This window comes from Mytilus galloprovincialis, chromosome 1 (assembly GCF_965363235.1).
Source record: "Mytilus galloprovincialis chromosome 1, xbMytGall1.hap1.1, whole genome shotgun sequence".
Classification (NCBI taxonomy): Eukaryota; Metazoa; Mollusca; class Bivalvia; order Mytilida; family Mytilidae; genus Mytilus; species Mytilus galloprovincialis.
In genome coordinates this window covers 87,013,175-87,085,263 of record NC_134838.1, presented here as the reverse complement: position 1 = coordinate 87,085,263, position 72,089 = coordinate 87,013,175, and the positions used below count along the sequence as shown (strand labels likewise).

The 72,089-nt window shown below is 34.1% G+C and overlaps 2 protein-coding genes across 3 annotated transcripts in view; one reads left to right on the top strand and one right to left on the bottom strand.

Moving 5' to 3' along the window:
* Nucleotides 1-23,497: 23,497 nt before the first annotated feature.
* Nucleotides 23,498-54,900, bottom strand: LOC143043222 (uncharacterized). 2 transcript variants are annotated; one of them, XM_076215636.1, is made up of 15 exons: nt 54,573-54,900; nt 46,252-46,496; nt 44,229-44,364; nt 42,911-43,080; nt 39,158-39,284; nt 38,117-38,261; nt 36,919-37,073; nt 35,990-36,128; nt 34,900-35,127; nt 33,533-33,680; nt 31,425-31,506; nt 30,941-31,119; nt 29,930-30,362; nt 28,731-28,846; nt 23,498-25,007 (listed from the first exon to the last, which is right to left on the bottom strand). In XM_076215636.1, the coding sequence occupies exons 1-15, from the start codon at nt 54,640-54,642 to the stop codon at nt 23,856-23,858; spliced, it is 3,525 nt and encodes a 1,174-aa protein (XP_076071751.1). In that variant the 5' UTR covers nt 54,643-54,900; the 3' UTR covers nt 23,498-23,855. The 2 variants fall into 2 exon arrangements, with proteins under 2 accessions (XP_076071751.1, XP_076071754.1); XM_076215639.1 differs by lacking the exon at nt 54,573-54,900 and adding an exon at nt 54,429-54,535.
* Nucleotides 54,901-66,038: 11,138 nt separating this feature from the next.
* The window catches only part of LOC143043213 (uncharacterized), a 24,611-nt gene continuing 18,560 nt past the window's right edge, over nt 66,039-72,089 (top strand). Inside the window, exons 1-2 of the mRNA XM_076215626.1 lie at nt 66,039-66,134; nt 69,591-69,736. Of these exons, the coding sequence (XP_076071741.1) occupies nt 69,616-69,736 (121 nt within the window). The 5' untranslated portion in view covers nt 66,039-66,134; nt 69,591-69,615. The remainder of the gene's footprint in view (nt 66,135-69,590; nt 69,737-72,089) is intronic.

Sequence of the window (72,089 nt, the reverse complement as noted above, 5' to 3'; positions counted from 1 at the left end):
TGAGATGCGGTAATCCGTTAGATTGGAGGCTGCGCACAAAGTTCTAATTCTTTGGCGTATAACGACCAACCATGATGCGAACAGTCATCTGAAGATTAATTTTGAAATACCTGACATTGTAAAGTTCGACTACAGTAAAAGTTGACAAATGCATTTTTTGTACAAAAAACACTACATTTTGTTATTAAAATTGTGGTTGCCAATGTTATCATAAACTATGTTTCAATAATATCATACACATATTTTATTATATTTCATAAAAAAAAAGAGGATGATTTTTCAAGTTTTAAAAAATCAAGGTGTTGCAATACTTTTTTCCATGTGTATATATAATACAGCCGTTCTAAAGATGGGCCCATTAGGTTTGTTAACTAAGCGTCTTTTTGAAATAAGTCACTCGTCTATTGCAAATAAGCAGTCGATGCTCAACATAAGAATACAACGACTCGCAACTATGTGAGTTAAAGAACATGGGTTGTTAACTATGCACTATATAACCGACTTCATCTAGTCAGCCGTTTAACAAACCTCATCTTCACAAAAGTACAAATCGGTCTAGGTGTCTCTATAAAAAAGTTTGTTAAACGGATAAAATATTTCGACGTAAATTCGAGAAACGATGCTTGGTCGTTTTTCGTTTGAGTGAAACTTTGATTACAGTTCTGTTTCAACAGAATAAAGAATTCACGTTTATTCTTCGCATCATTTATGTTTTACTTGCCAATATGACTAAGTGCCGCCCAAGACCAAGAAGTTGTGATGATCCAGGTAGCTTTTCTTACCATATTCAAGTCAAGCATTTTCATAAAACTATGGACGGAAAAGATTACCGAATTCAACAACAAAGAGATCAAAGTACTATGTATAAAACACTGCGTTGATGTCTACTCTATCGATCCCGCAAGATTTGAGGAAACTCCAGTTTTTCTCGACCACTGAGATCATACCATGATGGGGAAGATGAACAAATACTTTAAAGCCAAATAGATTCGCACTTGCGTAATTGGTACTTTACATGATCTAATTAACCAACAAAAACACCACCAAACAGAGATCGACTTAGGACATGTGGCCGCAACTTATAAGAAATATAAAAGATAATAAGGTGAAGTGTAACTTGTATGCAGACATACTAACTATACAGCAGTTTCAGTTCCGCGTGATTACCAATTCCAGAATTTTAACAATGAGAAAAAACAGGGTTCCCGAACTTCTGAATACCTCGTGTCGCATCTATAATCGTATAATTGGGGTGGTGTAAATGATCTCTTGGAGGAATGGAAAGGTATTCTCAGTCATTTATTTCTTGGTTCAAACAATAAGACATGGAGTCACAACCTCTATTTTCAAACACAAAGGTTCGTGGTTTCATCTCCGTTTCTGCGAGACAATTTCAGGGACCAAATTTTCGGCTCTTCCTTTATACCATTTGCGAGTATTGTCTTCTGGAACAACGATAGTCTGTCGGAAGGATACGCGACTGATCACGTGTTAAAAGAGAGCCATACCACTTGCACGTAAAAGACAACTTGTTAGCTTCCAAAAAAGAGCAGGCTAATGGCGCTACAAGGCATCACTCGCACAATAAAAGTAGAAAGGGGTATGATTAATTTAACTCATAATAACTTGTTTCCAAATACACTTAAAATAACTATGCTTAAACATCTCTAGAAGGTCTTTAATCTTGATGATTCTCCAAGACTGTAAAGGTTATGAGAATGTAAAGGGTACTACTAGTAACCAATGATTCAGCGGATTACTCTGATAAATCAGAGTAACTACTATGAATATATACTGCATTCTATTAAACAAGAGATGTCGACGTGCATAATTTAATTGGCGTGCCGGTGCTATTGAGAGCAGTGACTTGCGGGTACACATTGTCTGTAGGTGAATTTATGATATGTATTTGTGTATTAGAGGCAGTAACATGGCTACCTTGAAAACACGATAGTATTGACGGGTAAGTTATAACTAGATGATTGTGAGGATTGAATTAAAAAAATCTAATTTGACGGATTTCTTAATCTTAACGAACATTTACTGATTTGTTTGCTAAATCTCTTCCACCACCTTTTTATACGAGCAATCTTCTGCAATTTTATCATGATGACCTATATAAATATCACTTTTTGTGAGTATGAATCTAAAATTCCTCAATTTTTATATCGAAACTATCCAGTTATTTATCCAAAATTCTTCTAAAGTCTTGTAAGTGCTCGTTCATTTCAGGAACAAATGGCTTTAAGCTTTGTATTACTTTTCCTTCCTTAAAATAGAAATAAAGGACTTCTTAACTATGTGAGAGATGTATTAATCATAGAAAGATGTCAAAGTGACGTGACATTACATTGAGTGCGGCACATAGTAAACGCCATGTGTGTGGTATTTACGAGAGGTATGAGTATGATGCAACGTATTACCCTCAATTTTTAAGGTTTCGATATCTACTCTAGTTTGTCTCAACACATCTCACTCCGTGAATCTATTCAATTTCTCTTTCTTGTTCTTCTTGTTTTGCTTACCAAACATTCATCACCTGGATCTCAGCTGCCGTTTTATTTTCGTGAAGTTAACAAATCAATGGTTCTGCATGTTTGCATTTGTGGTCATACTTGTCCAGCTTGTTCATTATTTTTTCTCACGTTCTTTTATTGCTGCATCATATTCTTTTTTGCATCCATTTTATATCCGTTTCATACGTGCTTTTGAATGAACCAACATTTCAGTACAGCATCCGAAATGGCCCTCAGAGATTTCAGGAGGGTGATATTGTGGTCATTCATGTTCCAGTATCTGAAGAAACTACACTTGATCGTCCCTTTTTATCAACGACCCTTTCTGTTGTTATTTTCCCTGAAAAATGTTATTCAAGTTGGATGACCCTTTCCGATGGATTTGGGCTCTTTTTGGTGAGTCGTCCAAGTTCGCCCCAAAGATGTCCCATTGGCGATAATCTGAAGACATTACTGGCCACGGCAACACTCGAATGCGATTATTCTCCAAAACTCATTAAAATGTGTTTACAACGGGCGTTTTCTATTAAAAATGTAGTTTAACGATGCCTTCGGAGAAACGGGAGAACTATAGCAAGTGGACCCAGAATTTCGTTCCTATACCTTTTTGCAGTTAGTTTTCCTTCACTAATTGTCAGATCGGGGCGTTCCTTGTAGGTTATCCATCCCATACCATTAATTCGCCACCCTAAAGCCAATTTGTTTCCTGTACGCACGCATCAAAAAGCATGCCTTGCACCTGCGGCAGACCATGTCTCTGCCGTCGATAAATGTCAAGTTGAATTTCGATTCAGCTGTAAAAAGGATTTGACTCCATGTTAGTCTATGTCATCGAATCTGTACCCTCTCCATTTAACTCGCGACATCCTTCGATTCTGCGTAAGGATAGGTCACTTCAACGAACGACGAGCTCTTAGGCTGCCTAGATGAAGTTAGTTACAAACTGTTTGCGCATATAGCCTATTTTTGTTTCTTCCATGAGTTTCTCCAAATCGATTACGGAGATGAATAATGCGGATTTGCCAATCTTCACATAACTGCGTTTCACGTGAGTTACAACCTCGGGGACGTTAAAATGTTGTACCAGTATCTCTAAGACGAGTCTTTAGCGCCTTTCAAAGTCATTCTAGAGACATTGAATAGTGCTCGATACATTTAATGATCGAACGAACAACTCAGTTGCATCTCTATAAAGGTAAATGGTTGAAAAAATGCGTATTTGTTTGAAATCGGAAAATGGCGTAAAGTTATCTTCGAATTTAAACAAAAATACTAAATGATCATGAATAAATTATTCAGGTCATTAGTTTTAATCGTGAAAATATTACAAACTAATATATTAAATATATTTTACTTAAAAAGCAAAGTAATATTTCTCTTTTTATATGTACACATGGAAAAAAGTATTGCAAAATATTGATTTTTTAAAACTTGAATAATCATCCTTTTTATTTTGGATGGAATATGATAAAATATTTGTAAAATAATATTGAAACATAGTTTATGAAAACATTGGCATTTTAACGAACAAAAAATGTTTGAAAAAAAAATATTTATCTAACCACAATTCTAAAAAACAAAATAAGGTGTTTTTTGTACAAAAAACTGCATTTTACAACTTTTACTGTAGTCGAATTTTAAAATGTCAGACATTTCGAAATTAATCTTAAGATGATTGTTCACATCATGGTTGATCGTTATACGCCAAAGAAATAGTACTTTGTGCGCAGTCTCCATTTAAACGGTCAGCCGCCACTTAACGTCTTATGATTTCTGCCATAAATCGACTAATTTGTTGCTTAGGTAGCAGCAACCATTTCTGATGAAGGGCATTGTTTATTTCATCACGTGTTTGGACTGGGGTGTCCTTTTGTGCAAATTACACCCAATAGTGTCCCATACATCCTTGATATGGTTCAAATCCGGGCAATGATTGGACCAAGGAAGATAAACAGAATTCCATTTGAACAATGGATCTTCCTCCACGATGCTTATTTCCAATTTTGGCGAGCTCTGCACTACATTGGATACGGATAACTGTGTGTCTGTTCGTAAGCAAACGTCCATGAAATGGTCTTATCGCACAATAACTAGAAGGGATGATTCAATCTCGAACAATTATTGTTAAAAGGCTCCTGTATGCCCACCCCTCCCTTTTTAGGATTGTATTGTATGCAATGAGTTTCTTTCTGACTAAGCTTCATCATGCTTGATTTTCCCTAGCAGGTGGCATAGGGGGTCTTTTTGATCTCGGATAGTCTTATATATCGTGTATTGCCTAATTTTTATTCTCTAAACGACTTATAGTGGAAAAGTGATGACCGACAATACGTGCAATTGACACAGCGACATTCCTGCCTCTCTCATGCTGATAATCTGCCATTTTGCTGCTGTTATGAGTTGTGGAGGACCTATTTCAAGGTGTCAATCACATAACTTTATAAACTTGGTTATTTAAAGTGTTGAAAACAATGAGGATGAAACACATGTTTTGCTGTGTACGGGTACAGGAACTGCATGTGCAGATAAGAACTTATCGAGTCGATAATTATTGATCAAACTCAGGTGATATTCAAATAGTGTTTTTAACTAGTTCTATTTTAACAAATTATATCAGAAAAAAAGAAAGAGTGTTTTTTTTTAATTTCAATTCCAATTTGGTTATATACCAGCTGGTATTCGCACTAAAGTTCTTTCATCTTCGTCGTGTTCTTTTCGACATACCCTTGAAAAAGAAAATCAGCAAGTAATCAGCATTTTTTTATCAGTATTTACATAACACAATTTACAAAATACTTTTTTCCATGTGTATACATCTATTTTTTATCAGACAACACCCGCACGTGGACGAGGGTACTTATACCGTCTTTAAGGTGTGGCGCTTGTATTGTCATTGATAAAGTTCACTGGTCTGTATGTAGTTTTACTATCATACTTTTTTAACAATGCAGTACTCTTTGCTGATTTTGGTTATATGGTACAAAACTTCTGGTATGAAAAAACTGTTGAAAGAATAAAAAGTAGACTGTCTATTAAGTCTGTAAGTGTATATAGAACTTTAGGTTATATACCAGCTGGCATTCGCACTAAAGTTCTTTCATCTTCGTCGTTTTCTTTTCGACATACCCTTGAAAAAGAAAATCAGCCAGTAATCAGCATTCTTTTTATCAATATTTACATAACACATTTTACAAACTCTTTTATCATGTTAATCGGATGGGGAAATTATGACTTTATATGACAAGATTTAGAAAATTAGTTTTTACTGACTCTGATATGATTTTTTTTTTTTTTTTTTGGTTTTCGCGTTCTTGTCTGACAGTTGAGTTTTTCGTTAAATTTTTTAAGTTCCTTTCGACAAAATTGAACATAGCACCTTTTAAAGTCTTACGACAAATTGAACATAGCACCTTTTAAAGTCTTACGCAAACGATGCGCCTGTTTTCCCTTCACAGGACATTCACTGATATATTGTAGACGAAATGCGCGTTTGGCGTAAATATAAAATTAAAATACTGGTATATATGATGAGTTAAAACTTAAAATGCAACCACTGAGTCGATGCCACTGCTGGTAGAGATGTATTTCCCCGAGGGTATCACCAACCCAGTAGTCGGCACTTGTGTTGACTTGGCTTATCGTTAATATAATCTTATAAATTAACACCGCTTTGAATTTTTGAAAAAAACTAAGGTTTTTCTACACCAGGAATGCACTGTCTTACCTGTATTTGGCAAAACTGCTAGGAATGTTTGGTTCTCAATGATCTTCAACTTCGTCCTTTATTTTGGCCTTTCAACCATTATTTTGATTCGAGCGTCACTAATGAGTCTTTTGTAGACGAAACCCGCGTCTGGTATTTATGATGAGGTTTTTTTTGTTATGCCGCTGCTGGCTGACCCCCCTAAATTTTTGACATTTTTTCAAATTTTGAGGTCTAGTTTCAGATTTTTGAACATAGCACCCTTCGATACCTAGCGCAAAAGAAGCGCCTGTTTCCCCTCTACAAGACCTATATAGTCATATCCCGTGACACCCCTCATTATTTTTCTCTAGAAGCCCTGGAATAGGCCAACCCCCCTAATTTTTTGACATTTTTTTCAAAATTTGAGCTCTAGTTTTAGATTTTTGAACATAGCACCCTTCGATACCTAGCGCAAAAGAAGCGCCTGTTTCTCCTCTACAAGAAATATATAGTCATACCCCGTGACACCCCTCATTATTTTTCTCTAGAAGTCCTAGAATAGGCCGACACCCCTAATTTTTTGACATTTTTTTCAAATTTTGAGCTCTAGTTTCAGATTTTTGAACAAAGCGCCCTTCGATACCTAGCGCAAAAGAAGCGCCTGTTTCCCCTCTACAAGACCTATATAGTCATATTCAGTAACACCCCCCATTATTTTTCTCTAGAACTCCTGGAATAGGCCGACCCTACCCCCATTTTTTTTACATTTTTTTCAAATTTTGAGCTCTAGTTTCAGATTTTTGAACATAGCGCCCTTCGATACCTATCGCAAAAGAAGCACCTGTTTCTCCTCTACAAGACCTATATAGTCATACCCCGTGACACCCCTCATTATTTTTCTCTAGAAGTCCTAGAATAGGCCGACCCCCCTAATTTTTTGACAATTTTATCAAATTTTGAGCTCTAGTTTCAGATTTTTGAACATAGCACCCTTCGATACCTAGCGCAAAAGAAGCGCCTGTATATCCTCTACAAGACCTATATAGTCATCCCCGTGACACCCCTCATTATTTTTCTCTAGAAGCCCTGGAATAGGCCGACCCCTTTAATTTTTTGACATTTTTTTTCAAATTTTAAGCGCTAGTTTCAGATTTTTGAACATAGCGCCCTTCGATACCTAGCGCAAAAGAAGCGCCTGTTTCCCTTCAACAAGACCTATATAGTCATTACCCATGACACCCCCCATTATTTTTCTCTAGAACTCCTGCAATAGGCCGACCCTAACCCCCATTTTTTTGACATTTTTTTCGAATTTTGAGCTTTAGTTTCAGATTTTTGAACATAGCACCCTTCCATACCAAGCGCAAAAGAAGTGCCTGTTTCTCCTCTACAAGACATATATAGTCATACCCCGTGACACCCCCATTATTTTTCTCTGGAAGTCCTAGAATAGGCCGCCCCCCTAATTTTTTGACATTTTTTTCAAATTTTGAGCTCTAGTTTCAGATTTTTGAACATAGCGCCCTTCGATACCTAGCGCAAAAGAAGCGCCTGTTTCTCCTCTACAAGACCTATATAGTCATTCCCCGTGACACCCTTCATTATTTTTCTCTAGAAGCCCTGGAATAGGCCGACCCACCTAATTTTTTGACATTTTTTTCAAATGTTATGCTCTAATTTCAGATTTTTGAACATAGCACCCTTCGATACCAAGCGCAAAAGAAGCGCCTGTTTCTCTTCTACAAGACCTTTATAGTCATTTCCCGTGACACCCCTCATTATTTTTCTCTAGAACTCCTGGAATAGGCCGACCCTACTCCCATTTTTTTGACATTTTTTTGAAATTTTGAGCTGTAGTTTCAGATTTTTGAACATAGCGCACTTCGATACCTAGCGCAAAAAAAGCGCCTGTTTCCCCTCTACAAGACCTATATAGTCATATTCCGTGACACCCCCATTATTTTTCTCTAGAACTCCTAAAATAAGCCAACCCTACCCCCATTTTTTTGACATTTTTTTCAAATTTTGAGCTCTTGTTTCAGATTTTTGAACATAGCGCCCTTCGATACCTAGCGCAAAAGAAGCGCCTGTTTCTCCTCTACAAGACCTATATAGTCATACCCCGTGACACCCCTCATTATTTTTCTCTAGAAGTCCTAGAATAGGCCGACCCCCCTTATTTTTTGACAATTTTATCAAATTTTGAGCTCTAGTTTCAGATTTTTGAACATAGCGCCCTTCGATACCTAGCGCAAAAGAAGCGCCTGTTTCCCCTCAACAAGACCTATATAGTCATAACCCGTGACACCCCCCATTATTTTTCTCTAGAACTCTTGCAATAGGCCGACCTTACCCCCCATTTTTTTGACATTTTTTTCGAATTTTGAGCTTTAGTTTCAGATTTTTGAACATAGCACCCTTCCATACCTAGCGCAAAAGAAGCGCATGTTTCTCCTCTACAAGACATATATAGTCATACCCCGTGACACCCCTTATAATTTTTCTCTAGAAGTCCTAGAATAGGCCGACCCCCCTAATTTTTTGACATTTTTTTCAAATTTTGAGCTCTAGTTTCAGATTTTTGCACATAGCACCCTTCGATACCTAGCGCAAAAGAAGCGCCTGTTTCTCCTCTACAAGACCTATACAGTCATACCCCGTGACACCCCTCATTATTTTTCTCTAGAAGCCCTGGAATAGGCCGACCCACCTAATTTTTTGACATTTTTTTCAAATTTTATGCTCTAATTTCAGATTTTTGAACATAGCACCCTTTGATACCTAGCGCAAAAGACGCGCTTGTTTCTCTTCTACAAGACCTATATAGTCATTTGCCGTGACACCCCTCATTATTTTTCTCTAGAAGCCCTGGAATAGGCCAACCGCCCTAATTTTTTGACATTTTTTTCAAATTTTGAGCTCTAATTTCAGATTTTTGAATATAGCGCCCTTCGATACCTAGCGCAAAAGAAGCGCCTGTTTCTCCTCTACAAGACCTATATAGTCATTCCCCGTAACACCCCTCATTATTTTTCTCTAGAAGCCCTAGAGTAGGCCGACCCACCTAATTTTTTGACATTTTTTTCAAATTTTATGCTCTAATTTCAGATTTTTGAACATAGCACCCTTCGATACCTAGCGCAAAAGAAGCGCCTGTTTCTCTTCTACAAGACCTATATAGTCATTTCCCGTGACACCCCTCATTATTTTTCTCTAGAAGCCCTGGAATAGGCCAACCCCCTAATTTTTTGACATTTTTTTCAAATTTTGAGCTCTAATTTTAGATTTTTGAACATAGCGCCCTCCGATACCTAACGCAAAAGAAGCGCCTGTTTCTCCTCTACAAGACCTATATAGTCATTTTCCGTGACACCCCTCATTATTTATCTCTAGAAGCCCTGGAATAGGCCGACCCCCCTAATTTTTTGACATTTTTTTCAAATTTTGAGCGCTAGTTTCAGATTTTTGAACATAGCGCCCTTCGATACCTAGCGCAAAAGAAGCGCCTGTTTCCCTTCTACAAGACATGTATAGTCATACCCCGTGACACCCCCCATTATTTTTCTCTAGAAGTCCTAGAATAGGCCGACCCCCTTAATTTTTTGACATTTTTTTCAAATTTTAAGCTCTAGTTTCAGATTTTTGAACATAGCGCCCTTCGATACCTAGCGCAAAAGAAGTGCCTATTTCCCCTCTACAAGACCTATATAGTCATATTCCGTGACACCCCCCATTACTTTTCTCTAGAACTCCTGGAATAGGCCGACCCTACCCCCATTTTTTTTACATTTTTTTCAAATTTTGAGCTCTAGTTTCAGATTTTTGAACATAGCGCCCTTCGATACCTAGCGCAAAAGAAGCGCCTGTTTCTCCTCTACAAGACCTATATAGTCATATCCCGTGACACCCTTCATTATTTTTCTCTAGAAGTACTAGAATAGGCCGACCCCCCTAATTTTTTGACATTTTTTTCAAATTTTGAGCTCTAGTTTCAGATTTTTGAACATAGCGCCCTTAGATACCTAGCGCAAAAGAAGCGCCTGTTTCTCTTCTACAAGACCTATATAGTCATTCCCCGTGACACCCCCATTATTTTTCTCTACAAGCCCTGGAATAGGCTGACCCCCTAATTTTTTGACATTTTTTTTCAAATTTTGAGCGCTAATTTTAGATTTTTGAACATAGCGCCCTTCGATACCTAGCGCAAAAGAAGCGCCTGTTTCTCCTCTACAAGACCTATATAGTCATATTCCGTGACACCCCCCATTATTTTTCTCTAGAACTCCTGGAATAGGCCGACCCTACCCCCATTTTTTGGACATTTTTTTCGAATTTTGAACTCTAGTTTCAGATTTTTTAACATAGCGCCCTCCGATACCTAGCGCAAAAGAAGCGGCTGTTTCCCCTCTACAAGACCTATATAGTCATATCCCGCGACACCTCCCATTATTTTTCTCTAGAACTCCTCGAATAGGCCGACCCTACCCCCATTTTTTTGACATTTTTTTCAAATTTTGAGCTCTAGTTTCAGATTTTTGAACATAGCGCCCTTCGATACCTAGCGCAAAAGAAGCGCCTGTTTCTCCTCTACAAGACCTATATCGTCATACCACGTGACACCCATCATTATTTTTCTCTAGAACTCCTCGATTAGGCCGACCCTACCCCCAATTTTTTGACATTTTTTTCAAATTTTGAGCTCTAGTTTCAGATTTTTGAACATAGCGCCCTTCGATACCTAGCGCAAAAGAAGCGCCTGTTTCTCCTCTACAAGACCTATATAGTCATACCCCGTGACACCCTTCATTATTTTTCTCTAGAAGTCCTAGAATAGGCCGACCCCCCTAATTTTTTGACATTTTTTTCAAATTTTGAGCTCTAGTTTCAGATTTTTGAACATAGCGCCCTTCGATACCTAGCGCAAAAGAAGCGCCTGTTTCTCCTCTACAAGACCTATATAGTCATATTCCGTGACACCCCCATTATTTTTCTCTAGAACTCCTGGAATAGGCCGACCCTACTCCCATTTTTTTGACATTTTTTTGAAATTTTGAGCTCTAGTTTCAGATTGTTGAACATAGCGCCCTTCGATACCTAGCGCAAAAGAAGCGCCTGTTTCTCGTCTACAAGACCTATATAGTCATACCCCGTGACACCCTTCATTATTTTTCTCTAGAACTCCTCGATTAGGCCGACCCTACCCCCATTTTTTTGACATTTTTTTCAAATTTTGAGCTCTAGTTTCAGCTTTTTGAACATAGCGCCCTTCGATAACTAGCGCAAAAGAAGCGCCTGTTTCTCCTCTACAAGACCTATATAGTCATACCCCGTGACACCCTTCATTATTTTTCTCTAGAATTCCTCAATTAGGCCGACCCTACCCCCATTTTTTTGACATTTTTTTCAAATTTTGAGCTCTAGTTTCAGATTTTTGAACATAGCGCCCTTCGATACCTAGCGCAAGAGAAGCGCCTGTTTCTCCTCTACAAGACCTATATAGTCATATCCGGTGACACCCCTCATTATTTTTCTCTAGAAGTCCTAGAATAGGCCGACCCCCCTAATTTTTTGACATTTTTTTCAAATTTTGAGCTCTAGTTTCAGATTTTTGAACATAGCGCCCTTAGATACCTAGCGCAAAAGAAGCGCCTGTTTCTCCTCTACAAGACCTATATAGTCATTCCCCGTGACACCCCTCATTATTTTTCTCTAGAAGCCCTGGAATAGGCCGACCCCCCTAAATTTTTGACATTTTTTTCAAATGTTGAGCGCTAATTTTAGATTTTTGAACATAGCGCCCTTAGATACCTAGCGCAAAAGAAGTGCCTGTTTCTCTTCTACAAGACCTATATAGTCATATTCCGTGACACCCCCCATTATTTTTCTCTAGAACTCCTGGAATAGGCCGACCCTACCCCCATTTTTTTGACATTTTTTTTCGAATTTTGAACTCTAGTTTCAGATTTTTGAACATAGCGCCCTCCGATACCTAGCGCAAAAGAAGCGGCTGTTTCCCCTCTACAAGACCTATATAGTCATATTCCGCGACACCCCCCATTATTTTTCCCTAGAACTCCTCGAATAGGCCGACCCTACCCCCATTTTTTTGACATTTTTTTCAAATTTTGAGCTCTAGTTTCAGATTTTTGAACATAGCGCCCTTCGATACCTAGCGCAAAAGAAGCGCCTGTTTCTCCTCTACAAGACCTATATAGTCATACCCCGTGACACCCTTCATTAGTTTTTCTCTAGAACTCCTCGATTAGGCCGACCCTACCCCCATTTTTTTGACATTTTTTTCAAATTTTGAGCTCTAGTTTCAGATTTTTGAACATATCGCCCTTCGATACCTAGCGCAAAAGAAGCGCCTGTTTCTCCTCTACAAGACCTATATAGTCATACCCCGTGACACCCTTCATTATTTTTCTCTAGAAGTCCTAGAATAGGCCGACCCCCTAATTTTTTGACATTTTTTTCAAATTTTGAGCTCTAGTTTCAGATTTTTGAACATAGCGCCCTTCGATACCTAGCGCAAAAGAAGCGCCTGTTTCTCCTCTACAAGACCTATATAGTCATATTCCGTGACACCCCCATTATTTTTCTCTAGAACTCCTGGAATAGGCCGACCCTACTCCCATTTTTTTGACATTTTTTTCAAATTTTGAGCTCTAGTTTCAGATTTTTGAACATAGCGCCCTTCGATACCTAGCGCAAAAGAAGCGCCTGTTTCTCGTCTACAAGACCTATAAAGTCATACCCCGTGACACCCTTCATTATTTTTCTCTAGAACTCCTCGATTAGGCCGACCCTACCCCCATTTTTTTGACATTTTTTTCAAATTTTGAGCTCTAGTTTCAGATTTTTGAACATATCGCCCTTCGATACCTAGCGCAAAAGAAGCGCCTGTTTCTCCTCTACAAGACCTATATAGTCATACCCCGTGACCCCCCATTATTTTTCTCTAGAACTCCTCGATTAGGCCGACCCTAACCCCATTTTTTTGACATTTTTTTCAAATTTTGAGCTCTAGTTTCAGATTTTTGAACATAGCGCCCTTCGATACCTAGCGCAAAAGAAGCGCCTGTTTCTCCTCTACAAGACCTATATAGTCATACCCCGTGACACCCTTCATTATTTTTCTCTAGAAGTCCTAGAATAGGCCGACCCCCCTAATTTTTTGACATTTTTTTCAAATTTTGAGCTCTAGTTTCAGATTTTTGAACATAGCGCCCTTCGATACCTAGCGCAAAAGAAGCGCCTGTTTCTCCTCTACAAGACCTATATAGTCATATTCCGTGACACCCCCATTATTTTTCTCTAGAACTCCTGGAATAGGCCGACCCTACTCCCATTTTTTTGACATTTTTTTGAAATTTTGAGCTCTAGTTTCAGATTTTTGAACATAGCGCCCTTCGATACCTAGCGCAAAAGAAGCGCCTGTTTCCCCTCTACAAGACCTATAAAGTCATATTCCGTGACACCCCCCATTATTTTTCTCTAGAACTCCTGGAATAGACCGACCCTACCCCCCATTTTTTTGACATTTTTTTCAAATTTTGAGCTCTAGTTTCAGATTTTTGAACATAGCGCCCTTCGATACCTAGCGCAAAAGAAGCGCCTGTTTCTCCTCTACAAGACCTATATAGTCATATCCCGTGACACCCCTCATTATTTTTCTCTAGAAGCCCTGGAATAGGCCGACCCCCCTAATTTTTTGACATTTTTTTCGAATTTTGAGCTCTAGTTTCAGATTTTTGAACATAGCACCCTTCGATACCTAGCGCAAAAGAAGCGCCTGTTTCTCCTCTACAAGATCTATATAGTCATTCCCCGTGACACCCCTCATTATTTTTCTCTAGAAGCCCTGGAATAGGCCGACCCCCCTAATTTTTTGACATTTTTTTCAAATTTTGAGTTGAGCTCTAGTTTCAGATTTTTGAACATAGCGCCCTTCGATACCTAGCGCAAAAGAAGCGCCTGTTTCTCTTCTACAAGACCTATATAGTCATATGCCGTGACACCCTCCATTATTTTTCTCTAGAACTCCTGGAATAGGCCGAACCTACCACCATTTTTTTGACTTTTTTCAAATTTTGAGCTCTAGTTTCAGATTTTTGAACATAGCGCCCTCCGATACCTAGCGCAAAAGAAGCGGCTGTTTCCCCTCTACAAGACCTATATAGTCATATCCCGCGACACCCCCCATTATTTTTCTCTAGAACTCCTCGAATAGGCCGAACCTACCCCCATTTTTTTGACATTTTTTTCAAATTTTGAGCTCTAGTTTCAGATTTTTTAACATAGCGCCCTTCGATACCTAGCGCAAAAGAAGCGCCTGTTTCTCCTCTACAAGACCTATATAGTCATTCCCCGTGACACCCCTCATTATTTTTCTCTAGAAGCCCTGGAATAGGCCGACCCCCTAATTTTTTGACATTTTTTTCAAATTTTGAGCTCTAGATTAAACAATGACATAAAAGGTGCTATATTTTACAGGGTAGGACTACTTTTACATACGTTCTTAATTGAAGTGGGTGCATTGGTGGCCCTACACCTACAAATAATCCGTTGATAGATGCAGAGTTATTGTGGTACTGAATATTAGCCTAAAAAGTTATGCGACTTGTTAAATCAATAGATTGAATAAAAACCATTTCAAAATTGAGTTAAAATTGCTATGTTTTAACTGATTTTCTGCCTTTTTGAATATTTTTTTATTTAACGGCCGTTGTTGTCTTATTCTAATTTTTGGTTTCTCGATATATCCCCTTATTGTCGCTGGCTTATTGTTCGCTAGCTTCTGCCTGGTATGTATAACTCTACTATAAACCATTTTAAAAGTAATGAGGTCAGTCAGATGAAACATGCAAGACTGGCATGTTTGTACCCCTTACATGTATCGCATAAACCAAATTTACATGACCGAGGAGGATTTTGAAAAGAAATAACTCGTCCTTGATAATTGATAATCACAAAATAAATGGTTTGTTGTGTGGTAGTTGGAAAATAAGTTACCTGACTTGTAATGTCTCATGTAGGAAATTTCAAAACCAAACGCTTGTCTCCATATCAAATTGTGTTCACGGGGAGTGCCTTGCAAGAAGCAAGTTCTGTTTTCCCTCAGACGTAGCCCTGATTTTTCAGGATCAATGTTTCTTATATATTTGTCTTTTTGTTCATTGTTTGTCCTTCTGTCATGTCTGTATTCTGTTGCATTCCTTAAAATTGTAATCTAGTAATTTTGTTATAAACTTGATCATGAGTTTTAAGAAAAACAGCAGCAGCCGACTTAACTATGTGAATTCCCTTTTTGCTTTATCATGCACATTGGTCGTTTGATGTTGTCCCTAGAAACTGAAGTCTTACACTGAATTTATACATTTTGCTTTGAGACCAAACTATTGTCAAAACAATATCAAAACAAAACTTGCATTTTCAGATTAAGAAAGGGTCTTCGAAACAGCCAAAAAGTATGATTTCGCATCATTTGTTCTATAGCATCTTGGGCCTTCAGTGGCTCCAAAACCCTTCAAATTATTTTTTTGCCTCGCTCCGTTGGGAATATAAAAGATTCATTTCTGCAGAGGATGATGATTAAATTCTGATTAAATGGTACATAATGACTTGACTATACATGTTTTATTAATAATAAACAAATCATTTAAAAATTGTGTGTTTTCAAATATCATAAATATTGTTGTGCAAATGAATAATCAGTCCCTTGCTTTAATGAAAATGAAAAATCTTGCTTCAATAGTGCAGAAAATGAATAATCTGTCCTCTTAGTTTACAAAAATAATTAACCGTGCAAAAACAAATCCTCCTGCCCCCCCCCCCCCCCCTCAGAATATCAAATGGTCGTCCCCTAACCTTTATATTAAACTTTAACCTTGATCACTGATCCATGGGGTCAAGGTGAGGTTGTCCCTCAAACTGTCTGACAGACACGTAGACATTGCAAGAAAACTTGTGCATGTCCAACTAGCTGATGTCATCGGACCTTGACCTAATTTTATGGTTCAGTGGTTAAAGTATGAAAGGTCATATTTTGGTCTGTTTTCCTTTAAATACTGTATGCAATTGTTAAACTATACTTGATGAATGAAAAACTTTTACGATGTACATGTACAGGTCAATCCGGCATGATTGTTTGACCTCGACTTCATTATTGCAGTTCATTGCTCAATGTTAAGTTTTAATTTTGTTTGGGGTTTGTTTTCTGATACTATAAGCCATAGGTCAACTGTATTATGTGTATAGGAATGATTGTAAGGTGTATGTGTCTGTTTGGCAATTATCACCTGATCATGACCTAATTGTAATGGTTCAGTGGTCAATCTGAAGTTTTCCAGTTTAAAATAAAAAAAGAAGTTTGTTTCTTGGATACAATATGCAATAGGTCAACTATATTAAAAGTATGTAATGATTGTAAGGTGTGCATGTCTGTCTGCCAATGTTCATCTGACCCTGGCCTCATTATCATGGTTCATTGTTAAGTTTTCCTGGTTAAGTTTGTTTCTTAGATGTGCAATAAGCCAACGTTAAGAGTATTTTTGGTGTACCATATCGAATGATTATAAGGTGTGAATGTATTTCTAGGTAGGTTAATCTGATCTTGCCCCCTTTTCTTGGATCATGTTAATTCAATGTGAACGTTGTAGTAAAGCTTTATATTTAGAAATATCAACATAAAATCAATGGGTTGTTGAGCAGGCAAGACATTTCAACGTCTACACTCTTTTATCCTGGCATTGATCTTTCTTTAAAATTTCATGAATTCAGCAATGTTAAAACTTTTGATAACATGCCATGTTCATGTTTTGGAATAATGCAGGATGAGAGTTAAAATTATTCTTAACAGCCACCCCCCCCCCCCTTTTCTTATCAGATGCGGTGACAACAGCATAAATTAAAAAATCAAAGCGCTGTAAGCGCTGAAGGCAGTTAACCAAAAACCAAGGCAACCGTAATTATGAAAACTGTGGCAATGTTGCCTCAACACTAAACATTCATATATAGTACATTCATGTTTATCTAATGATTTATTTATTAAGGCAAATAATTTATATGTTATCAAGGTTTCAAAAGCAATGCATATATCAATGTATATATTTTTATGGTGAGTCTGCAGTGGTACAAGTTCCCAATGATTGCAGTTGTTCTACTTGGTAGTTAACCTTGGTTTTATTTGACTGCTAGAAGTTCAAGTTGACTTAGTATGAACATGTAATAGTATGAATGGACTGGTTTCCCTGGAAAGAAAACTGAGCTTGTGTTCTATAGTACAAAAGTTATGAGACACGAATTAGATAAATGTTCACTACAACAGGGATCAAAGGTGAGGTCTGACTGACCTGCCCATAGTAAATGTAAATGATTTGTTATTTTGTCCCATACATATGAATATATATAATTTAGGGGTGGGGATCTCAACGGTTTTCAAGTTCTCAAACAGGTAGGGGTAGGCAGAGGATTTAGGGGGGGGGGCAGGGCCCCCCCCCCTTTTTGGGAAAAAAAATTGGTTGCTTATATAGGAAATCACTGAAGCGTGACTGGAGCGGGCCCCCACTTATGAAAATTTCTGGATCCGCCACTGGGGGTAGGGTGACCCTAGGGTCTTCCCCTACATTTCATTTTATTTGTTATATTGTCCCATACATGAATATATATGGTTTAGGGGTGGGGATCTCATTGGTTTCCAAGTTCTCAAACATGAGGGGTAGGGTGACCCCAGGGACTCCATCTATATTTCATTTAATTAGTTATATTGGCCCATACATGAATATATATTGTTTTGGTGTGGGGATCTCAACCGTTTCCAAGTTCTCAAACAGGAGGGTTGGGGTGACCACAGGGACTTCCCCTATATTTTATTTGACTTGTTATATTGTCCCATACATGAGTATATATGGTTTAGGGGTAAGGATCTTGACCATTTCCAAGTTCTCAAACAGAAGGGTATACAGTGACCTCAGGGACTCCCCCTATCTTTCATTTGAATTGTTATATTGTCCCGAACATGAATATATGGTTAAAGGGTGGCGATCTCAACGGGTTTCAAATTCTCAAACAGGAGGGGGTGGGGTGACCCAAGGCACTCCCCCTATATTTCATCTGATTTGTTATATTGTCCCATACATGAATATATATGGTTTAGGGGTGGGGATCTGGACCATTTTTAAATTCTAAAACAGGAAGGGTGGGGTGACCCCCAGCGACTCTTCCTATATTTCATTTGATTTTTCATATTGTCACAAACATGAATATATATGGTTAAGGGGTGTGGATCTCGACCGTTTCCAAGTTCTCAAACAGGAGGGGGTGGGGTAACTCCAGGGACTCCCCCTATATTTCATTTTATTTATTATATTGTCCTATACTTGAATATATGCAAGAGCAGATTCAGGGGGAGGGGTGTTGCAGGCTTGCACCCCCTTAAATTTGCAAAGCATGGGTTGTTCTCAGCTTAATAAAGAATATTCCGATAATTTTACCTCAAATTTTTTTAGCCTCGCTCTGCTCGGCGAAAATTTAAGTTTGTGCCCCTCCTAGCCTAAAATCCTGGATCTGCCCCTCATATGGTTTAGGGGTGGGGAGCTCGACTGTTTCCAAGTTATCAAACAGGAGGGGGTAGAGTGGCCCAAAGAATGCCACCTATATATCTTATGATTTACTTACATTCAGGTATATATAATATAGTTGCATTATTTGTTAAAATAAAGAAAGAAACTTTCAGCTACTTTAATTGCCCCTTCAAAATTGAGAAAAACAAATATTCCTTCGAAATTGCAGTAATATGTTTACACTTTAAAAGCATCTCACATGCATTATCATCATTTATCACTGATAAAGAAAATTTAGACTGTGACCATGAACATGTATATTGTTAGATATACTGTTCCCAGCTGTCACGTTGTATTGGATTTTTAAATTAAAATTTGTCAAAAAGTAATTTTGAGTTTCTGTATAAAATATTTTTCTGCTTTTTCTTTCTTTTACATATATCTTTTGGTTTACAATTCTAGTGTTTATATTCATTTACCATGCATAGATTTATTTTTTCACCTGCTTTGATTTATTTTGTAAATGATCGCCAAACCCGGAATTATCCTTATCCGCTTCCGGAATCGGATCCGATAATGTAAAATTTTGTCTTCACGGCCGCCATTGTTATGTGTTTACAATGTTGTTTTTGTCAATCAGATACGAATTTACTCGAATTTATACAATATTTGTCGGCGATTTTCTGTATAAAGCTAGCGGTTGAACAAAATGAACATCGCTGTCATGAATAATAATGATAAAAATAAGTTTTTAGCTCGTTTAATTGGAGACTTTGGTGACTTGCATGTTTGCAAAGTAATTTAAATACCTGCCTCCAAATTGAAAAGCTACGAAAATTTCTTTTTCTAATTTGAAATTGCCGCCCACAGCGTGAACAGTTGAACTTATTATATAATAGACTACTGACGTAATTGTACTACGTATTGATGACAAACAATATCACTACGACTTTTGCCATTTGGGAAATCTAAACTACTTGTCTTAAGAGATTTTCGGCGATTAAATATTTCATACAATTGTTCTTTGACATCTTAGCTAAAAGCACAAGTCATAATGAACTACACAAGGATTCTTAATAAGCACTACTTCCAGGGGCGGATCCAAGATTTTGGAAAGTGGGGGCGAAGTTTAAAAAATCGCCGAGCGTAGCGAGGCGAAACATTTTTTGGGACCTGTTTTTAGCCTAAAAAAAAACATAAAATAAGTGTAAAATACACTTTTTAAACGGTTTCTGACGTGGGGCATGTATATTTTATAGTTGCTGTAAAGATCTGTAAAGTGTAAGGGTAGGACATTTTTGATGCTTTATTCTGCCTGAGACTATAGTAGTCTCAGATTCTCCCTATTAACTGTCTAAAATAAAATGATAGTATGGATTCAAAGCTATTTACTGGTGTATTTGATGTGAGACTTGTCAGTAATAAATAGACCTGGACAATTCTCGTTTGTTGTATGTTAAGTTAGCACAACCTCGTTAGATTTCTTGTTGTAAACAAGATATACGCCGGGCTATTCGATGGAATACAATACGACCGACACGAGTTAAAACAGACGAACACGCAATTTTATTCAAATGTTTGGTTGATATGTTTCACCAAACAAAATAAAGGGAAGTGAGGGGTTCCAAATCAACAAAAGGCTACGAATGAGTCTGAAATGACAGTGAATTAATGAACGACGGTCGACAAAAGGAGACATAAAGGCCACACCCAGCAGGCAGGTTGCAGTCTGGCCTTGAGAAAAAAGTCAATATAGCAGTTCGGCGAAACAGGCATTCAGGTCAGACATGCAATCCTCCGCCCCCCCCCCCCCCCCCAAAAAATACGCCCGCTTTTTATTCATCATGCATGTTCATTTAATGCTAAATGATTCTGTTGGAAATTTTCGTTTCTAATAGCAAAAATCAGAGTCAGATTTTGTTCACTCATATATCTCAGACTGCCCCCTCAAATCAAATGGTTCGTACCTTAGACTTAAAATATATCTAGAGCTTATACTGAGTGGGGATCATTATTCAGCTACATGTATGTTATTTTAGACCACGTGAAAACTTCGACTCATCCGAAATTTCGAGTCAACCGAGTTCGATACAACGAGAGTTAAATGTATGTTATTTCAGAATAGGCTGGGGTGTTTGGGATTAAACATGCTTAATCCTGTGTCGCTTTTTGAAGGTGTCATGATTGTCAGTCTCAGCTTAAGCAATGTGTTACTGTAATTTGAATTCCAAAATGACTGAGTGACGTTTTTTTTTGACCCACTCGTCAACTCCACCATACCGAATCATATGACTTTGACATAAGTAAATACCAGCGAAAAATATTTTAATAAGTAAAGAATTGTCGCATGAAAATTAAAGACACGGGAAATAAGTTCACGAAGTCTAGTCTGATTAATCTTTTTACAAAAAAAAAAAAAAAAAGTCCGAGCAAAAAGGGGGGGGGGGGGGGCGTACGCCCTCTACGCCCCCCTCTGGATCCGCCACTGACTTCCTATGTGTAACTTCAAAACTTTTGGATAAATCGACGATCATTTAAGGTTTTTCTGGTCATATTTTTTGTAATCCAGAATAAAAAGTATTAAAAAAGTGTTCAATTAGTTATATATAACATAGTAGCGAGCTAGATAATAACAATGGCAAGTATTTCAGCATTTATTGGGTAGAACACAAATCTAGGGCGCTCGCATAATGCAGCTTAACTGCATAAAAAATGGGGTTTCTAACTTCTTCCCTCAAGGTTTAAAAAGTAATTTTCAATTTCAAAAGAAAAAAATTGGGGGTCACAATATATTTTGCTAATTCTTTGTATATACCTGCAGTCTTAAAACAGATTTACTACGTATTGCATAAAAGCAGTGTATGACACAACAGAATGAAATCTTCAATGAATATAAATTATCATACAACCAATTTCAAGTTCTGTGACTACATTTATTCTGTGTCCGAAATCTATACATCAAAAGTGATGCCACAAAAATTCAAACTTGATCTATGTTTTGTGGTAATAAACATTGTGTATAAGTTTCATAACATTTGGTTGAGGCAACCTAAAGTTAGAGAACGTAAACTAATGTTGGTGATGTACAGACAGTCAAGGCCGAAACTTCGCTACGGCAGGGACATATAAAAGTTTTAGGCTGGACAAGATTGTATGAAAAGAAAAATGAATACTGCTTAAACATAATGTATCCATGACAAATTAAAGTTCCACAAGATATTTTATCATTTGTGACTTCTCTATCTGACAACAGAAAAACAAGTTTTTGTTTTGATGATACAACTACCTTGACCTTCCCATGCTCAATGTACAGATCTTTTACCTACACTAATTTCAAGTCTGTCACTCACCTGCAGCTTCATCAATGGCCACTTTTAAATATGTACCTTTGTTTCATGTGTATTTTAGTCAAGACACCATCTAATTAACTATCAAGTTGACCTTCTGAAGACCATATAAGTGATAGAAACATAAATATAGATACATGTATAAATAGATAGTGAACTCATGCAATTGGATTACTCTGAATCTGTTTAATTTCATTTTCTAACATGACGTCCTTCAAATGCTTCGAGTACACGCCCATGGTAAATATGAATATATTGCCTGGGCTGTTCCCATCATACTACCAACAAAATACTTACTTCCAATTAAAGTTGTAAATTTATAGGAAAAGCTGTACAAAAATTGTTCACTTTTTCAGGTTTTATTATCACTTTGAGATATATTTTATCTTGACAAATGGACTTGTTCCACCACTGACCCAGGTTAGGGGTAGGGTTGGGATCCAGCTATATAAACATGTTTATCCCCCCCCCCGACACATTCTGTATGTGCATATATTAGGCCATCAGGTTTCTCGTTTAAATGTTCTACATTGGTCATTTCATGGCCTTTTATAGTTAACTATGCGGTATGGGCTTTGCTCATTGTTGAAGGCTGTACCTGACCTATAGTTGTAAATTTCTGTGTCTAATGGACTCTTGTGAATAGTTTTCTCATTGGCAATCACACCACATCTAATTCTTTCAACATTAACATGAAGCCCACTTTGTTCTAGTACACTGACCTATACTTGTAAATTTCTGTGTCATTTGGTCTCCTGTGAAGAGTTGTCTCCTTGGCAATTACACCACATCTAATTCTTTCAACATTAACATGAAGCCCGCTTTGTCTGAAATGCTGAGCTGGATTTTTTACATACTTCCTCACAAGGTTATAGTCTGCAGGATGATATCTTACCTTACACAACACCTTATTTGAACTCTTGAGCGACCTATCTTTGATTGAACAGTCTACCAATTATCATCTTTAGATTTCATAGGCGGATCCAGGGGGGGCCTGGGGGGCCCGGGCCCCCCCCTTTCCTGGAAAAAATTTGGTTGACTATATAGGGAATCACTGAAGCATGACTGGATCGGCCCCCCCCCCCTTAGGTCAGTCAGCGGGCCCCCCCTTAGGTCAAGTTCTGGATCCGCCACTGGATTTGACCAGACCTGGGATGAAAACAATGACCTCGTGCACGTGAAGTAAGCTGGTATTCACAAACAACATTTGGGGGTTCCAATAAAATGCGATGTGGGGTATGCAAGGAACCAGCAACCAAATCTCCTGTTCACAGATAAACTTGATAGACTTTTTTTTTTTAACTAAAAACTTAAGAACCATCAGAACACGGGTTAAATATACATAAATTTTGAAGACATATTACAGGTAAAATTCTGAACTTCCAATTACAAAAGGTACATTTTAGTTTAATGATTTTATTTGCTATGAGCATTTATATCAACAGTGTAAAACAAGTAAACTTGTCACGAATTCATTGATTAACAATAGTCTACTTTTGCTTACAAGCACTACATGTACTAAAACTTGATTTGACAACATAAAATACGAGTAAAATTGTGCATTCACTCATTCAAAAGATTCTATTAAACATTTTCTCTCTTGTAATATCAGATTGTATTAAATATGACCCTTTTGTAAAATCAGATAGCATTACAGATTGTCCTTTCTTGTAATATCACATTATATTCAAGAATGTCCTCTCTTGCAAATTTAGCCTGACAGTCATATGAGCACTCCTTACATTTATTTTTTGTCTTTCTCTTTCTTATCAGCCTTTTTTGCAGGAATAAAATCTGGGAAGAATTCATCCATAAGCTGAATCAACTTCCTCTTCCCTTTGAAAGTATGTCTGATGAATGTAATTACTACTGATCCAAACTCTTTCCTTCCATTTGGTACATACTGTTCACACGCCTTGCAAGCATTTTTCATATCCTCCAAAACGTTTATATAATGAGTATGATTACAGTTCCTAAGTTCTTGATTGAATTTAGCAAGGTAACTATTGACAAGCTCTTTTCCTAACTGTGTTTTTGTTTCCTTTAATCCATGAGGGGAACCTTCCATGGCTTGGTAGAAATCTAACATGAGATTAACATCTTTTTTCAGAACTTCCTTAAGTAATGTCATTAATTTAGTAAAAGGATCACATTTAATAATCTCCTTACTTAAACATGCTGCTAGCATACCAAAGTACCACTTGAGGTATTTGAGTTCTTTACTGTTTAAATGTAAACCAGATGAAGACCATCCATAGCTTACATTCTTCTCCTTTAGAGATTTTAATCCTACCAGTAGGAAACTATTCACATATTTACTGAAAATATTCAAGTTTGGATTTGTTTTGGACAAGAATTTATATTCAGTGATTCCGAGTCTCAACAAAGCACATGTAGTGAAGTTTTGTGCATTAGTTGCTATTTTCTTCAGCATCTGATGACGCTTAGTTTCATCAGGAAAGAAAATTCTCATCAAACTACAACATTCTCTATCGTGTTTAAAAGCAGATGTGAAGTATTTCTGCAGTGTTGGAGCCATATCATTAATGAGAGAAGGCTTTACTTCCACAGCCTTGATAATGATACCAAGGATAGACTTCATTTGATACTTGTTAAAATATTTACACAATTCTGTCCACAATGGCAACACCCTTTCAGGAAACTCCTCTACCAGAGCATTACCTAGATACATTAGAGTATCAGCAACACTTGTAGTATAACTGAACAGTCCATTTTGTCCACTGTGAAGAACACATTCCTTAATACAATTCAATAAAACAATCAGCAATATCCTTTGATCTTCTTTTTCTTTGATATTTTCAATATTCATTTTGATACAATTGTACGCAGATACCACATATTCACCATCCTGGACAGATTCTAAATGCCATAATACCTGTAAAAGATGCAAAAATTAAACTAACTACACTCAGATTTATAGTGCACGACTGCAAGAAGTTATTTTAGTTTTAGAAAAAAACAATTTAACCCTTTCGCCGATGAGTCCCGGGTTACCGGGATTCACTCTTCAGACAGCTGACAATGAGTCCCGTTTTACCGGGTTCAGAATACCTCTTTTATATTTCCCACTCAAAACAGTGCAAACACGAGTTGTTGAATACCAGGATGAAAGTCTAAACATGTTGCTTTTGTTTGTTGAAAACCGTGTCAAAATCAGAGGAAATTTACAGAATTTACAAGAATTTGAAATGAGAGAACATTTTTTTTGAAAGAATATAGAAGAATTGAAGCCAAAGTAGTATACTTTTTTGACATAAAATGTTGTTTTATGTACAAAACACTTGGAATGGACATCGTTCAGTGTAAGGAATTTGTACAGCCTCATTAAATTTTTCAAAATTTTGCCGTTTTGGGTTAAAAAACTACGATTTTGGGTCAAAGAGCAGAATTTTGAAAATTTCACCTAGATAATGCCGAAAATTAGAATATTTTATGAACAAAAAAATTTCAAAACATGAACAAAACTGTGAACATGGTGTAAGTGAATGAACATGTTGAAATAAAGACACAAATAACTAGACAAGTTTTTATTGACATTTATTATGAAGATCTCCCACTTGAGTAATAGTAGCCAGGGAAGCCATCGTCTCAGAGTAGCTATCATTGAAAGGGTTAAGCATTAACTGTATACTGAAATATCTTTAGCATTGTTACAAATATATACACAGTATTTTTTTCTACAAACATTCACACACATTACTTTATAAATTTACAATCTATAGACACCATTATATACTATAAGGTCTAACTTGAAGTATCCTCATTTAACCTAAGTACAGCTTCAAGAATACCAAAACAATATAAACAACAGTGTTCCAGCTAGGCCGTTTTCAGAGGGCGCGGCGCCCGCCCTTTACCGAGTGGCGCCCTGTGCCCTTTTTACAGTTTCCAGGGCGCCCTGCCTTTTTTGAAGATCGATTGCATATTAATTTGCGTATTGATATGATACGCTAATTACTAAATTTTACCTGGGGAAAAGATTATGACTTTGTTTACCACCCCAAGCTAATCAATGGTTACAACTGGTGTCATAATCTGTTGTTATAGGTAATCCGTTTATCGGATGGGTCATTAATGATCATCAACATTAATTCGTTCAAATAGAATCGGTCAGTCGGCAATTATCTTTGAAGAAATGTGCATACAACAACTTGGGCACAATTTGCGATGTTTACCGTAGTTTCATGGAAGAAACGTAATGACAGAAAGTTGGAAAACCATTATAAACTCGTTGAAGACATTGTTTTACTTGTTTTCTGTAAAATAAACAGAAAATTCAGACGTATTTGTCATTGACTGCCTTCATTTTTGATACGAAAATAACAAAATCGATCGCCATATTGTGATCATATTTACATCACATTTACGTACTGTTTATAATCCTCCAAAGAAGGAGCACACCCGAATAAAGAAAGATAACTCAATCTGATTTTTTTCCTAGCATTGAGTAACCCATTTACATATTCTAAAATGTGTCTCCATACTTCTTGCTTAAGAATATATATGTTTAGGTATTTATTTTGAGTTATGGGAAAAGTTAAAGAGGGTCTTAGTAGCAGTGTTGGTAGGGTGCCTTGGTCATCTTTTTCTGTATTCTTTATTTTTGATGCTATTTTTCACTGTTGCTTTATATCCTAAAATTGTGAATTTACTGAGCACAGCTGTTTTGTGCTGTATTGCCATCAAGCACAGCAGGGGTAGAAAGGTGAAACTGGTAAAATGTGGTAGACCATAGAAACAGTATGAAACAGATCTCCTTTCAAAACATATAAAGTTCAACTGTGCCAAGCAATGATAAAAAAACTTGTGTGACAAGCTGCTTGACAAGTTTTTCAGCCTTAAAAGTAGAAAGATAGAGTTCTATATGGGCTAAAGATGTTGTTCTTGTATAACCTGTGATTCAACGAATAAACACAAATGTTTGATTAACATCTTTTATTAAAATATGCCCTTTTCATATTATCATATCGCGCGTTAAATGCCCTTTTCAGGATTGGCACCCTGCCCTTTTGAAAACCTAGCTGGAACACTGAACAAGAATGTGTCCCAAGTACACGGATGCCCCACTCGCACTATCATTTTCTATTTTCAGTGGACCGTGAAATTGGGGTCAAAACTTTAATTTGGAATTAAAATTAGAAAGATCATATCATAGGGAACATGTGTACTAAGTTTCAAGTTGATTAGACTTCAACTTCTTCAAAAACTACCTTGACCAAAAACTTTAACCTGAAGCGGACGGACGAACGGACGCACAGACGGACGGATGGACGAACAGAGGCACAGACCAGAAAACATAATGCCCCTCTACTATCGTAGGTGGGGCATAAAAAGAAGATTTGGTATGGTTAACAATGAGACAAATCTCCAAAAGAGACCAAAATGACACAGTAATTAATAACTAAAAGTTACTGTATGGCCTTCAACAATGAACTAAGACCATACTGCAAAGTCAGCTATAAAAGGCCCAGATATGAAAGTGTTAAACAATACAAATGAGAAAATTAACGGCCTAATTCATGTAAGTCAATCTTAAATATTATGTAGAAAATAAAATATAGGATATGTGTTACAGTTTTAGAGATAAAAAGCAGATAGAATTAAAGAACCTTAGTGAGCGCGCTCACATACCCCACGTCCCCACATTGTCATTGGAGAAATGAAAAAAGTGTAAGAAAAAAAAATTGTAGAAAAAAAAAAGAATCATAATTTCCTGTCAATATGCACATCTACATAGTGTTGCAGAAGAACATTGAAGCAAATAAGTTCAAAGGAGCATAACTCCTAGAAAAAAATAAAATTGTTACTTCCTGTCGATATACACATCGACTAATATGTCCTTATTATCTACAAAGTTTCATGAAATTCTGTTGTGCGGTTTCAGAGGAGATGAGATGACAAACTGTTGCAGTAGTACATTAAAGCAAATAAGTTCAAAGGGGTGCAACTCCTAGAAAAAATATTGAATCGTAATTTCCTGTCGATATGCACATCTATATATTATGTCCTTATTATCTAAAAAGGTTTCGTGAAATTCTGTTGTGTGGTTTGAGAGGAGTTACGATGACAAGAAACAGGACTGACGGACGGACGGACTGATGGGTTAAAAACGTACGCTCTGCAACTTCGTTGTGTGGGGTATAATTAAAATTTGTATCAAATTGTCATTGAACTTTTTGAAGGGCAATAACTCTTATATAAGGAGTCATCTGATAATTTTGGTGAAAAATAAGAAGTAGATCTTGATATTCTAAGCTTTTAACTTTTGCATCATGTCAGATTTTCTCAATCTATCTATATAAAATCATTTTATTCTTTTGTTCTATTTTTAGCCAAGTACAATGTTTATTGAAATTAAGATTTTTTATAAAGTGTAACAACAATGATAACCAAGTGTTGGAAAAAGCTCCAAAATGAATTTTCTTTGACATTGAATTTCTAAATTTTATAAAAATTCAGCATTCAAACCTACATGTATGAGAAATGTATTGTGTTGTTCGCTTCAATTTGTGATTAAAAATCTCTACCCCCAAAAAATAGTACCGAATAGATAATAATGCATTAACAGTACAATTATTTGAACAATTTATTTCCATACCTGTCTGGCTGCTGCTGACTGTTCAGGCATATCATTGTTTACACTAAAAACTAGAGACAGCAATATCTTGTATTTCTTGACGATATCCCTTTTAAGATTTGACATATCTGTTTGAACTGCAAATAAAAAAGATAAGAAAAAAATCATGATGTTTACTCAAAACACTATAATATATCATGTCCCTGTTATTCCTAAATACATCCCAATAATGTTAAATGGAAAAACAAGGTAAAATACAACATATTACTAAGATTTCCTGAGAGTTTATTAACTTTTAGAAGATTTTATCTTGTTGGATCTTTTTTTTCTTCAGGTTGCCATGTTTTATAGCTTTTTAGAGCTCCAATAAGGAGTTGACTGATGATTTTGGCCATGTTGATTTATTTGTATGTCTTGTATTGCTGATCATTGTCCTTACTGTGGATTCATTATTATTCGTTGGATACGAACTTTTCGTGGATTTTGTGGGTGTAGGTAAACCACGAAATTAAATTTTCAACAAATAACAAGTTCTCTTTAGGCTTGTATGCAGACCTCAGCAAAATCCATGAAAATAAATATTAACGAACATACAAGTTTTCCTTTATCCACGAAAATAAATGAATCCACAGTATTTAAAGTGTCTGGCTATCAATGATTGTTGTTAAGATAATAATGTAGGTACTTGCTTTTAAGTGGGAAGTTTGTGAGTATAATTCTGATTTCAGAGAGGGGTAGACTAAATAGTATGATCCAGTATCCAGAAGAAATATCCAAACCTGAGAATGTGGTCATAGGAGAATTTCCTGAGCTAATTATGTTGGTGATAGCCAAACCTACTTTAAAACTCAATAAATATAGTTTGTTAAAAATAAAAGACTATAATATTATGTTTGTGTTCTTTTTATTCTATGTTACTATTATCTATTTCCTTAGGACTTATTTGTAGATCTTGTAGCTGTATATGAAATTTTACATATTTGTTTTCAAGACATTTACATATAACCCTGCTTTTGTAGTATCGCAATATCAAACCTCAGATGACTGTACTATTTGTTTTATCTGAAGAAGGAGATCAGGTAGTATATACCATGATGTAAAGCTAGCATTTAATTATTTCATTTATAAATAGGACACATAGGAAATTGTCTTACATGATACAGCCCTCAATTAAGTCATTCAATACTGAAAATCTAATAATATACAATACTTAAGCTTACGAAAGTTTTGAGCATGTTGAAACTGGTAGATTGGTTGTCGCGAGTGACAGAGAACTTCAACTGCAATCTTCAGCTGATCACAATAAGGGAGATCACCATATGTGATCAACAGATCTGTCAGAGGTAAAGGTAAGAAATCATTATAGAAATTCAATTTGCTGTGTAATATTGCACTGCAGTATCTCTTAGCTATCTGTCTGAATGAATCATAAGTTGTAAATGCTTTCATATAGTTAACAGATTTATCCATCAACTGTTCCCACCATTCAACTTCTTTGATATCCATACTTATGTTATATCTGAATCTAGACAGTTCAAATACTCGGACAGTTGCTTCCATTACTATATTCTGCATTGCAGTGTCAAGGTCTGCCACCATTAACGTCTGCCAAATCCTAAAACTCACATACAACATACTGTAGCATACTTGACCCTAAAAATAACCATAACATTTAACTATTATGCATTTTGACTTCAAAATTCAGAGCAATATTACTTGTTTATAGTAATATAGTTTCCAAATAAATTGTTTCCCATGAATTTGCAATTTTGCTAAAACAAACATGTCAAGTACAGTTACATCTATGACATCAAAATATAATCAACCTTAAATTATACTGTAGGTCAATAAGAGATTTCAATAGAATAGAAAGAAGTATATCTTTAAATATAGTAAATCTGCGCTGATTTTCAAAATTTTCAATTTATTTCCTTTTGAATAATCCTTGTAGGCATGAGAACGCTTACAAGACTTAACAGAAGAATGTCTGGTATTTCTGTGTCCCCAGATCTGCTTTGAAGCTCACATCTTACCACATATTTGCTAATTCTTTGAGATAATTAATGTAAAACTTGCAGTTAGTTTTAAATAACAAGTTATTGTCATATAGTCACTCTACTAATTTAACTTACTTGCATGACGTCTAATAATTAATGTATTCTCAGACATCATCTCATATGGTTTCTTTATGTTATAATTTAATCAGTATATAATGTAGCAGCAGAAATTACCTGTGATAATCCATCTAAAGACTCATCTTCTGTGGCTCTTCTCATTTCTTCCTTTATTTCTTCAAAATTATTGACATTTTTTTTCACTGCCTTTACTTTCTCTTTAGGCTTTCTTTTCTTTGTTTCTTTCCTTTTTGCTCTCTTTGGTGGAGGTGGCTCAAAGGCTTCATTATCTACATCTAGTAATATATCAATTCAATAAATAGGCTTATTAAGATTGTTTTCAGTCATACACTTTTAAACAAACCAAAATGTACACCTCTTAGTTGAACAAATTTTGCAAGAAATTTTGTCAGAATAGGTATTTGGGCAAAATTTAAAAAAAAAAAGAGTTTATAACTGTCTAACCGACCCTTATTTATAATTTCTAACCCAATATTTTTACAAAAATAGAATTAAATACTTAAATTTTGTGTATCATTTGGCATATTCCAAACTGCATTCCCTTTGGAATATTATTTCTACAGAAATATAAATAATATACCTGCAGTTTCATTTTCAGTCTCCTTGGTTTTCATTTCTTCTATAACTTTTAATCTTTTTTCGTCAAATCTAAGGATTGAATACTGAAAATAAATATTCAAGATTATAAGTTTTGCCTTTTCATATAAAACTGACATTCATACTATTTAGGTTGAAGAGATAAGACTTGACAAAATGTGGAGTGATCCTATGGGTCCCCTTATATTGACAACGTCAGGCAATATAATAAAAGCTGACAAAAAGGACAGTATTAAAACAATTTTATCAAGTTTAGTATCATCTCAATTGTAAATTTTGCTTAAATACCACAAAAATTTGTAAGGGTTCCGTAGAACCCTGTGTCTTGCCTACTTTTGCTGTTAATTGCAGGCCCAACAAAAATATGGAATAAAAAATCAATAAAATTGTTTACTCCTCTTGATACTATCTTTTGATTGTCATGATTGTAAGAAGCTTCTGTCCAAGTTGGGTAAAAATCCAAGATAGTTTATGAATCTAATAAAAGTTTTTAAAAATTTAACTGCAGACTGTATGCAATGTTAACTGGAAGAAAAACTAAGTCCATTTATAAGTAAAATACGAATACACAGTCAGGTACAAAATTTTAACAAAATTTCTTTCCAGATATGAGCTGTTGATCATAAACAAGCTTCTGTCCAAGTTTGTTACAAATCCAAAATAGTATAAGAAAGTTATTTAAATTTTAAAAAAATTAAACCATAGAGTGAATGCATTGTTTCCTGACAGAAAAACTAAGTCCATTTAATTAAAGTACAGAAAAAATGGAATTTAATTTTTACAAAATTTACTTCTGGATACTATGTTGTGATCATAAACTAGCTTTTGTCCAAGTTTGGTAGAAATCCAGTTTAGTTTAAGAAAGTTATTAAAATTTCAAATAACAGAGTGAATATTTGTGGTCGCCGACGGAATGTAGGATCGCTATGTCTCGCTTTTTCAACTAAAGTCGAAGGCTCGACAAAAATCAATTGGATCTTCTATTTCAATCCAAATAACAGAATAAAGTTTTGAAATTAGCAAGCTAAGTATACATTAGTAAGTGTGCACTTTGTACAAATTTGCCATAGATCTAACATTTAAGAACCAGATAAAAAAAGTATGGTTTTCCGAAACACTAGACACCTCTTATGCAAGGATATACTACAAAAAATGCAAATATGAATAAAAATTAAAACCTAGACCACATGCACATCTTCAATATATGTACAAACAGAGAGCAAAGTGAAAACTTCCTAGGATTTAAACTGTTGGAGATGTTATGCCAAATAACTATATACCCATAATGGGAATTGGACAGACTGACAAACAGACAGACAGAGGGACAGGGGTAAAACAATATGCCCCCAAACTTTCAGTTGCGGTGTCATCAAAATTGAAAGTATTGGCAAACAACAAGATTTTGTTCAGTAGAATGTGATGAAAGTGTGATTGAAATATTTATTGGACGAACACTGACTGACAAACAAGGTAAATGCAATATAGTGCCCACTTCCAGTGGAGATCTGATGTTTCTTAAAGTCATAAGAAACCTCAAATTAAAAAAAAAAATGCGTATGTTATTTATAACTAAATGGATAGTTTTCATTATACAACTTATGTACATATACTTTTTTCTGAGGAAAATTCTTTAATTTGTCCACTTTCAGAAGAAGTTTACTTATTTTTAATTGCTTCCCGCCGACATGTTTTCCGTATGCATAGCGACCTGAGCGTAACCCTCCTCGTAAAAATCTGTTGGTCGCAATACGCATAGATCTGTCATTAAAATAGACAATTCTCTGATTGTACATGTTAAACAAGTGCTCAATACCCATGCTTTTTGTTATTTGTTTACTATAAGGTGACAATCAGTAAACTTCGGCTTCAAAACATGGCATTTAATGAGCAGCCATATCTGTTTAATCATAACAGAGAGAAAAAAATTTGACGATTATACGTTATATTTGTGTAAAAAATGAGAACATCGTGTACAGAGGACTAAGTTTATGATATATACATGCATTGGTAAAAGAATTGGATAAACATTTTTTTTCACCACTCACTCGTTTCATATGACTTTAACACAGAGCAGGCATAATTAAATCTTACATTTTCTGACAACAATGTCAACTTTTTCAGGATGAAGGACCCTAATACACACATTTTATATCTACAACTGGAGTCATCTGTCCATTGGTGATATTGTACAATACAATCAAATCTAAACAGCATCACATCCAATGGTTCATCATACATTCTGAAACATTTAAGACATGTCTTTTATATTAAAACCAAAATTGTCTTACTGTTACATCCTAGGTTAGGAAAAACAAGACATACATTTTATTATGTAAACATTTGTTGCAGTGTAAATAGATTCAAACTTCTAGAGAAATGGTATATGGCGATATCTTTACGATGTATAATGTTCCGACCATGTATAATGTTCTGAATAAAACAAATGGCAGTGAATCTTTCTTTATTAGGTTTAACTTTACATACAGGTATTCACAGATCAATCAGAGTCAATTTAAAGGGCATAGCATTCAAATTCAAGTTCACCAATTTGACTCAAATTCTCATTTGCAGTGGCGGATCCAGAAATTTACATAAGTGGGGGCCCACTGACTGACCTAAGAGGGGGCCCGCTCAAGTCTTGCTTCAAGGATTCCCTATATAAGCAACCAAATTTTTTTCGAAAAAGGGGGGGCCCGGGCCCTCTGCCCCCCCCCCCCCCCCCCTCAAATCCGCCTCTGATTTGATTTATAACAACTTAAACGTTATCCAAATTATAAATAATCTTAAATAAACAATTTACAATGCATAGTCTCAATAATATATGTCAGCATTTCTTGTTTATCTAAGTGTAAACGCCATCTATTTAATCATCAAGGTGACCTCAAAAGACTGCTGGTGGTCATATAACATTATATAACTATAAATACAAATATAGATAGATAGATAGCCAACTAGTGCAATTGGATTTTTCTAGGTCTTATTGGTTTCATATTGTAGGTTTAAAATATATATGTTTACCTATATAAGAATAAATGTTTGAGGATTGAATAGGTCAATCAAATGGTTTACCCTTGTTTCACTTTCAATGTTGACATTCTTTTCCTTTTTTAAATAACTGAACATGTCTTATTCATTTATAACCCAACTCTTGCTAAGGGGTTAATTTGAAGGTCCTATGACTACAGATTCAATGAGATCGAACTATTCACTTGCAAGTGTCAATCATTTGAAGTTTGCTTAAAAGTGGTTCAGTAGTTTTGGCGAAGAAACTTTAAAAAGATTAGGACAGGCGATGACTGGCACCATGTGATGGCAATAGCTTATATGGCTTTACCTGAACAGGAGAGATAATTGTACAAACTCAACAATTACTATACTGTCTTATTGATAAAATCAACACCTTTATGAGAAATTCGAAAATTCTTCACCAAATATTTCTGAAAGCATAAAAAACTAACACTTCTGAAGTTGATTGTTCTTTGTTGTATAACTTAATTAAAACGTCAGGAGTTTCTGGTAATTGGCTTGCAACTATTGGCTCATAAAATGGTAAATTTTCTTGTCCATCCATAACATCAACTGCAGCCTGATTACTCTCACCAATTTTCTTTAATTTGATAGATATCATTTCTGACCATTTCTTTGGTTCCAAAAAGGATGGGGTAGACTGGGCCTCTTTTATTCTCCTGTAAAACAAAACAAAAACAAAACTAAAAGCTAAAAAAAAAATCTAGAATTCCTCACATGGCACAAGAACTGATATTTTGATGTTTATTTGTAAATAAAATATTTTAAAATTAGCAAACCTTTTTAATGAGTTCACAAGAAATCAAAGCCAATAAATCATGATGTCTTTTGTACCAGGAAAACATTATCAATTTACACTAAAGTACACATGCTTTACTGATCATAATTAAATTATGTCTTTAAGATGAAAAGGTTCTACGGATTAAACATAATCTTATCTTTATAACATTATCAGTAACCATGAAAATGACAGTAAGTAAGATCAACCCTGGCAAACAAACAAGTACACCTTACACCAAATATAGATATATAAACTATTGCTTATAATTGATTGATTGTAGCCTGTTTAGTACCCAGTTACAATTATTTCATATATATTCAAATGAGAACAAATTAACAATCTAAACAATAGCTAGGTGGACGGGGAAAAATTTTGCCTTGCTGTAAGCTTCTTTAAGAACAGGAGTGTGAACTAAACCTATGCATAAACATTTCTACCTTTAAGTTACAGACATTATCCTCATTTTTTTTAATTGATTCTTGAGTAAATGGTTATTTCTGCAATAGATAGATTTTAGTGTTGTCATTCCTTTTCTAGATATAATAAACATAAAAATCACTTAAAAATGATTTTTATTTTTTTTTAATTTTAAGAAATTATTTTTATTCATTTTTTATCTGCCTTCTAGGAATGTCCATAACAATAAGTGCACTTTGAACTGTGGACATCAATATAACCTCAGGGTTTATAAGGGATACAAGCGGTAAAATGACAATTTTAATCATGTTTTTTCTTCTTACTTGTTGATTTTCAGTGATGCTGCTATCATATCCTGTCTAACTTTTCCAGTAAAAGAAGCAATAAAACAACTAAACATTCTTTCTATGTCAAGGAATACCCGTTTTGTTGAACTTTCCCATCTATAAACACTGCTTGCATCTACAAAATTCATTTAAATTTCATGAATTTAATGGCAGAATAAAAGAACTAACAAAGACACCAACACAAAATTAACACTATGTCAAAGGGATGTTGATCCTTGTATAGAAAGGATGGAATGATTTGGATTGTTCCCTAGAGTGAAAAGAATAAACTGGTTATATAATTTGCATCGAAACCAGACACTGTAGAAAACTATTTTTGGTCCAATTATTCAAGGAATGGATATTTTTATAGGGGTCATTCATCAATTGATATATATCATGAACATATAAAATACAACAAAAACTGTAAGCTTCTGCTTCTTATTTCAAACATGACCATTATTTGATAGAAAATATAAGCAATCAGTTAACAAGAATTTGATGAGTGATGCATTTTTCTCTGGGAAGACACCAGATATTCCTATATTTTGTTATCAGTCTTGATGTGAACATGCTGCACAGTTTAATGTTATATATTAAATAAGATAGCCATGTTTGAAAGTTTTGTCTGATTTAGACTACATATAAATGAATTAGAATATCTACGATTCATCAGTATCTTTGTCTGTCAGAAGTTTCTTGAGTTAACCCCTGCCTTCATATATATAATTAGAAGTGGATACATGTACACCTTAAAATTGACCCACCACTCTCTACTACTTACAACAACTTATTGATAAGTAGAGTCAAGGAGTGTCATTTAATATATGAATGGATAGACCAGAACTCTGTCATGCTTAGCAACCATTTAAAGGCAGAATCTAAAGAGCAATGTTTTTTGTAATAATTGTTGTATTTTTATTTACCTGTCAAAACTGTCTCAGCTATGGCAATAAGAATTTGGCCTGCTGCCTCCACTTCATTTTTTCTGATAAGATCACTGATTCTCCGAAAGTACCAATCATGAAAACCTGTTTTGGCCTTCAGAAATATGTCACATGTGTCTTTGTATGAGTTGTATCTTAAATGAAAGGTGCATAAAAACAAGACTTAATACTAGCTGTTTAATATTTTCTTTTAGGAAATCTGTGATTTAATAATATTAACCTGCAGGGAAATAAGGATACAACATTTAAGTTTAAAACAATAGGCATAAAATTATCAAACAAGAATTTTAACCTGAATTTTTTTTGTTAAAGTCACATCTCAATTTCAATCCATTTAGTTGAGAGGGGTTCTCTATTTATCATGTGGGAACCATTAGGACTTGCGTTCTTCCCGCAGTTGTAATATAAAACTTACATTGCATTGTATTACTAAAGCATTCGAAAGCAATACTATGAATTGCATATATCTTCCATTGTCCATAATTGTAGTTGGTTCAACAGTTATACACAATTGTATATGGACAAAGAAAGATAATTCAAATCTTTAATGTAACATACACATTGACCTTATTGATAGTTTTAGAACAAATAGATTGGTACACCATGTAAAAACACATATTCACCATTTTGTAATTAGAATATATCTGAGTACATATTACACAGTAATTTATTAAAATAGAGATTAATATGATGTATAGAATGTTGTGCTCAACGCTCTATGCTCTTTTTTTTTGCCAAAATTTTTTGTGAAAAAGGTCTTGATAACAGCTTAAAATGGTTATGACTGCATGAATTATTCCAAAACTGCATGCAAATAAGACTTAAATATCCAATTTTAAGGGATAATAATAACCGAGTCATGTATAGCTATGAAATGATCATCTTCAGTAGCCATCTATTTATATCCTACCAGCTCCTTTTGTAATTTGCAAACACTGGACATAGTCATTTTAATAACTTGACCTCCAGGTCATGCATGTTGTCATCAGAAACAACCTATTCAAATTAGAAATGAGTTGTCAACTTGACAGCAAACCAAATCTTATGAATTTTGAAATTACTTTGTTGGACCTGCCACATTCTATGCATTATTTTAAAGTGAATAATTATCATGACATGAGTAACTTACAAAATAACATGTGTTCATAATTTCTTTAAACAGTTCAACTACATTTACCTATCAGACAGATCAGATGCAAGTTTCTTTTTAAGTTTCTCCAGTGATATATCCCATGTTGACTGTTCATCGGGGAGCAATCCAAATGTTGGATCAGGTGCTCCCTGTAGAGTATTATATTCAGAATGGATGTCTCTGATTTCATCTAGAAAATAAAATATGGAAAATTAGAAATCTAAAGTCCCTTGATACCTTTACAGCTCACTAGTTAATGCTTGTATATTTGTAGTGCTAAATTATGCACTCTTATGATAGTGACTTTATACATATTTTAGCAATAACATTTAAAACATATTTTAGCAATAATTAGAAAGAAAATAAGAAAAAACTATTGTTGATCATTTTAAAATGAGACACCTTCCCAACCCTATAATTTAACAATAAAAAGACAGAAGGCAACATTTCTTGAATGACATGAGTTGGTTTCAAGTTATCATACATTCATCCTGGAAAATAACTAAATGACATGTTTTCCTTTTAAATATTAAGAGCCATTTAGTTTTCAGCTAGTATAATTCAATATCTTAAATACATGTAGTAGGAAACAATAAATATACTTTTTCTTTTTTTTTCTTGTTATTTCAATAAGGCAAAACACAGGTTTCACTGGAAAAAATAAACTTCTTCAAACTAATGTCTTGACAGCTGCAATATTTGAACACCAAAACTGAATTAAACATCAAATGAAAACTTACAGATGAATATGCACTTCTTTAATTGAATTTGTAAACAAGATATTGTCAATCTATTTCATAATTTCAAAATTTTGTAATACTGTCTTTTTTCAATAAAAAAAAGCTTCAAAACTTCTGATCAAATTTCATGACAAAATAAGTTAGAATGAAGGACAGCTTTGTCTACCTTCTGCAATAACATGTTGCAGGCTGAACAAAAAGCCAGAATAAAATTGAGAAAGGAAGTATGATTTACATGGATACCTGAAAGTTTAACACAACAACTGGCTTTGGCATGAGATAGCATAATCATAGAGAACTGAAAAATATCAAGGTTTAAATTTACACAAATGACATTGAATAGTACCGATATATTGAAAAACTCTTCCTAATACACCTCCGGGGTCTTCATTTATAGCATACTGTAACAGCTTTTGTAACTGGTCTCTAGTTAATGTAGAAAGGGTCTCTGTCACTGGAGCATGTATTGGAACCTGCAATAAATAATGTATTATAGTAAGAGGATATTAAAGAACAGGTCACTATAAATAATATTATAGCTGTGGTTAAATTTTGTTTATTTAGCATCTATGATGAAAGTTCAATGTTGTTACACAAAAGTGATAATAAAATTTGAAGGTAATATACACATTCACATCATATACAAGATGGCATAATTCAACATGTACTACATGCTATAACTATACATCAAGATAAAAATCAAAGTAATCTAAATCATTGGTGGAAAGATTGGAAGAGTAAATTGAATAATTTAAAATCATATACAGATATATAGTGTAGAAAAAACACCCTTGATATAGCACTATTGCACACCATTGCATTTAATGCAGTTCTTTAGAAAGATGTGCATGTAGAAAAAAAGGTATACTAGTTTCCTCCTCCAAGGATTGCTTTAATATTGATTTGACAACAAAAATTTGACACCAACACTGAAGGGAAATTGTTGTAGGCCAGTATAAATTAATTTTATTTCCACAACTTTTATGACTTACTATATGTATTCTAGTGTTAAAAGATGGAGATTTCCCCCCTTTTTGAGGCATATTGTATTAATATTTCTATTCTAAAAAGTTAACTGATTTTTGCATGCCCTTAATGCTTTGATATGAATGGAAGATCTTTAAAAGGATGGTTTAGTGTATTGTTATTCAATTCATAATTTCATATTTTCCAGAAGAAGGCATTGGAAATGTGCTTTTTGTCATAAAGATAGAAAGAAACTAATTCATTCTTCGTGACAAAAAAAAACATTTCTTTTATTAAAATATAAAATGAACTATTTGTTTTAAAAGAAATTAACCGAAAAAATCACCAAAAAAAAATTAAATTTAGATTAAGTGTTTTTTTAATTTTAACTTACTGTTGTCAAATACCGCTACATTGACAACAACACTTAAGTAAACTGCATCTTTTATTGTCGACATGTTTCGCCGATTAGATCGATTAGATCGGCTTCATCAGGACAAAGTATACAAAATTAGAACCCCTGAAGTACAAAATAAAGGGCTGCGCTTTAGCGCATGATACGCCCGTTGCTCTTTTAACTTGTCTTTTTATGCTTTAAATGAATTTATATGATCAACTAGAAATATATATACAAATCAAAAGGGATGTTACATTAATATATTCACCAAAGTTTCATAAAATCCCCCTTTTTAAAGTATAAAAATTCATTACCTGAAAGTGTTAGTTATTGTCCCAAAATTAGAAAATCCCCCCTTTTTTAAGCATAAAAATTCATAACACGGAAATGTAAAATCTGAAATTTATAAAAATTGAAAGTGAGCTTACATCAATAGATATAAACAATTCACCAAAGTTTCATGGACATTGGTGGAAGCCTTTTTGAGTTATTGTCCGAAGTGTTGAAAATCCCCCTTTTTTTTATGAATAAAGGCCCATAAATCCAAAACTTAAAATCTGAAATTTATAATAATTGAAAAGGAGCTTACATCAATGGATATAAACAATTCACCAAAGTTTCATGGACATTGGTGAAAGCCTTTTTGAGTTATTGTTCGAAGTGTTGAAAATCCCCCTTTCTTTTATGAATATTTAAGCCCCATAAATCCAAAACTTAAAATCTGAAATTTATAAAAATTGAAAGGGAGCTTACATCAATAGATATAAACAATTCACCAAAGTTTCATGGACATTGGTGAAAGCCGTTTTGAGTTATTGTCCGAAGTGTTGAAAATCCCCCTTTTTTTATGAATAAAGCCCCATAAATCCAAAACTTAAAATCTGAAATTTATAAAAATTGAAAGGGAGCTTACATCAATAGATATAAACAATTCACCAAAGTTTCATGGACATTAGTGAAAGCCTTTTTGAGTTATTGTCCGAAAGTGTTGAAAATCCCCCTTTTTTTATGAATAAAGCCCCATAAATCCAAAACTTAAAATCTGAAATTAAAAAAAAACGAAAGGGAGCTTACGTCAATAGATATAAACAATTGACTTAAGTTTCATGGAAATTGGTGAAAGCATTTTTGAGTTATTGTCCGAAGTGTGGACGACGGACGGACGGACGGACAGACGGACGGACGGACAGACGGACAACGGTATACCATAATACGTCCCGTCTAAAAGACGACGGGCGTATAAAAATGGTATCATGTATGTGACGTCATAATTGTCCATTGTTGACGTTGCTATGGGATACTCTATATCATTATGTACTGTTGAACAGAAAATGAATCAAACATAGTACAATGCAAATGAAGTTACTAAATTTAGAGTTTTAAAATCTATAATTTCAAGTTCGAATTGTCTTTAACTTTAAAATGGTTGTAAACTATTATAATGGTAAGTGTATAAATAAAATGTGTTTTTAAATAGAAATTAAATTTGTGTAACATGAATGTAAGTACAATGTCAGTGTACAGTTTTATAAAGTTTCTTACTGTTGTCAAGTTAAAAACTGATAAGTGAAACTTAAATTATGAATTTATTAAAGATGATTATTACATTGATTTATCAAGTTGCTCTTATGTCAGACACTTTTGTCAGAGGCAAGCTCGATAAAATTCGAAACCAGGAGCCTGTTTTTTTCTCTCAGTTGGATGAAAAATAAGATTTACATTTTAGCTTCAATATCAATTAATAAAATATTTATATCAAATGCGTTATCATCCATGCAAAATTTCTGCTCTCTTGTCCTTGTGTAAATACAGTTAACTCTGAGTGTCTAACTCAGTCTACGCGAATGAATTTTATTTTTACAGGACATTCGGTCTGGTAAGCATCCTAGCTTTACCAGACCGAATGAAATTTTACCAGACCAATTTTTTTTACATCTAATTGTATATTATCCGACAAAAAACAACAAACATATGACTTTGTTGTGCCCTACTCCTCCCCAAAATGCACAAATTAAAACAAAATGATGTAACAAGAGGGGATATTGTGCACAATTGCTTGAATGCATTTCAGTGAAGAGTAATGTCCCATTTTATTGGATTTTGACAATGTTTGTGAACTAAACATAATTTAGAGTTTCTGTATAAAATATTATTTCCTGTTTCTTCTTTCTTTTTCATATATCTTTTGGTTTTCACATTCTTGTGGTTATCTTTCATAGCTAAATTTTGTGATCTGCTTGGATTTTTATTCATTTATTCTATTTAAATCGGCAAACCCGAATTATCCTTATCCGTTCCCAGAATCTGATCCGGTTTTATTTACATTTCCGGTTGTGCCAATGATGGCATCCATTGTTGTTTTTGACAGTCAGATATGTTTTTACCCGGATTTACACATTACTGGTTGTCGATGTTCGGCATAAAGCTAGCGGTTGAACAAAATAAACGTCGCTGTGATGAATAATAAAGATGAAAATGAATTTGAGGTCGTTTGGCAATTTTGCTAGAATGTTCCATGAAAAAAAACACCGGACATTCGGACCGGAATTCAACAAAATTTTACCAGACCGATCTATTATTCACCGGATTTGTCCGACGGTCCGACGTATTTCGTGTAGTCTGCTAACTTTTAGAACATATTTTGAATTGACATAAATAGCTATAAGGTGTATTAAAACAACAAGTTCCAATCTTTCCAAACACATCTACAAGAGTGTAAATCAAGTTTGATCTTACCTTATCTGCATTCTTTATTCTCTCTAAAATAACAGCTATAGTATGTTGACAGAAAACAGACTCTGAGCAAGCTGAACAGGAAGTTGATGTCAAATGCTGCTTTTCAAATGTAAGTGACACTTTGGCTTCTGTATTATCTCTGGTTTCAACAAAAGCAGCAACCATGAAACCTATAAATTAAAGATAGACAGTTAAAGAAGCTTCATCTAGGGATTTATTTACACTAATTTCTGTATTATCTCTGGTTTCAACAAAAGCAGCAACCATGAACCTATCACAATTAAGGATAGACAGTTAAGGAAGCTTCATCTAGGGGTTTATTAACACTAATTCTGGATGAAGATTAAATAGTGAAAATATCCCTCTGCAATAACTCAACCATTATGGAAGTTCTGAATCAAGTTTAATAAAACAAACAAAAACATATATGTTTAGAACAGGTTCTGACATAGAAATGGCAAACTTTAATAAAAAAAAAAGAAAAAAAAGCAATTTAAATGAGCAACATGACGGGTGGCACATGTGGAGCAGGATCTGCTCACCTTTACAGTGTACCTGAGATCCCCACCAGTTTTTGGTGGGGTTTGTGTTGCATTGTCTTTAGTTTTCTATGTTGTGTCTTGTGTACTATTATTTGTCTGTTTGTCTTTTTCTTTTTTAGCCATGGCGTTTTCAGTTTATTTTGATCTATGAGTTTGAATGTCCCTTTGGTATCGTTCGCCCCTCTTTTACAGCAACATGTACATACATAACATATATTAATAATGTTTCAAAGCTAAATCTATAAATTTGGACTAATAATTTACTTTAAGTTTAATGAAAACCTACAATATCAACAAGATTACCAATATACATAATGAATTTCAAAGACAAAGTAAATATTTCAAGAGTCCCCTGTCCTGGGTTCTATAAACTATTTTAAAAAAGGAAAATAGCCTAGGTGCCCCAAAATTTGTATTGCAAATCATGATTTCCTAAAAATTTATGGGGTACCGTATTATGATTTACTATAGGCTCCAAAATCTATTTAACTGGCTGCTTGAAAAAATAAATAAAATTCAACTCCAAACTGTCGTGCTCATTGCACTGGTTTTTTTTATCTTAAAAATAGTGATAAAGTCTGGAAAATTAATAACAAGCCGATCACAAAACGGTTTTGATTGTATGAATATAAAATCTTTATCCCAAAAATTATGTCAAGATACATGTACCATTAATTATGAAAATAATATTTGATCTACTGGAGTCAGGGCAAAACACTTATGATGGCTTCGTATTATCTATCATATTCTTGTCTGAGAAGAATGCTTTTGCTCACCAACTTGGCGCATTTTCTTTATTTTCCCTTCTGTCGCCTTTCTTTCTCCTGCATTCCATTCATAAGGTGTTCTCAATGTTAGCTGTGAAAAAACCTTGACATGACTTTCATCTTGAGGAAAGGCCCAAAATGCAATCTACAACAGAAAATATTACAAATACATTTGTACCCTTCCAAAGATCTCAAGTTGCACTCATCAAATTTGTTTTATTTTTTAACAAGAGGCTGTCACAACGACAGCAAACCGGATTTATTTACATTTATTTGTGTCCTGGCAATATCACAAGAACCATTACTGATGAATGGTGAAAGTGAAAATCATCAATATCAAATTTGACCTCCATTTTGTCATCAGTATCAACATTTTGAAATAATAATATTTGAAAAGCTTAGATTGAATGGTTCATGAGTAAATGCAACAACGTGAATGGAAACGCCATTTTACAATATTTCAAGAACCATAACTCCTGAACAGTAAAAGTCAAAATCGTCATTATGGAACTTGACCTCTATTTTGTCATCAGTAACAACATATTAAAATTTCAAAAGCTTTGGTTGAATGGTTCATGAGAAAATGCACGGACACGACGGGAAACACCATTTTTCAATCTTTCAAGAACCATAACTCCTGAACGGTAAAAGTCAAAATCGTCATTATTGAACTGGACCTCCATTTTGTCATCAGTAACAGCATATTAAAATTTCGGAAACTTTGGTAGAACAGTTCATGCATAAATGCACGGACACGACTGGAAACTCCATTTTTCAATCTTTCAAGAACCATAACTCCTGAACGGTAAAAGTCAAAATCGCCATTATTTAACTTGACCTCAATATAGTTGTCAGTAATAACATATTAAAATTTTTAAAGCTTTGGTTGAACGGTTCAGGAGTTAATGCACGGACAACATTTGATTGCCGCCTTTCAAGAACCATAACTCCTGAACGGTAAAAGTCAAAATCGCCATTATTGAACTTGATCTTTGTATAGTTGTCAGTAATAACATATTAAAATTTTAAAAGCTTTGGTTGAACGGTTCATGAGTTAACGCACGGACAACATTTGATTGCCGCCCGCCCGCCCGACCACCCGCCCCCCGTACATCCCCAAATCAATAACCGACATTTTTGTCACAAAAATCCAGTTAAAAACTCATGAAAATTCACCCACATAAAAAGTTTGAATAAATGATAATAGGTTTCAGGAAAAACTTTTTTTTTTACCATTTACACCATTAATAAATTCAATTTATCATGTTTATAAACTAAGGTTAGACTCCCTCAGGCAAATTAATCTTAGGTCTAACATTTTTAGCTCACTTTTGGTTATAATTAGATATAGAAAGATGTGGTGTGAGTGCCAATGAGACAACTCTCCATCCAAATAACAATTTATAAAAGTAAACCATTATAGGTCAATGTACGGCCTTCAACAGAGCCTTGGCTCACACTGAACAAAAAGCTATAAAGGGCCCCAAAATTACTAGTGTAAAACCATTCAAACGGGAAAACCAACGGTCTAATCTATATGAAAAAATGAGAAATGAGAAACACGGGATTAAACGTTTTAATGGTACCAAACCTTCTCTTTTTTTCTGAAACAATAGCATAACATCCAATATACATATGATATAGAAAACCACAAGATAAAAAATCAATTGGAAGGCTTAACTCAATCAAAAAACGTAAATTAACACACTTAACTCTTCATCTGTTTCAATATTTGTATATCCTTGGCATAAATTTATAAAGTTACTTTTACTTTTACTTTTTTTAAGGCATACCCCTTGTTCTAAAAGCTGCCTTGCAGTGCATGAGTTTAAACTAGCTTTGCCATTCTTTAACTTTTAACACTACTACAGAACTAATTGATCATATAATATGGCAGTTTGACTAAATCATTCCACATAACATGCATAATTTGTCAGTTTTGTTGAATCATTCCACTTTCTTTCAGATGTAAATTGAAAGGTAAATACAGGACAGTCCGACCAATCCCCAGGAGAAAACTAAAATAATATACCTTTTTCAACATTGACTCATCAAGAGGTGGATCGTGATTTTCTATTTCTTCACAAGACACATGTTTAGCTACTATTTTTGCTGCAAATTCTACAAGTGAAGTCACTTCCTGTGGATGAGTTGATGATAGCTGTAATTCTGGTGTGGACATCCGTGACCCTGGACTTCTTGGTCTGGACATGATCTCACTGTCTTGGTCCATGTCATCTACATAGCTATCAGTCCCATCAAGGAAGTCTAAGTAATCTGAAAAATTGTTGGACAAACATGTTATAGGGAAAGAAAGAATATATTGTGCATGAACATTCATAGTCATAAATTCTCGTAAAATACTGGAAAATATACACTGATTATAATAATATGTCAGTAATTTGTATAATGTTTGACATGAAGTATGGCTACATGCACAAGGATGTTGAATTTAATAACAAGTCACAAAAAACAGGGAAAGGGAATTTCCAGCACCAAAAAGAAGGTTTTTCTGGTCTTTTCACTTCAAATAAAAGCTCTAGAACCCAAATTTAGTAAGCAAATGATTGTGTGCTGCTTCAAAACGTTAAAGCAAAATGTATGAAAACATACATTTGTGTACATCAGATATTTTTCTGTATTCATTTGTAGTTCAAACTGCAACAAATTGTCTACTGGCATGACTGTGTCATATTACTATTATAATGCAAGATTTTGTATGCACACGAATGACCTTATATATAACATCGTTATTATCCGAATAACACTCGAAATCTTAATATAAGCACATTTTGGGGACTTTTATACATTAATTTAATATTAAAAGATATCATATTATAAGTGTATTTGATAACTTAAAAATGATTTACAGCAAGCAGGTAAGTTCTTAAAGGTCGTTATAAATATAGAGTCAATAAGTGTGTACATCCAATATGGCAACCATGTCACATGGTATATGCGTTATCCTAGGTTGGATGTCAACACTATATGTATAACGATCATTATGAACTAACTTGCTTTTTATATATCATTTTTAAGTTATAAAAACCTTTATAATACACTATTATTTAATAGAAAATGTTTAAAAGTCAGTAATATGTGCTAATATAAAAATTTCAAGTGATATTCGGTCATTACAAGTGTAATTCAGATAATAACAGTGTTATTCGGTCATTTGAGGTACAGTGCAGTCCAGTGTATCCGCGCACCTAAGACTGATGACTTCACTTCATTTAACTGATAAAACCAATAATTGGATACTATTGTGTGAACACATTCATATCATACTTTTATTTCATAAAATCTTCTGTTGATATGGTTTTATCTTCTAGATTTTGTGTAATGTGTGTCCAAAATTAGAGAAACCCCTGTTCTGAGAGTTCCTCCCATGTCCGGTGATTTCGTGCATGCCTTCCAAAAATAGCTTACCGGTAATTTAAATAAAGGAAAGATTTTCTGCTACGAAATATAGCTGATTTTGAACCAAGCACACTGCCAAGGATGCAGAGCAAAAATTATTTCAATTTGATTATTGGCACAAACACAATTACAATAATTGGCAATGGCCCATACAACTGGTATACAAATAGTAATAATGCATAGAATATCAATAGGCATATTTAGAACAATATCATCGAACGATATCAATATCATCAACAGTAAATGATTAAAAAAAAATATATCAATTACATAGTTGGTCAAACATATTAAGTATTGAAAATAATGACAATATTAATATGTAATATTATGAACAATGATTATTAGCAATTTTATAGAGTTTGTTCTGCTTTACGCAGGTTCAAACTGTCTGAGATGAAAGAGGAAGTTAATTTTAGGATTGTGTATGAATTATTATTTAATAAAAAGATTATATTATTTTCATGTTTTTGAAATTTTGTAGGATCAACGATTATATTTGAAACTTTATGGTAAAATATGTCCCTCTTAGTTGAGTACTTTTCACAATGTAAAAGAAAAGTTTTATAAATTTGACTTAAATAAAACAACTTTTATCTGATGATGTAATTTTTTTTAATGGAAATTGGCCAAATATGGTAAATCACGGGATTGCAGTAATTAATTAACTCTTGAACTTATCAATTTTGTTCTTTTTTATCCCTTTGGAAGGCTAAAACAATAACAAGATCAATTTTATTTGTGTTACTGTGTTGATATGACAAAATCAGCTAATGCGCGATATCACAGGCCACGCGGACACCGGGGACTCCACTGTACTGTAATCAAGTCAATCTATAAGGGTGGTTAAGTTACATTGAAAGGGGTAACACGAATGACCGAATAACACTGTTAGTATCCGAATAACACATATTAGCACATATTTGTGACTTTTAAACATTGATCATTAAATAATAATATATTATCGATGTATTTTATAACTTAAAAATGATTTGCAGAAAGCAAAACAGTTCATAAAGATCATTTTAGATTTAGTGTGTACATCTTACATGGCGGCCATTGTAATTTCTATGTACATACTAAATTTTAAAAGTTTTTTATGAACTTATCTGCTTTCAGAAAAACATTTGTAAGTTATAAAATACATCGATATTTAATAATCAATGTTTAAAAGTCACAAATATATGCTAATATTAAAATTTCAAGTGTTATTCGGTCATTGTATGTGTAATTCTGATAATGACAGTGTTATTCGGTCATTCAAGGTACCGCATATTGAAAGTACACGAGTAGGAGGGTAACACGAATGACCGGATAACACTGCTATTATCCGAATAACACTTGTAATGACCGAATAACACTTGAAATTTTAATATTAGCACATTTTGGTGACTTTTAAAAATTGATTATTGAATAATAATATATTATCGATGTATTTAATAACTTAAAAATGATTTACAGAAAGCAGATAAGTTCATAAAGATCATTTTAAATTTAGTGTGTACATCAAACTTGGCGGCCATTGTGATTTCCGTGGTCACCATATTGGATCTACATACTAAATGTTTAAAGTTTTTTATGAACTTATCTTCTTTCTGTAAATCATTTTTGAGTTACAAAATACATTGATAATATACTAATAATTAATAATCAATGTTTAACAGTCACCAAAATGTGCTAATATTAAAATTTCAAGTGTTATTCAGTCATTACAAGTGTTATTCAGATAATACATGTAACAGTGTTATTCGGTCATTCGAGGTACCGGGAGTAGGAGACTCAGTCAGAGATTGGTTATGGGATTGCCTGAAATATTCAGTAAACAAGAAATAAGCAGTGACCTGTGTCACTCAAAGAACACAAATCTATTCTTCTTTGATCATCACCTACAAAAAAATAACAAATGAACAAAAATGGCTGCATTGACACCTAAAACTGTACTCGGACAACAGAGAAGAGAAAAACTTGAGAAGATGGAAAAGTGTTGAGGCTCCCATCCAATTTATAAAAGTTTAGTGCATTTTGTGTTTCAGGAAGATATAATCTTGATGAACCTATAACCATGCGCATAGCTACGTTTACGTCAAAACGCCCGGGCGTACACTTGAATTTTGAAAATAAAACAAATAATCAACATAAAATAAGAAAAACTGGTCAAAAGCACATCAGCCTTGTGCTTCTTTTTTCAATGGATTGTAATTTTGAATAAAACGGGACTAAATTTACTCGAATAGATCATTTAATATATTTGTTCGAATCTTTTGTAAAAGTCTTAGTCTACTATGAATTCTACGTACTTTTCTTATATCTAAAGCAATTCACTATCGGCCAGATTCGATATGCTGTTTGTATTTTTGTCGAGCCTGTAATTTATGTCCCAAAAACGAGACAAAGCGGCGTCAATATTTAAGTTCCGAATATGGATAAAGTCTTTTGAATGACTCTTCGTGAAATTTTACGAAAGTTGGACAGAAACTGTTTATGATCAAAAGAGTATTCAGAGCAATATAATAATACATTAAATCTTTAATTTTCCCGCATTTTAAGGACAAAATGTATTTCTTTCTGCAATTCATAGTGGTCGCAGTTTGAGCTTACATTTTGTTATTTCTCAATTACATTAACTACTTGTCGAACCTTCATGGAATTTTATGAAAATGCTGAAGAAGCTTTTTCTATGATTAATGTCTAAAGCTAAAATTTTGAAAGCATTTGTTTTCGTTCATTTTTCTGTTCTTTTTTGATAGACAGATAGCCGGACTCTTCTTTACGCAATTTATTATTTTGTATGCTCAATTTATAAACCTTCATAGACTGTCGTAAAACATTCCAGATCTTTCTCATATATATAAACGACCTACCGGACTATCTAAAACACAGCCAAATAAGACTCTTTGCAGACGACAGCATAATCTATCGGCCTATAACCTGCCAAAATGATTGCATAAAGCTTCAAGAAGACATAGAAGCAGCTATAAAATGGGAGAAAGACTGGCTCATGTCTTTCCACCCGGACAAATGTAACATCCTTAGAGTATCAACAAAGAAAAAACAAATACATTTTTATTACAACATGCATGGTCATATCTTAGAACAAGTTCAATCTGCAAAATATTTAGGCATTACACTTTCTTCAGACCTCAAATGGAACAAACATATTCAACAATCAGCAGCAAAAGCAAACCAATCATTAGCATTCATCAGACGTAATCTAAAAATAAATTCTAAATTAGTTAAGGAAAGAGCCTACCAAACAATAGTTAGACCAAAACTAGAATACTGCTGTACAGTTTGGGATCCATACACCTCAGAAAATATATATAAGTTGGAATAAGTACAAAGAAGAGCTGCAAGATATACTTGCAACAGATATCACAATACCAGCAGTGTATCTGAAATGATAGAACATCTAAAATGGCAATCCTTACAAGAACGCAGACTAAAAACCAGACTCCAAATGTTGCACAAAGTCATCAACAATGAAATTGCAATACCATCGCAAGATATACTCATAAAAAGCCAGTCTTAAACAAGAACTACCCATCAACAGACATACAGACAACTTCAGTGTAATAAAGACACCTTTAAATTTTCGTTTTTCAGCCAAACAATCAAAGATTGGAACAAATTACCACCCGATATCTCAAACCAAACCTCTACAGACAACTTTAAGGATGCACTCACTCATGAGGTGCTCCTTAAAACATACTCTCATCTGAACTAAATGTGCTTATTGTTTTTATCTTATAGTTATAAAAAAATATATATAAAAAATGTAAAAATTGAAACTTAAAAAATTGTAAATTTCATAAATAAATAAAAGTAATTAATAAAAAAATGAAATTAACTTAAAGCGACATCATACAGGCATGCGCCGGAAAGTAATCCTCAAAAAGTTGATGGTATTCCGTATTTAAAGAAGAAGAAGAAGAAAAAAAAATTAAAAAAAATTTTTTAGATTTTTATTTTAAATCCCTTTAAAGGTTGCATTTCTGTAAATATTGACAATGCAATTTCCCATAGGAACTCCTTTTACGGCTAAAACTGTACCACTTTTACTATGAAGTTTTGAAAAAAATCTTATCCTAGAATTGAGAGTTCATATGCACCACAATGTTTTTCAAAGGTCAAAATATAGGGCTGTGCGGCATATTTTCAACGTTTATATGCCCTGAACTTCTCAGAGTTTAAACTTACACTAATTTTCTTAACTACCCCTACCTCGAATGAAAGGTTACCACAGATTTCAATGTAAACAATATGCACGTGTTTATTTACTGGTAACATTCCCAAGTTCTGTCTCTGCGATATGGAACACAGAGAGCATAACTGAGAACCAGTATGTAAACAAAATGAATTTTCTATGAATATTCAATTACTCCCCAAAAGAGGCGTGTTTTGAGAAACAGCTGTATTTACAAAGTGCAACCTATACAGACATTTATTCAAATAGAAAACTCTCTAAAATCAGTTTTTCTCACATTAATACTCATTTATCAGAATTAAAGTCTTAAAGAAATCACTGTGTATACTCTAAGTTTTTCTTTACTATACATTTTATACCCCCTCCCCTGTTTCAATTTTTTAAAGAATTTGAAAACAAGACTTTAATTATTGCCAGCTTACCCTATTTGCATATTTTCTGATAAAAAATGCCTAGAACCTGTTAAAAACTGTTTTGATAACATATTGAAAGCATATCAGAATATCATAAATGTAATGTTTAGCAGTCAATCATTACATCATTCAAGATTATATAAAGTATCCAATCCAGCCTCTATCTCCATTCCACATCTTACTGTATGCCTATTTGTCAAATTTAAAGAACACATTTTCTGCCTCAAATGGTCAATTTAGAATTCTTGTCACAACAGTATCATCTTTAACCATATATCTGACACAATTTAGCTACTATATATATATACTAGAAGTGTTCAAACCAGCCATATTTGCAATAGTTGTATGTATGCAGATACCAGTCTGAGATATAAATTCACTTAAAATGTTGTAGAGATGACTGCTAACATTTGATTTTTGCATAACTTTCAAGCATAGTTATTGTTTTCTATATCAAGAACTTTAAAATCATAAAATCATAGCATTTACAAGTTAAATTATTTGTTTTATGACCCAGGGGGTAGGCAATTTTCTATGTTTCTTGCCCCTGGGGCCTCAAATTTCCTAAATAATTCTGCTGTTTCTAGCAATTTGGAATATTTAGTACATATTCAGGATAGAACACACTATTGTAAGTTTTCTTGAGATATTTTTGTTTTTCTAGCTTGTATTTATTATGCCGTGGTGACAAAAAAGCAGATTTAGGTGTTGCGGCTTACTTTTGGGTTATCGAAAGGACACAAATACCCCATAAATAATATTCAGGAAGGATCTATGAGTTTCAATGACTGCGAAGAGTAAATATAAGCACTTCTTAACAATTTAACTTACAAATATGCAAATTTTATGATTTAATTTTGTATCCAGGACTTTAAGTAAACTATGCATACTGTAAACTGTGAATTTATGCTGAGTCATCATATTTAAGGCCCAGGATTGTATCAATCTGCATTAAATATTTATAAAACTTCTTATTTGAGTTAATTTCTTTAAAATCTGTGAAATAAAGCAAATATGGTTAAATTCTGAATGTTTCCCTTTTTCACCCTATATAGGTTGCATTTCTGTAAATATTGACAATGCAATTTCCCATAGGAACTCCTTTTACGGCTAAAACTGTACCACTTTTACTATGAAGTTTTGAAAAAAATCTTATCCTAGAATTGAGAGTTCATATGCACCACAATGTTTTTCAAAGGTCAAAATATAGGGCTGTGCGGCATATTTTCAACGTTTATATGCCCTGAACTTCTCAGAGTTTAAACTTACACTAATTTTCTTAACTACCCCTACCTCGAATGAAAGGTTACCACAGATTTCAATGTAAACAACGTGTTTATTTACTGGTAACATTCCCAAGTTCTGTCTCTGCGATATGGAACACAGAGAGCATAACTGGGAACCAGTATGTAAACAAAATGAATTTTCTATGAATATTCAATTACTCCCCAAAAGAGGCGTGTTTTGAGAAACAGCTGTATTTACAAAGTGCAACCTAAAGGAAGATAAATTGATTCACTTTTTGTGCATGGGAAGAAATCCTAGGTGTTCCAGAATTTTTTTTATATTGCACCTCTTAGAAATATTTTTTTTCGTGTTCATTAAAAGGTGCTTTTGTCGATTGTATGCTCACTCACGGCACCTTCTAAACTTATTTAAAAGTAATATTTGTTTGGACGTTTTCTCTAAAACCAATGACCATTAGGCTAGCTTCCAGTTTAACACGATGAATAACATGAATAAGTTAACATATTACAAAATTTAACCAAAACAAATAAACCATTTAGATTCAAAAGTATGTTGCTATCAATGATTTTTCACTGACAGGAATCATTACAGTATTTCATTCTCGATAGCTTTCGGGGGCTTCGTCCCTTTCGAACCCACTACCAGCAGGTGCTTTAACATTGAGCGGTTGGCACCCCTCATATCCCTCGCCAAGGTTCAGGCGTACACGTAAAAATGACCCAGCTACGCCACTGATAACTGTGTATCTGATAAGGTTTTATCAGAGACAAATCTCTGGTTTTATATAAAATTTATTTCCAACCATGTAAAACCGAAAGTCCTTAAAATATTAAAGCTAAGAAAGCTAATGACATTCATAAAAAAATTTCTATAAATTTGAATAAACTACTTCTATTTTAACAACGTAACTTATCTGTGACTGTGTACCTATGTATTCTTTTTATGTTTTTATCGTTTAAGACATTTATGCCGACTAAAGTAAATGAAGTCGTGACGTAAAATTGTAAACAAATAGACCGGAAGTAGCACTAGCTGACAGGCATATTTGCTTATTACAAGAATTTTTTTTACCATCACTCTCAGAGTCGTCCCAAAAGTTTCTTCTTCGCCGTTTCGTAGGCCTCCAAAATAAGATATCCATTGCTGAAAAGAAACTCTATGACTATTTCTATTTCGAACGTGTGGTTTTAAATCCGGTTGAAAGTTCAAAAGTCAACTAAATTGAATAATAGGGAATTCACATTGGATTGATAATTATATTTCTCGTCACATTTTATTAACATGTACTCCAGACTCCAGTCTTATTCCGAGTTGAAGCACTCGAAGTGAAAGCAGCAGATAGCTGCTACTGGCGGGAATGAATGGTGGATGACTGATTCCCTGTTAGTCAACTTTAACTCTGTTAACCAAGCATGCTCGGGACTGGTGCCTTGTGCAATAATTAAAAAAAGATTAACGTTGATCTGCTTTCTTTTAGCTACTCATCATGTCTTGCACTGGCGTGGAAATCCCTTTAGCAACATCCGGGCAATAAATCGAAAATTTAAAAAAATGAAATAAGAAAGAAGACAGTGGCTATTTTTAATTCCGTTTATTCTTTCATTTTTTTGTTTAATTTTACCCTTTTCTGTATTTTTGCATAGGGCTTAATTATTTCATTTGTTTTTATGTGTTTTAATGCCACTTAAGCACCGCTTTTAGGCTCTTCCGTGGCGGCCAGTTTTTATAGGTGAAGGAAGCCGGAGTGCCGGGAGAAAACAACCGACCTTGAAGATTTGGATAGGAAAACTAGCTGTCAATCTTAATTAGTCACTGAATTTATACGATTGGAGTCGAGTGCACCCACACGAGCGCGGTTCGAACTCACAACCTCAGTATTGACTGACTATAGTGATTGCACTAGTAACTACTTAGAAATATATTTATTAATAGTACGGAAGCACATGTATTTGTTTTGGTAAAACACGTGTGTATGTTTACATCAAAACGTGTGTTTGTTTACCATGTTTACATCAACACGTGTTTTTAGAATACCTGTAATGTTTACAATGCATTCTATTGGACCATATTTGTCGCATGATCAGATATTCACTGGTGGTAAGCGGATGGTCGTAACTTAAAGTTACGACCATCCGAAGATGGGAGACAACTCTAGGGATACATTTTTCTTTTCCGATTATCGTGCAGTAAAACAATGTTTCAGTAAAACCGCTTGTCTCATACATACTAATCGTCAGTCCGTTGATATTGAAACAAAATTTGATGCATAAAAACATTCCAATTTTCGTAAAATGATCATTCAATAATTCGAGCATGATGGTCGTAACTAAAAAAACTAAAATGTTCAGGATGGTCGTAACTTAAAATTGTGATGGTCGTAACTCTTTATTAAATAGGACCTAGTAAGACAAGTCAATAGTTTAAACGTGTCTTTTGTTATATGAATATATTTATATGATATATTTGTGAAGTCGATTTCACTAAATGATAAAAACTAAAAGAGGTGAAGAGAGGGATACCTGTAAAGTGCGAAAGGAAAGAAAATTGAAACGAATCGAAAAAAAAAACCAATACAAAATGAAATGACCAGCCACTGTTACTTAAAATATAATGTATAAAATCAACCAAGAGGCAACTAATTATAAGCTGTTAAGTTTAATAACAATATAAATTCTCAAAAGTGGAGAATTCATTTTAACACACAGCTCTGGTTATGATCATTCTTAGTTACGAATTAAGAAAAGACGATTTTAACAAATTTGACATCACATGAAATAACAGTATCCTGATTTATTTTCTTTATATTTTGCATGTATTGAAAAGATAAACTTTTTAAAAACTAGTATGTACCTACTAGGTGGAATTTAAAAGAAAAATCTACAATTTAAAATTGATACTTTAAGTCGAAAGAGCATAAGTATAAGGAGTCAAAATAATGTTATGGGGATCGTTATCGAGACAAGACCATATCCGCGAATTCGCAGGTCCGTAATCGAATTAAACAACATACATCTTATTCTTAGCCTGGATTTTGAGAAGACGTATTGTCATTTGGTATATAGTCAAGCTGATTATAAGGTGCAAATTCGAAGTTCAGGTATAATTATTACCCGTGGTTTTAGAAAATTCTAAATACGCCTATTGGTACCATGCTATCCTTTATACATCTTTGTTTTTCTTATGGAAAATACCATGAACCCTGGACCACACGTTTTTCATTCCCAATTCATAAAGGGAATGATGCATCCGATCTTAATAACTATCGAGGAATTACAATTACTGATTCATTGGGGAAGCCTTTTTAATAAGATACTTGATACACGTCTTTGTAAATCTTTAGATAAATATCATATCATTGATGAGAGCCAAATTTGGTTTACCAAATAAAAAAAAAAAATAAAAAATACGACCATCTGACCATATGTTCATTCTAAAAACTATTATAATTAAGTATTGTAATAAAAAAGAAGGTAGAATGTTTGCCTGCTTTGTTGATTTCCAGAAGGCTTTTGATACTGTCATTCTCCCAGGGATAAAACTTAAGCTATTGAATATAGTTAGAGAGTATGGTAAGAGATCTCTTTAGAACTAAAGTTGGAGTAAAACAGGGAGACAATTTGAGTCCAAATTTGTTTAAATTTTTTATAAATGAACGTCCTGATTATGTTAAAAGTTCCCCTGATCCAGCTGTTGTTTATTCACAACCAGCCTATTCTTTACTATACATATGCTGATGATCTTGCCATTTTTTCAACTTCAGCAAAAAAATGTAGATCAGGCTTATCCTAAAATTTACATTTACTTGGTGTTACCAAAAGAGAAACACATTTTGCCAATCTTTCTTAACTCGGTAGATTCACTCTGTACTTTGTCATTGCAAGGTCTATGATCAGATACTGGCACAGGCTTGACAATTTGGGATCATCTTTCCGCTACTAGAGGAGGCATATTTAGAGTCAAAATTACTACACGAGTTAAAAAAATTCCTTCACAGTATGGATCCTTAAATTTCTTTCTAAAGAATATTGGGGTCAGCAATTCACATTGTTTACTATATGCTGATGATAATGTATTTATTTTGAATTTCAGCAAAAGGACTTCAGCAAACAGTATTCATACATAGCTTGTAGCCAGGATAATATTTAAAAGATAGATCTTTATGCTTCAACTCAACGTGCTGGTCTTTTAAATCTGAGTACATTCATACAATATAAACATATAATTACATTAGATGTATGTGTCATTATAATACTTTATTCTGATTGGTTAACTGCACATCACGTGTTATTCCGTAAGCAGTTGCATTGTTCAATACAACTTTTCATTCATGATAACACGTGGTCCAACAATAAAGTGCACAGGTGAATTAGAATGAAATTCAAAACAGTGTGGATGTGGCCATTGATTGACACATTAAATTCATCCATTGACTGGGACAATTTACGTGAACGTTTGTCTGTAACGACCACTGTTCACGACGTACCTACGATAGACATTTAAACTGTGGGGTCACCAAAGGTTTCTTAATGCCTTTAATTATAAAATAATTCGAAAAATTAATCAGGAATAACCTTTATGTTTTGATTTATATAATTGATATAAATCAAAACATCGTGTTATTTCTGATTAATTTTTCGAATTACTTTATTAAGGTGTTTAGAACCCCATAGTTTAAGTGTCTTTAAAAAGTACATAGTGAGCAGTGGTCGTTACATACAAACGTTCACCTAAATTGTCCCAGTCAATGGATGAATTTAATGTGTCAATCAATGGCCACAGCTACACTGTTTTGAATCTAAATAAAAAAATATATAAAATTGTGTTTTCATGATCATAGCTAAAAAATGTAATTATAAGTATTGAATGCTTCTTTTTGTAACTTTATAGGGTTGTAAAATCGTTGACCGTGCGCACATTTGAGTCAAACCGCTTGTAAAAATGTACTTCGGTCAACGCTTTTTCACCCCGATAAATTTACAAAAAGAAGCATTCAATTCTTAAATAACATAAATATTATTTTCAACCTGCTTATGTATGTGATAGTTGCCACAGTACATTTAGTTCTACCTTGTAATATTATCTTAGCTACAAGGCTGGCTATAAACTACTAATATTTGATCTTACTCTTAAATTCAAAGCGTGTATCATTGTAAAATATATACCTGCATATATGTATGTAATATTTGCCGCAGTACATTTAGTTCTACCTTGTAATATTATCCTGGGTACAAGCCTGTCTACAAACTACTGCTATTTGATCTTACTCTTAAATTCAAGCGTGTAGCATTGTAAAATATCTCAACCTTATTCATACTTTCTAGGTTAACACAATGTTCATTGCGACACCATGGATTAAGTTTTTATTCTGAACCAATACTTAGAACAATTATCTAAGATATACCGCAAGATCGTCATGCAATCGATAAAAAATAAAGACAACACGAAAAAAAAAAACACCAGGCATTTGTGGATTTTCATTAATCATGATTCACCAAAAGCCGAATATTTGAAAGCCAATGGTTTATAAAAACTGCAATAGCTGATTAAAAATTAAAGAAGATTGTTCAAAATTGTACGTTCAATAATTTCATCTGCCGACATGATTGTAGGAAATAAAAAGTCGTAAATAAAAAAAAATCTGAAAGCAAATATTCAACAATTTTATGCCTTAACGTACAGTAAAAATATATTAATACTCAACCCTAACATACTATTTGGCTTAATGCGAGTTGATTAGTTTTCACTGTTTCTCCTAAATGATGGTCGTTTGGAACATATCAAAAATGTATGATTGATAATTCTTTAACTTAATTTCTGCATACCATTATCAGAGTAACAAATGAAATAATATTTTTTGTAGTAAACTTTATATAACAACTGAGTTTATTAACATGGTTATGCATGTGCACAGTACTTTTAAAATAGCTTGATAAAAGTTCGTCTAAATACTTGAGTTACGGTCATCTTTCAAAGTTACGACCATCTTGTGTCGGTTACGACCATCATCCAAAATACTATAGTTGACATTACGACCATCACAAGTTAAAGTTACGACCATCATGCTCGAATTTTTGAAAGACTATTTTACGAAAATTGGAATGATTTTATGTGTCAAATTTGGTTTCAATAAGAATGCACTCACGATATGTGTATATGATACAAGCGGTTTGACTCAAATGAACCTTTTACTGCACGAAAATCGGAAAAGAAAAACGTATCCCTAGAGTTGTCTCCCATATTCAGATGGTCGTAACTTAGTTACGACCATCCGCTTACCACCAGTGGATATTCTAGGTATCGTATGATTTTGGCTCTTGTTCCCCGTGCTTGTTGTGTGATATAAATTAAATGTAATTTATAATGTTATTATTCGAAGTTCTCAGTGCCTTACGCCGGTTAGACTAATTTGCTCACTCACTCAACTTAGCATACGCCGTACTACTGCCTTAATTGTCTGTATTAACCCATCTTCGCTAGCCAAGGGTTACGATCCACTCCCGCTCTCTCCACGGGAGTGGATCGTAACCCTTGGCTAGCGAAGATGGTATTAACCCCCATCCCCCCAAAAAAAACTCCCACCCACACTATCACCAAGACCATCTATTGTTTTCATGTTAAAAGTAGTGATTTATTTATAATGATTTATTTAACTTGTATTTCTTTTTTTGTAGATTGGTGTTTATTTGTATTTATTAATGGATGGCGGACTGTGATCGAGCCAGTGTGACTGTTTTTAGTCTCAGCAGAGGCGGATTTAGGGGGAGGGGGGCCAGGGGGCCCGGGCCCCCCCCCCCTTTTTGGGAAAAAGTTTGGTTGCTTATATAGAGAATCACTGAAGCGTGACTGGAGCGGGCCCCCTCTTAGGTCAGTCAGTGGGCCCCCACTTATGAAAATTTCTGGATCCGCCACTGCTCAGTAATGAGAATAAGCCGAAGTGTGCTTAAATGAACATTGAAACGAACTGTTTGATTTAGATTTATTATACATTGGTTTAAAATAATAAAAAAAATTACTACCCTCACAAGAAGAGCGCATTTCTGATACATGCGTTGAGTTTTATTGTATAAATAATTGATGTTCGTTTAAAGTCATAAGAAACCTCAAATTAAAAAAAAAAGCATATGTTTTTTTATAACTCAATGGATAGTTTTCATTATAAAACTTATGTACATATACTTTTTTCTGAAGAACATTCTTTAATATGGTCATATTTAGAAGAAGTTTACTTTATTTTAATTGCTTTCTTCCAGGAAGAAATTCCCCGACATATTTTCTGTATGCAAAGTGACCTCAGTGTGACCCATCTCGTAAAAATCCCGTGATAGCAATACCACTGGGGTAAAACTGATGACCGTTACTGCATTCACGGTCATCCCAAGATGTCGGATAAAAAAAATAGGTCAGTATTTGTATTGTCTTTACAAAGGAGACATTGATACTATGTAAATTTATAAAAGATTCACACGGAAATCACAAATTACTTCCGAGAAATGTGCATGAAACAGGAAATTCAATTTAAAAAAATCGCCAAGATGACCGTAAATCACAATCGATGACCGTAACAGAATCAGCTATTTATAACAAGGGTGGCCGTAATTGGTTAAAAGATGACCGTAATTTGTAAAGGATGACCGTAATTTCTAAATGATGACCGTAACTTTTAAAGGATGATCGTCAATTTTAAGAAATATCCGTATTTGTATAACTCCTTTTTTTGTATGTTAATTGATATAAAACGTATTTATATGAGAGTATTATCATATAGGTAGGAGAAAATAAGACTTGCTTTAAATACAAAGTTCACCATATATATCTTTTTTTACGGTATAGGGTATAATTTTTTTAATGAACATACAACAAGACATATGCACATGAAAAAGTGGGGAAAACGTGCAACAAAAGCGCGATTAAATGACCCCTTACAAGTATAATATAAAAAAAAGTGTGCTGCACAGCCTCCAACTAAAAGCCAAAAGATTTTTTTTTATTTCTGGAATTCCTTGTAATGACATATAATAACAATCTAATTAAAAACCGATCTCTCATCGCTCCTGTTTCTGATATGTCGCGTGGGAGCGCTTAGATTGATATAATAAATGCACTTTTTAAAAAATGCCAATGGATGTACACCCATTGATATTATATCGTCTTTGATTTGTCTTCGTGTGCATCCACGTCGTTTTCACAACAAAAAAAAAAAAAAAAAAAAAAAAAAAAAAAAGCAGAAGAGAGAGAGATGAGTTGAGTTGGTCAATCGGAATCGGAGACTGTTGGTGTCTATTCCGTCTATCCCGGATATTAGTTTGACAACCTAGTTACACGTCAATCTCCCATGCAGAGTTGTCGGTCCTTGCTCTCTCTCAATTGAGAGAGAGCAAGGACCGACAACTCTGCATGGGAGATTGGTTACACGTGTTGATGAAGCTGTTCATTCAGAAAAAGATCGCAACTCCGAAGTTGCGTGCACATTGATTCGGCATGCAAAAAAAGAAATGGCAAAATAAAAATATATAAATTGAATGTTAAAGGAAACAACTATGTTGTCACTTTTTTTAATTGATGAAATATCATTAAATAACGACATTTGGTTTCAAAATAATTGGGTTTTTTTTGGAGATTATGACAAAATCGGAAGGTTACTAGTATCTTTTACAAGATTTTTACTTTTGAATTTGTAATACTCAGTCTAAGATATGTAGTTTTGGAGCACATGTTACAGTGTACAGTTCATCAGTTTGGAATGAGATGTACCAATCGGCATTAGAATTATCAGATCCCTTCGATATCGTTGAAAATATGCCGAGGCGATGTGGTTGACAGACTACCAGAGCCAATCACCCTGCAACCACGCCAAAACAGTATTGGAAAGTCTCATTATTTTTTGCGTTCATAGACCATATGATAAGGCAAATGCAGAGTGAGGTCGCGTCAAGTTATCAGAAAATCGCTTCTTTGTGCTGTATATATCTGCTTCATCGTGTTGTAGGAAATATCACAAACGAACAAATCTCAATATTGTCGGAAACATACGAAACTGACCAAGCATGTAATTTTGACGAATTCAATTTGGAGGTCGCTCGATGCCGAACACGTACGCTGGTTTATAACATCTCGCGAGTGCTACCATGCCATGATGGCCCTGAGATCTATCAGTCACGGTACTATGTATGTAATTGAAAACAAATGTACGATCAACAATGAACAACGAAAGTTACATAGCATTACTGCATATTCATCGGGATTTCAGTGTGGATGTTGACAAAGTAATAGAGAAGTTTGTTTCTGCCCAGACCCGAAGAGCAGATTTTGGACAATTTTGAGTAAATTCTGTATCACAAATATGTGTTGTTTATGTATTACTATATTCAGAAGATTTATTAATAGTTTTACATTCATAAATTTTTATCTACATATAGCTCCTCTTTTAACCGTCCTATGACCGAAAACCGAAAAAAAAAATTTGCTGCATAATAGGGTCCCAAAATTTTTTCGCCTCGGTACTTGCTTCCACATCGTTTCTTTCTAGCTACGCCCCTGGGCCCTGCCACCCCCCCCCCCCTAAATCCGCCTCTGTTCTATTTTGTCTTGCAAGTAAAATAACAGAACCTGTTTTTAAAATACTACGACCAAACTAGTGAAAGCGAGCTCCAGCAAAATAGATCTTTAAAATAGTCTTGTGCGTATAGCGTATCACAAGGGGCAGGGGCGGATTAAGCCATTTAAAAAAAAGGAGGTCCCAACCCAGGGTAAAGGGGGTTCAAACTATGTGTCCCCATTCAAATGCACTAATCGGTAAATAAAAAGGGGGGTTCCAACTCCCCCCCCCCTTGGATCCACCACTGAGGGGAACCTTGTCAATTTGTACAGCAATGTTATTCATATATAAAGACAAACTAAGATTTTAATCTACTTCCTCTGGAACCATATACACAGGCTCGATTACCGGATATTCATATGTTTGATTAGTGTTTTTATGCTCCATTCATGGGCATTATGTTTTCTGGTCTGTGCGTCCGTTCGTTTGTTCGTTCGTCCGTCCGTCTGTCCCACCTCAGGTTAAAGTTTTTGGTCGAGGAGGTTTTTGATGACGTTGAAGTCCAATCAACTTGAAACTTAGTACACATGTTTTCTATGATATGATCTTTCTAATCATAATGCCAAATTACAGGTTTTTTCCCCATTTTAACGGTCTACTGAACATAGAAAATTATAGTGTAGATGAGGCATGTACTGAGAGACACCTCAGAGGGACGATATTCTTGTTTCTTCAACTTTTCGTCGTATCTCTGTCAATTTGTATTAAAATTTTAAAGTCGTTATCAATAAATATTTCATCGTTTACGAGAAATTTGCAATTTACTATCATTGTCATGAACTCAAAATACGGCAAATAGTTAAAAATAAATTGATGAAACATGTTTATATCCGCTAACTAAGCCCCTATTGAGACAAACACAACAAAAAGCTATGAATACAAATACGGATATTCTTAGAATTGAGGGTCATCATTTAAAAGTTACGATCATCCTTTATAAATTACAGTCATTCTTTACAAATTACGGTCATCTTTTACAAGTTACGGTCATCTGTTTACAAATCACGGTCATCCTTGTTTTATGTTACGGTCATCTTGAAAATATACGGACATCTTAGCGATTTTTTAAAATTGAATTTCGCGTTTCCTGAACATTTTTCGGTAGTAATTTGTAATTTCTGTGTGAATCTTTTATAAATTTCAAGGCCGTAACTACCATTGAGGCAAGTGAATTGCCTCACTAAAATTTCGACAGTGATTTTTTTTTATGGTAAATATTAAATACGAAATATAATTGTCATTTGTTGTTCTGTCTCAACCTTAATTTCCATAACTTAATTGTCATCATTCCTTTTAAATTTTTCTTACTTGGTATAAATCAGCATCCAATGGGTGATGTTTCTCAATTAAATCAACCTAGTAACGATAATCATTACATGGATCTCTGGTTAAAAACAGGCTCTTGCAGAAAAAATAAAAGCGATACTGAAGGTAAATAAAGAATAATTCTAGTAAACTAATGCTGCTTGTGAACAGAATCTAAGCATTGAATATAACTTCATTGGAACTAATCCAAAAACCAAATCATGGATAAGTAGACTGACAAATCAAGTACTGGGCATCCCAAGGGGACAATCCTGTCTGCGTATTCATTTCTCTGTTTCACCAACTTTATACTTGTTCTCTGTTTACAGATAAACAAAATATAAATAATATGAAACATGCATGGGTTAATTTTTATCTATGTTTCTTTAACCTCAAAAATTGAAAGAACATCCCGTATTCCAATTTGACATTATTGAGGAACGGTTTAGGACCTTTAAAACGGCACTTTGTCTTTACTTATTCAGGACTACGGAATTTCGTGTCTTCATATTCGTGATTTCGGAACTTAGTCAGACACCCCCAACCACTAACCCCTAAATTTAAAAATTCTGGAACTAACATATCTTACCACCGACTATTTCCCGAAATAATTTGAAATCACGGACCTACATGGAAACGGCGAAAACTCCATTCCAATTCCCCTGTACCCATAACATACAAGTAAACTAACTCCAGATAGAATCATATTCATGTATCTTATTTCACCCTATCCCTAGTGTGTTTACTCTTTGTCAGCATAAAAGCGAGTTTAATATTTTGTAACAGCGACAGTATGATGGTGCTAACAGGACATCTCTAACAGGAAAGCTAAATTCCTTTTTTTCCATCCCAACAGTGAACTGTTACTTATATTTCGTATTTAATATTTACCATAAAAAAAATCACTGTCGAAATTTGAGTGAGGCAATTGCCTCGCTTGCCTCAATGGTAGTTACGGCCTTGCCGTTAGTCTTAATAGATCTTAATATATCAGCACTCGTCTTGAGTAACTCAGTTAGTCTCAAATCGGTGGCGTTTAACTATACAGCAGTAATGTTCCTTTGAAATACAAATTCTATGAAAAATTATATTGTAAGTGCTTTGCGCGGCTACATTTCTTGTATGAATTTTTTTGATTTTTTATTATCACTGAACCGTTTATGTTAGCCGGCATTGTCATAGTGGATCATAGTGATTGAAGTTTGAAATTCATGTCGATCAACCATCGTGTCCTTTTAAATTGAATTAATGTATATATCATGGAAAATTGCTCTGACAAGTCAGCGCTCAGTCGCATCATAGTCATTAGACATCATCATAGGCTTAAATATTACTTGTGATCACTTGTTAAAGCCGAATTATAATATTGTTTGGGAAAGTTGATATCACCAGAGACATATATACACATGTGTATATGTCTCTGATATCACATGCAGACAATTTAAAAAAAAACTATTAGGAATCTACTAGGTTCAAAATGTGTTCTGAGATTACAATTGAAGTCATAATTATACAAAATTAATTATTGTTTTGTAGGGACAAGATCACGAAGATTATTGATTTAATGCAATCACAAAACATTTAAATTTCGCGCTAAATAAGCTTTAACGTTCCCAGAGTTCCTCAAATTCTAGAGCATGCGTTTGAAGGCAATTGCAAATGGCGGCATCTGTTTTTGTTCAATGGCGTTAACGATATCAGTATATTTCATGGCTTCATCGTCACAAGTTTAGGTCAGTGTTGGTCTAGGAAAGATGTGCATTTAACAAATGCGCAATGCATATGTCCAATGTAGTGCAACATGATAGTTGTGCGTTCAATTATATCGAAAAGTGTTCATTTTCCTAACCGTAGGGTCGAATGTGGTTGCACGATTTTGATGTTGATGTTCATTACTCCCATATTTGACAATCTGTTCAACTTTTATCATGTAACACCTTTTAAAAAGTACATGTCATTACAAGGAACAACAGGTTAAATATCTTATAAGTAACAAAACAAACGCGTCTCTCTTGCATAAGTCCGTTGTACCTCTCGTATTTTGCATTTGACTTTGCAGAAAAGGAAACTACTGTAAATCGCTATATCAATAGTCTCCGATGTCGTTATATCACAGTTGCATTGAAAATAGTATTTTATAACCAGGCAAATGTGTTGCTACCAAGCAGTCTACTTTTTCATGTTTTTAACTCGATTCAAGAATTAGTGCACCCTGTACCACTCTGCCTCGAGCTCTGGTACATGTGAGGGAGTTCGTCTTCATTATAGAGGCATAAGCTGACAATTCATGTTTATCTATTTTACCCGAATTATCATCTTTTATAATATTTGTAACTATGTAAATCTTAAATTACTAAAAAGTTAATGCATGGAAGGGTTAAAATGTTTCTGCAATTTATGTGTATTATCATGACATAATTTAGTCAAAATAATTATTATACCTTTCAACGCTATACATGGCATATGCCGCGATGACATACTGCTATTCGTGGCATATGCTGCGATGACAACAGATTTTTCATCAAGACTCTTAAACCGTTCGGTTTTCATTTGGGTCCCTCTCTAATTTTCCTTGTATGAATCGAGGATATACAAGGTCTCATTTGTGCTTTAAATCCAGGCAATTTTTACTGTAAAATCATGCAGTAGAAGGAAAATAAAAACAAATATTTTGACAAATGCAAATGGCGGAAATCGGAAACGAAGCTGTAAATATGGAAATATTTCAGCATTTCTATGGCGAAACTGACGACGAGGATTAGTTTAAAGGTTTCTTGTTATCTCAATGTGTTTATTACATTTAATTTGTGTGGGAAATATGATTTGATCGATCATTTCGAGACGTAGAAAAAGGGGGGAAAACTGAGGTAGACTGAACATTTTGAGGACGGAGCCACTGATTCATGTGATTTTTACATAATATGTTGTGTATGGTGCAATACGCTACAGAATCGAGCAATTGGTGTCTTCTTTATTATAATATATGGCAGATAAAACAACAAAAAAGTAGTTTTTATTCAAAATTCAACACAGATGTAATAAATTACACCTTTTACCTGTTAATTACCTGAAAATGCAGGTAACCTGATAAAAATTTTACTGAAATAACTGCCTAAGATTACAGTTCATACTATCCTGCGCATTTTTCATGCAATAACTTTCTCTGTATCTCTTATAATAAAAAAATGAAAAGGAATAAACTGTTCTAATGAATGAACACAAAAAAAATACAGCAGCAGCAGCCAATTTTCCATTTTTTTGTGTAGCGTTGAAAGGGTTAAATTATTTTGCTTTGAAACTTTTCTGAAACGCCATAAGACTCAAAATGATGGTCATTATTTCCAGTTTGACTTTGTCAGAGATTTAAATTAAAATGTAAAGCTGAAACCTCATCAAGACACTTCACGTTTGTTGTATGAAATACATTTTTGCACTGAACTCAGTAAATTTGACAGATGATAATTTCTTGAAAATATACATGTAAAACAAAAGTTACGGAAACTTGAGTCTGTGACTGTCAAATTTTACCAAGATTGGTGCAAAAAAATATTTTATGATCAAAATGAAATCAGATAATTGTGATGTATAATTATAATAAGAACACACACACAAATCAAATCAAAATCAAAAGCTTTATTTAACATGTTTAACATGTTTTAAGTCTGCATGTCACTTAACAACATCATAAGCCCTTCTAGCTTTTATAAAAAATAGATACATTTACAAAATAAGTATACACAATACTAATATTATTATGGAACATAAGACATGGAAAATATATTTCATGCACATTATAGCAAGGCTGAACTAATTAAATACTATGTATTTACATATACAACAAAACTGTACAGATCAACCTGGCTGCTGAGTAAATCTCAAAAACAACAAGTTTTCACAGAGAAATTGACAGAAAACAATGTTATCTATTTCAACTTCTGCCATATTTGGATCATGCGATTACCATGATCAGTTTACAACCAGTGCTTAGTTATAAGTATATATTTTAGTATAAATGCATTGTTTCAACTTATGATGAATAATTCAAGTTGCATTTACATTTGTTAGGTTATAATTAATTAAATTTTTATATTTTTTTATGTCAAATATTGCATATTTAATAAGATGAAATGTTTAATTTGATAAGAATCTGGCTGATTGGACCCCTATTTTGTATATGGCTAATTAAAGGCAGGATAGACAATAGACATACAATTTTATTTGACCTAAATTGGAATTGAATATATATTTTGAGTATTGTTTACCATGTTTACAGCCGATTGCATTGAGTGTGTAGGCAAAGGTAATATCGTTGGTTAGCTTGCTGAACTGTGAAGTAATAACTATGTAAGGCATAATACCCTCCTTTTGAGGTAGCCTAGTCCTACAGACAGATAGATTGGTTATCTGTTGGGCTAGTCTACTCTTAAAAAATGTTAAAGGATGATAGTTTACCCTACCTAATAATGACTTAACAGTTCAGCTAGCAAGCAAGCTAACCAAAGATATCCTTGCCTACACATTCAATGCAATCAGCTGTAATGATTTCTCTAGTTTTCCTGCTGTGACAATGTTGTTCAGTATTGTAGTTTTTTATGCCCCACCTACGATAGTAGAGGGGCAATATGTTTTCTGGTCTGTGCGTCCGTTCGTCCGTCCGTCTGTCCTGCTTCAGGTTAAAGTTTTTGGTCAAGGTAGTTTTTGATGAAGTTGAAGTCCAATCGACTTCAAACTTAGTATACATGTTCCCTATGATATGATCTTTTTAATTTTAATGCCAAATTAGAGGGTTTACCCCAATTTCACGGTCCACTGAACATAGAAAATTATAGTGCGAGTGGGGCATTCGTGTACTGAGGACACATTCTTGTTTAAAAAAGATTTTGGAACTGAAGGTTGTATTGAATTATATGGTAATGCTTTCTATTGTAAAAGATAGTTGTTTTTAAGTTTTAGTGAAAATGAAAGAACTGTTAAACTGTGGATTGTTTATTTTTCGTAGACTGTCAAAGCAATAAGTTTTCATTTATATTCAATTACTTAAGGGCTTTGCCTCAAAATATCCTAGTGAGAACCTTGCTAATAAGAACCCTCACTAATTTCAGTCCTTGCTTTATCAATATAATGTATATATCTCATTTTGCTACAAGGAAGTTAAATCAAAGAAATTGAAATCTTCATCTTTTTCTCAGGTGGTTCCATGCCATCACTGTGAGGATGGGTCCTCAAGAGGACTACATCGAGACAGTCTTCACATGTGAAGGAGATATCAATGACCCAAACCTTCAGTCGCGATTGGAAGATTTTCAAAGCCAGCTCAAAGAACTCTTATCAACAGGTTAGTAATTTTTACTGTGTCTGCAACTGTTTGTAGCAGAATATCAAACAGACTGAGATCTAAAGTAAATCAAATGTGTGATTTTGGATTTTGGATTTCTTTTTAATAGATTTACAACATATAAAGCTTTATATTTCAGAAGGTAGAAGATCTAGATATTTGATATCTTGTATCTAGATGCATTGACTTTTCTGTCTTAAATTATGTCCATAATTGATCTTATTTTCATTGTTCAGTAACTTCTTGAGAAAAGAAAATCATATTAATGACAAATGAATAATTTTATGTGTAATAAGACAATTACATGCATATTTGGTATATAAGTTCATTGCCTGATATGCATGTCTATCAAACAAGGCAGGGATATTCATGACCTGTTTTATGATGGCACCCCGCCATCGTCAATTTCAAATGGTCCCCAATATCATAAAAAAATTATTGTTTTTATACGACCGCAAAAATTTTAATTTTTCGTCATATATTGCTATCACGTTGGCGTCGTCGTCTTGCATTGCGTCGTCGTCGTCCGAATACTTTTAGTTTTCGCACTCTAACTTTAGTAAAAGTAAATAGAAATCTATGAAATTTTAACACAAGGTTTAAAACCACAAAAGGAAGGTTGGGATTGATTTTGGGAGTTTTGGACCCAAAATTTTAGGAATTAGGGGCCAAAAAGGGCCCAAATAAGCATTTTCTTGGTTTTCGCACTATAACTTTAGTTTAAGTAAATAGAAATCTATGAAATTTTGACACAAGGTTTATGACCACAAAAGGAAGGTTGGGATTGATTTTGGGAGTTTTAGTTTAAACAGTTTCGGAATTAGGGGCCAAAAAAGGGCCAAAATAAGCATTATTCTTGGTTTTCGCACAATAACTTTAGTATAAGTGAATAGAAATCTATGAAATTTTAACACAAGGTTTATGACCACAAAAGGAAGGTTGGGATTGATTTTGGGAGTTGAGGTCTGAACAGTTTAGGAATTAGGGCCAAAAAGGGGCCCAAGTAAGCATTATTCTTGGTTTTCGCACCATAACTTGAGTATAAGTAAATAGAAATCTTTGAAATTTAAACACAAGGTTTATGACCATAAAAGGAAGGTTGGGTTTGATTTTGGGAGTTTTGGTCCCAACAGGTTTTTAGGAATAAGGGGCCCAAAGGGTCCAAAATTGAACTTTGTTTGATTTCATCAAAAATTGAATAGTTGGGGTTCTTTGATATGCCGGATCTAACTGTGTATGTAGATTCTTAATTTTTGGTCCCGTTTTCCAATTGGTCTACATTAAGGTCCAAAGGGTCCAAAATTATACTTAGTTTGATTTTAACAAAAATTGAATCCTTGGGGTTCTTTGATATGCTGAATCTAAAAATGTACTTAGATTTTTGATTATTGGCCCAGTTTTTAAGTTGGTCCAAATCGGGGTCCAAAATTAAATTTTTTTTGATTTCATCAAAAATTTAATAATTGGGGTTCTTTGATATGCCAAATCTAACTGTGTATGTAGATTCTTAATTTTTAGTTTGTTTCAAATTGGTCTACATTAAATACCAAAGGGTCCAAAATTAAACTCAAATCGTCCAAAATTAAACTAAGTTTGATTTTAATAAAAATTGAATTCTTTGGCTTTTTTGATATGCTGAATTTAATCATGTACTTATATTTTTGATTATGGGCCCAGTTTTCAAGTTGGTTCAAATCAGGATCCAAAATTATTATATTAAGTATTGTGCAATAGCAAGAAATTTTCAATTGCACAGTATTCAGCAATCGCAAGAAATCTTCAATTGCACAGTATTGTGCAATAGCAAAAAATCAGGGCTCGACATTAACGCTTGTCCGATTGTCCGGGACAAGTGCACACAGGTGTCGGGCAAGTAGATTCACCATACTACTTGTCTGATGGGACAAGTGAAAAATCAAGGTCAGATAAAAATAGATCAAATTCAAGACTTATACATTCCCAAAAATATGAATGATTGTTTTATTGATCATACTTAATGAAATAATTATTCATTGATTGAACCAGACACATATAAAACTTGTATAATATGTCTCTGATTTGGAGTATTGAACATGCTGGCAGCCATTGACCAGGGGGATATAAGTAAGGGGAAAGAAACCAATGTTAATGTATCTTCTTAGTATAAGCTGCCTTGAATTAGGAGCACCTCATATGGAGTTTTACCTAAACTTTAAAATATTAAATTAAAGTATGTTTCATTTGATTTTGCTTTTATGCATAACAATACAATAAAAGAGGTTTTATTTGATAAGATCTATGACATGTGATATAAAAATTTAAGATGAAAAAAAAAAAAAAATCTAAAAAGGCAGATTTTTTAGTGAAATGTGTA

Bases quoted from the DNA above. Each gene is read 5' to 3' on its own strand.
- LOC143043222 (XM_076215636.1), bottom strand. From the start codon at position 54,642: ATGGATATCTTATTTTGGAGGCCTACGAAACGGCGAAGAAGAAACTTT. The intron at 31,120-31,424 runs GTATATTATTTA...ATATATTACTAG, and splicing joins GACTGAAAATGAAACTGCAG to ATGTAGATAATGAAGCCTTT. The intron at 28,847-29,929 runs GTAAGCTTAAGT...TTTTATTTGCAG, and splicing joins TCAACATGCTCAAAACTTTC to TTCAAACAGATATGTCAAAT.